General features: G+C 36.0%; 1 protein-coding gene across 1 annotated transcript; it reads right to left on the reverse strand.

The window, feature by feature from the left end:
* Nucleotides 1–499: 499 nt before the first annotated feature.
* elm (calcineurin like EF-hand protein 1 elm) lies at nucleotides 500–57,097 on the reverse strand. The gene is made up of 5 exons (XM_089090731.1): nucleotides 57,046–57,097; nucleotides 44,823–44,895; nucleotides 36,679–36,939; nucleotides 8,821–8,914; nucleotides 500–2,845 (listed from the first exon to the last, which is right to left on the reverse strand). Exons 2-5 carry the CDS (start codon nucleotides 44,884–44,886, stop codon nucleotides 2,701–2,703), a joined length of 564 nt encoding a protein of 187 aa, XP_088946857.1. The 5' UTR covers nucleotides 44,887–44,895; nucleotides 57,046–57,097; the 3' UTR covers nucleotides 500–2,700.
* Between the last annotated feature and the right edge of the window lie 14,992 nt (nucleotides 57,098–72,089).

Below are 72,089 nucleotides of genomic sequence, written 5' to 3' on the forward strand. Positions count from 1 at the left end.
AAAGGTGCTTGAAAAATATTATTAAAAGGACTGTATTTCTTTCAAACTCCTCTAGTCTAGATATAGGGACTGTGCGAACCCGATAAACAATTATCAAATATTGATATTACGTCAAGGTTTTTTTCAGAAGCCTGATGTCTCGTTTTTCTGAAGCCCACTTGAGACCGACTTATTGGAGAATACTCCTCCTCTACCCCATTCTGTCCAAAACTTCTATTTTGGCCATCCCCCAAGAAATCTCCAAAGATTTTTATTGAATTTTTATTGTCTCGTCCGAGCCTAATCTCAAAGGATATCCAGTTTTCTTTTACCACGTTGCTGGTTATTTATTAGTGCAACTATCTTAGGAGTAAGTTCGTTGTCCCTCCGAAGAATATGCCTGCAATCCACCTAAGCCACTTACCACTTTAACCCAAAGCAGCTTCTTACTGTAAAGATATCTTCCATGACCTTTACCTTATAGTCATCAATAGTTTTCATTTATAGTCGTTATTGGCCGTTACATTTAACCTCATTATATTTCTTAAAATAAAATTGCACAAAATCCAAAACGACACCTTGTACAAAAATCACCGAACATACATCAAAGACAATGTAATTTAAATACCAAAACCAACATAAAAAGATTCACCAAAATAGTATTTTTGCAGCCACATTTAACCATTCCCAGAAACAAAATAAGGATAAGAAAAACTAAAACCACATATTTAGATACAAGCGACTCCCTTAGTTTAGGCCTTGATTTTGAACTTTGAACTTGTCTAAAGATTTTTTTCATATACATTCCATACTTCTTCGAAGTTTCTTAGACCTGGTTTAACACGTATTTGATATATATCCCTTTTTTAGAAATGACAAAATGTTGGAAATATTCCGTTATCTTTTATATACATTGTCTGGTTTTGCTCGTTTTCTTACCAAATGGTCTCTAAAATAAATTTCTGCATACTTGCCAGAGCTACGTCTTTTTTACGATACGTGTCGTAATAAACTTTTTAGAACGTTTATTATGACGAAAGATTATTACCCCAAAATTTGAAAATTTAGACGAGTTTGACAGTTGTTTATTGATCCTGAGATGGCTTCAATGTTTCCACTTTCTCTTCTCACAAAATTACAGAGACCACAACAAAATAATATATAGATGCAGAAGAATTTGCAAACTAAAATGCCAATGAGTCAAATTACACATTGCTTACAGACCGAAAAAGGCTGACATGCAACTTAAAAGGAAGAAGATGAAGTATTACTTAGATTGCTGATGAAATAGGAAAATTTCGTTCGGAGACTGAAGAGATATTTCTTCTAAAACTGTGGATAAAGTTCTGACTTAGAAGTTCTAATTTGGGTAATGTTCGTAAAATAACAGTATAGCCTTTTAAATTGCTAAATAGATAATTTAAAACTTCATATATTGTAACGCTAAAATTGAAATAACTGACCTGAGCACCTTTTTTTCTATTAGGCTAAGTAAACATGAAAAAAACCGTTAACTGCATTCTGGAAATACTACTCATTGAAGACGCTTTCGAGTAAGGAGGGTTCAACATATGTAAGTTTAGCTCTGGATTTAATGGCGAAATATTTTTGAAAAATGAAAACATAGATATATTGGATATAATTATTACAAACTATTAATTATCATTTAAGCAATGCTAAGGATCATATAACAACTAATTGCAAAAAGAATTCTTAATCTGTACCATTGCATATTTAGTAGAATTTTGAACCATACATTTTTTCAAAGGTTAAACATGTATTTCAGACACAAAAATGATAAATATGTATTTTTAATAATAATTAAATTGATATTTCGAATTTTCACCAGCGAAACTTAGATTTTTCTCATTGGTATGTTCGTCCCTGCTTGTGCCGAAAAATAGTACAACGACAGTTTGTACATTGTCTGTCAGATTCCTTTGTAACATTGATATGAAATGGTGTAGAACTTCTGTATAATGAAAACGATCATTTAGAACTGTAGAATAATTTATTGTTCTATATTAAGAACCAAAAACATAATGCTACTAGACACCCTACTTTAAGCGATTTTGCTAATAACACTATTCACGGCTTTTCTTCACGCGGCGTCTTGATTTGTTTCTTAGTTGTACTTGCTATCCATTGAAAACTTAAGCTATCACGGCCTTTCTAATAAAATTTCATTAAAGTTAAGAGTATAGTTATTATGAGGTACTTAGTCAGGCCTGAAAACTCTTGAAGTAGAAATACTTGGTAGATCGCATACAAACATTTCACAAGGGACAGCAATATTTTCCACTCATGACCTATACGAGGATCTCTCCCCTAGACTAATTCAATGAAAAATAGACCCTGGTATGCAGACAGGGTAAGTATTTAGGCCTAGCCAACGCTTTTTGTCATCAAACATGAGAAGAAAATTCTTTGAGTGTCCTTATTTGGTGTTATAAAGAGTTTGTTATAAAAACTGATTAACTGGTCCTTCTTTTTTGTTTTTTCTTTCAGTGGAGTTATGAGTGTCTTTATAACACCAAGTCCTTATTTTTTCTATATAACGTATGACTACAGAAAATCTATCAGAAACTGAAATTGAAACTGCACTGATTTTCATTGAAAAATATACCTCTAATTCAAGACGCAGATACTGTCAAAATATATTAAGCTCATTTACCTGCCCAACAAATACTATCTAAAAATAACTTGGATACATAAACCGAATCAACCGAGAAATCTGATTGACATCTTTTTCTCAACGTCGGTTTTTGCAAGAACGTTGCAAAACTCTTCAAAAGATATTCTTTGATCATTATCCGAGTCTGCTTCAAAAATTGTTCGCTCAGCCACACAGGAGAGTTGCTCTCCACTGAAAGAAAAAACAAAAAAGAAGGACCAGTTAATCAATTTTTATAACAAACTCTTTATAACACCAATGGGAATTCACTCCTCCTCGGCCGTCCATATTAGACCAAACTAAACAAAAATTACAATTATTTGTAATATCAGGATAAAATATAACCCTTTTATGATAAGCAAGTCTTTTTTTTTCAAACCTTAGCTCCCGTTCCCCTGAAATATTTATCTAAATTGTTCCTCCTTCCACCTCATATGGAAAGGCTATTCAGCAATTGTAGTAACAGTAAACACTGATTCGTTAATACAGTTTTGATATTAGTAATAAAAAAAAAAATGTAATGCATACAGTAGCTCCGAAAATTAAGAATACAGAAAATACCCCAAACTAAGTCAATTTAGTTCGACAATGACGCATTACTACATTCTTGCTATTATCATATCACACTTTACATAAACAATAGACCCAATCATGTTACTCTTTACTCAAAATTTCGTTTTAAATAGACACAGGGTCGTATCCTTCGTTTTTTAAAACCTATTAAGCTAGCAACAACCTAAAACCCTTTAAAAAGACAGCATTTTGGGCATCAAGTTTCATCCTTTATAAGACATAAAAAGAGAGAGAGAGAAAGAGAGAGAGAGATATTCTACAGCAAGAAAGAAATGGAATACACCAGTTTTTCCCAAAAAGGCAGAATCACATAAATTGCACCCCAAGAGTGATCAGTCAGTGGGTCACAAAAACTTGAACATTTCAAGTAGCCTTAGCTCTGGAGTTTGGGTTATACTAGCTCTCGAAAAACAAATTACAGGGTGAATAAGTAAAAAACAAGTATTTCCTCGGACAATAAACATAACGATGAAATATCATTTATCACAAAAGTTATCTCTATTGGGCTATTAGTAATCTTTTTTACCTTCGTATGTATGTTACAATATAAGCAAAGCAACGTTCAACAATTTTAAATTGTTCCAGTTTTAAACTGACCTTTATAAAAATGCACGATTCTAATAATCATATTTTTGTGTTAGAATTTTATTTGTGCAATATTTTTTCTTTTTTTGTAGAAACCTGGGGTTTTCAAACAGAAAGAAAGAAAAATATAAGAATATCAATTTATGAAATTTGGGCGTGAAAGAAATACGATAGTAGTTTTTAATTCAGTATTATAATTAAAGTGGCGTAACGTCCAATAGCAGCTAAATTTATTGTTGGGAAACGGCCAAATTACCAAATTATTGCAAAGGAGAAACAATTTAAAGTTTACTATGGAAGACTTATTTACATACTATTGAATCCAGCGTAAAAAGTTACAAGGGAATCACAAAAGAACCCGGGACTAAACCTCACCGCAATCAGTAATCAAAATAGTACGCATACGTTTTTTATTATTTTGAACTGTCACATAACGAATATCTGATTTTTCTCAGCATTATTTAATCTCATTCAATATTTACACATGTCTTCACCTTTGAATACAAACACATGATCTGGGTGATTAGCGTAAAAGAAAAGTTTCGAGGCGTCCTAATCACTTTTCAAGTTAAAACTCCCAAATCTTACAAATAAATTACGAACAATAGACCTAAATTTAACATCAGCTCTATTTTAATTTCTTTTCACTCTCAAATAAAATACCATCTTGGATTCTTCGTCTCCCATTAAAGGGACATTGGTCGATTTCAAAGTGCAAGAAACGCCAAAAACAAGCCACACTTGCCTTATTAGTATTTCACTACCGAATACGTAATACACATAGAAATAGTGAGCCATCCAATAGGTCAGAAGCAGAAGCTGTTTTCAAATTCATTAAATCCAAAAAAGCACAAATAATAAATGGTATACAAGCAGAATTATTTGCAGTAGAGACCACTCTTAGATCAAATAAGACACCAGACGATACATGTGATCCCTGAGTATCAAACTAGATTCTGTCAAAACAGATCTGCCAGAGACCAAATTTTTGTCACCAGCCCGATTATGGAAAGATACCCAGAATTTGGGATAAAACTATACCAATTGTATGATTATTTGATAAATCAGGGTTTCTATCTTATCTGGTACACTATACAGCTCCTGTCGATATTATTGACATTATTAAGAGCAGGTCGGAATTCCTTATGTCTAACTTGCTATCACAGGCTTGCAATAAGGATGGCTAATCTATCTATTCCCAAATTCTGTGTTAGTACTGGTCCATAATAACACGGAAGAACTGTTAGGTGAATACCTTTTCCACTTGTGTACAAGTGCCGATGGCACTAAACGCCTAAACGAGATGAAGTGAACAGGAAGTCAAGTATAAACGACACTGACGATATAGCTAGTTACTTTGGAAGGAAAATAAATCCTAGCAAGATGAAACCTGTGAAAGTAATACGGCACACAGATGCAGGTCTTCCACTCAGCAAAACTACTATGAAGGAGGAAAAAACCCAATGGGTTGACAACTTCGTCGACCTAGGAAGTGAGATGACACCTACAAACGACTCCTCAAAAGATACTAAAGAGCACCTTGCCCCTCCCTCATCATGCTTCAAGTCACTTCACTTGACCTGGCGAAATAAATATATGCCGCTGAGACAGCTAGGTGGCATAATAAAGTCAGTAGGGTGAACTAAATCTTAAGATAGAGATTAACTGTCCAATTACTGGATGTTTTGCCCTTGCCTTTGACCTGATTTAACCAAAAAGGCTATTAATTTTCTTAATATCCTTTCACAACAAATTAGAATCTCAGCATTAACTATTCACCACACAACTCAGAAATTCTGATCTTTAAGAATGTGTTTAGCAGAAAGATAGTAGAGTATTTCCTTGAGGAATGTTAATAAATATATTCTCTCTAAGAAAATTTAACTAACTAGTAACAACTAACTGCAACACCAAGCGGCCTGAGGCCAACATAGCTACTCATGATCCTACTCCGCCCCAGTCTATTCAAAGCCTTTCTCTTTAAACCCTCCAAAGAAGTTCCAATTTCCCTTATATTCTTCCTTAGGACCTCCTCTCACCCCATTCGGGGACAATCTGATTTTCGTTTGGCCCTAGATGGTTGACCAATAGGACAACCATTGGCAATCTGTCATCCTTCATCCGCAGAACGTGGTGTCCTAGTTATCTCAACCTTCCTTTCATTTTTCTCTAGAATGCGGGATAAACCCACAATTTTTGTACAGCTTACTGTTTAAAATACAGTCAGTGACACGGGGACCAAAAAAATCCTATTCTTCCAAACTTTTTTCAACCGTGAAAAAAATACCGTGGGCCTTGCCTTATTCTACTTTTAACATATTCACTACGTCTACAATCTTTACCGATAATACTACCAAGGTAAATCAAGGTGTCCACTTGATGAATATTCTCGTTATCCAACATCACTTCTTCACTTTCACTTATTCCCAGTCTAAGGGACTAAGTCTTAGTAACATTAGATTTCAAATTAATTCTTGCAATCTGAAAACTTCCAAAAAATAATTCATTTTGTAACATTTTCATCTAGGACATTCAAATCCTCAGCATAACCTAAGCCTAGGTTTACTTTTTCATTTGATTCCATAAACTCCCTTAGTCTTTTCCGTGTTCCTTAGGACAAATTCCATCAAAATGATCCATATAAAATGGGATAGAACGCAACCCTCATTAGCTCCTGATTCAATATGAAACCAGCAACTAACCTCATTTCCTGCCTTAACTGCAGCAATGTTATTCTCAAACACAGCACTATCACTTCAATGTATTTGTCTGGTATACCATACAAGGGTAAGACCTTCGCTAAAGCTCTTCTATCATTTGAATCAAACACTTGCTCATAACCATAAAACTGAGGATTAAAGCGGCTTGATGACTCTCTCCGTGTCAAAAACACACTCTTCTTTTCTTAATACTTTACCTACAGCATCTCTAATTTTACAATAACCATGTTTAAAAAGCTCATTTTTTCACACTATCAGCACCTGTGGCCTATTATTTTTCAATCCTTTTAATACTGTCTCTAATTCTTCCTTACAAAATAAATCTTTCTTCGCTTCCAAAATGTCACAAACTTTTGCATTTTTCTATATCATTTCCTGTAACTTTATCACGGTTTAACAAATTCTCAAAATCTTCAGCCCATCTCTAACTCTAATCTTATCACTAACTGTGGCCCCATTCCTATCTTTAAGTGGGGCAGGTCCAGATTGACTATTCACTCTCAATTTTTCAACATGCCAACGCAATATTTTACTATTGTGCCGTCTAGCTGCATCTTCTAGATCTGCAGCAATTTTATCCATGGGTTCCATTTCATACGTCCTTAATTTATATTTTAATGCTTTCTCTACAGTCCTTACATTCCTTTTGTTTTCACATGATATATCACTCAAATACTGGTTATACAAGCCCCTCCACTTCTCTATCAAACCCGAAGCATTTTTACTAATATTCCTAGGTGCCTTTCTAACGTTCCTCCCTAAGCCATAATCTGGTACTCCACAAACTACTTTCCTAAAATTATTCCATCCATCTTGTATATTATCACTTAAAACTTTCCAGTTTAGTATTCAACTGTTCCTGGTCTCAAATTCTCATCCTGAAATCTGCCAACGCATAACTTTCCGGAAGGTACTTATCATTCCTAAATATCAGCCTTAGGCTAATCCTAGACGCTACTAGATGGCGATCTTTACTTTTAACATCAATAATAACACTTCTACATACAATGGTGTTAATTTGCTACGGAGCACGGGGGGAAAACTGCCCCTCACAGACCTCGATTTACCCCTACCCCCGCTGAAAATTAGTTTCTTCAAAAATGTTGTCAAAACTAAGATGAGCCTGCATAATTCAAGCATCTACAGAAACTCGTCAGTTTTCTTTAGTATATCTTTACCTTTATGGTACTATATGGTTCATTTTTCAATTTTCACTGTCATTTTCACTTGATTTGGGAAAACTGGTTCCAACTCCCCCCCTCCCAGGATGTTGACAAAATTATGCCACTGCCTATATACCCTAGTATCTTCGTATCAATCCTGCCAGTTTTTGGTTTACAATAACATAATCAATAAGGTTGGCTGTTTTACCATCATATGAGTTCCATAGTACCTTATCGGCCATCTTATGGCCAAATACTATATTGGTTCTAACTAGACTGTTAAAGTTACTAAATTGCAGCAATCTACAACCATTACTATTTCCTTTTCCTGCACCAAATTTACCTAGGCTACCATCTATTCCTATTCCTACTAAGCTGGGCACTACATTCCCCTAATAAAAATACCATTCTTCTACTTGGAATTCCGTTTACTTGTTCCTGTAGCTGTATTAGCTGGAGCCATTAAAACAAACGAAGTCCTAAAAATGGTAGGATATGGACTCACGGGTGAAGATAACTCAGTGAGACAGGTCTATCAATTCATAGATATCATGTGTAGCTAGACCTAGACGGAACATGCAGACGTTCCAGGATGACTGAGAATGTTTCATATCAAATAAAAGACCAATATAATAAGCAAGGATGAGCCAAAGACAAATATAAAAGTCGAAAATTTTCTTACAAGACTAATAATTAATTTTCTAACTATGACTAAATTCCTTACAAGCTTTGACGGCTACACACTCTACAAGCACTGAAATCTTAAAAGTTACATCTGTTATTAATTTACAATGCTTTCCCTGTCATTACCAAGCGTTCTAAAAATCTGAGCTTCAGCCTTCAGTTCGTTACGAGGCTGAAAAGGTTGGTAAAATCAGAAAAGGTTGGTAGAATCAATAAATAATACAAGAGATTTCCTCGGTTAATTTGTTTCTTCCTCATTTCCAACTTCCGCAGTCAGACCAGAGATAATACAACGATTATTGGTATCTGTTCACTATTCAATAGTCCTACAATAAAAGCCTTATCAGACTTTTTTTCCTTTTAAAATCAGATGCACCACGTTTCACAAAAAGGGGATAAGCTTTTTCAAAAGCGTCTATGTTTGAAGACGACAATAATATACCTGATATATCCACCAACCATCATCTGAAGAATAGATAGTAGCTCATCTTTAGAAATATAGCCATCGTGGTCTTGGTCGTACATATTGAATGCAACTAAAAAGAAAACAAAATCACTAACGTGATAATAGAGAAATTTCGTCATGACAACAGAAATCTATACACGGCTTAGTTGCCAAATCTACGAAATCAAATTCTCAACTGTCAATACAAATCAAGATTTAGCAGCCTAAATGTTGCTTTGGATCTCAAGAAAAATGGGCTTTAAATTAGTTTCTTATTTAGATGAAAACAAATAGACAAGCTACATATACCCAGAACAAAAAAATTATTGCTTTTCCCTCTCGATTCTAGTTTTCAAGAAGAAAAATAAGACAAATGATAGTTGTAAAATTACACAAAGATTAGTCATTGTCTTCTAATTTTGTTTGCAAAATAATCATTAAACTATATTTATCGAATATTTATGTTGAAGCTATTTTGCACGAGCCTAACAAAGTAATTTATGTCTACTGAATAGTACAGGTGGCAAGGGAAGTTATCTTATTTGTTTCCAAAAGTACGTGATGTATTGAAATCAGTCTCATGAGGCACAATCACATGAGATAAGCTTTGATATGACATGAGATAAGCTTTTTAGAAGAGTGATATCTAGAAAAGCTGTATAGAAGCTTCCCATTTTAACCAAATTTACCCCATTTCAATTCGATCAGGACGCCTCTTGAGAGGCATTAATTAAAAAAACTTTTTCTACAAAATAAGTTTTTTAAATAAAAGTAAAGAACTCCATTAAACCAAAAATGAGCAAAAATAAAATCAAATAATGTACCAAGTATGAAACTACCACAAATCAGCATCGATAAATAAATGAACTCCAAAACGAACAGAAATTAACATAACTTGGGCTCAAAACACCTATGCCTTCCCAAGGCCAGAACATAATTTGCTCAAGACGTTCCAGGAAAAATCATAATTCCTGATATTTTTACAAAGCAAGAAGGGAGAAAGCCGGGTCGTTTACAGAACATAAGTTTTGGTCTTCCATTACCTCAAGACGTTCCAGGAAAAATAATAATTCCTGATGTTTCTACAAAACAAGAAGGGAGAAAGCCGGCTCGCGTACAGCACATAAGTTTTGGTCTTCCATTACCTCAAGACGTTCCAGGAAAAATCATTTGCAGGATTTTCGTAAGTCGCTAAAGAACCATTGTTTTGATGTGTATATTTTGAATGGATTATTCCACGCCACTTAAGTTTTGTTTTTGAGGAGGGTTTAGTTGCAGCTGAATATGATTATAATTATTATAATTTTGTTGGGTGTTGTTTGGAGGTTCGTTTGTTTTCGAGTCCGGTAAGTTGAGCTCTAATTATGTTTTTTTTTTTTTTTTTCTATTTCTTTTTTTTTTTTTTTTGGTTTCTTGGTTTTTTGATTTATTAGGTGGGTTTTCTCCCGCAAAAGCATTGCTTCAGGGAATCCATGATTTATATATTTTTTTTTTTTTTTAAATAAACCCATTTTTACTTTTACTTAATTGTAAAGCCGGCTCGTATACAGAATGTAACTTTTGGTCTTCCATTACTTCAAGACGTTCCAGGAAAAATCATAATTCCTGATGTTTTGGCAAAGCAAGAAGGGAGGAAGCCGGCTCGTGTACAGAATATAAGTTTTGGTCTTCCATTACCTCAAGATGTTCCAGGAAAAATCATAATTCCTGATGTTTTTACAAAGCAAGAAGGGAGAAAGCCGGCTCGTATACAGAATGTAACTTTTGGTCTTCCATTACTTCAAGACGTTCCAGGAAAAATCATAACTCCTGATGTTTTTACAAAGCAAGAAGGGAGGAAGCCGGCTCGTTTACAGAACATAGGTTTTGGTCTTCAATTACCTCAAGACGTTGCAGGAAAAATCATAATTTCTGATGTTTTTACAAAGCAAGAAGGGAGAAGGCCGGCTCGAGTACAGAATATAAATTTTGGTCCTCCATTACCTCAAGACGTTCCAGGAAAAATCGTAATTCTTGATGTTTTTACAAAGCAAGAAGGGAAAAAGCCGGCTCGTGTACAAAATATAAGTTTTAGTCTTGCATTACCAAAAGACGTTCCAGGAAAAATCATAATTCCTGATGTTTTTACAAAGCAAGAAGGGAGGAAGCCGGCTCGTGTACAGAATAGAAGTTTTGGTCTTCCATTACCTCAAGACGTTCCAGGAAAAATCCTAATTCCTGATGTTTTTACAAAGCAAGAAGGGAGAAAGCCGGCTCATATACAGAACATAAGTTTTGGTCTTCCATTACCTCAAGACGTCCCAGGAAAAATCCTAATTCCTGATGTTTTACAAATAAAGAAGAAGGGAGAAAGCCGGCTCGTGTAAAGAATATAAGTTTTGGTCTTCCATTACCTCAAGACGTTCCAGGGAAAATCCTAATTCCTGATGTTTTTACAAATCAAGAAGGGAGAAAGCCGATTCGTGTACAGAATATAATTTTTTGTTTTCCATTACCTCAAGACGTTCAAGGAAAAACTATAATTCCTGATGTTTTTACAAAGCAAGAAGGGAGAAAGCCGGCTCGAGTACAGAATATAAGTTTTGGTCTTCCATTACCTCAAGACATTCCAGGAAAAATCATAACTCCTGATGTTTTTACAAAGCAAGAAGGGAGAAAGCCGGCTCCTGTACAGAATATAAGTTTTAGTCTTACATTACCCCAAGACGTTCCAGGAAAAATCATAATTCCTCATGTTTTTCCAAAGCAAGAAGAAAGAAAGCCGGCTCGTGTACAGAATATAAGTTTTGGTCTTCTATTACCTCAAGACGTTCCAGGAAAAATTATAATTCCTGATGTTTTTACAATGCAAGAAAAGAGAAAGCCGGCTCGAGTACATAATATAAGTTTTGGTCTTCAATTACCTCAAGACGTTCCAGGAAAAATCATAATTCCTTTTTTTTCACAAAGCAAGAAGGGAGAAAGCCGGCTCGTGTACAGAATATAAGTTTTGGTCTTCCATTTCCTCAAGACGTTCCAGGAAAAATCATAATTCCTGATGTTTTTACAAAGCAAGAAGGGAGAAAGCTGGCTCGTGTACAGAATATTAGTTTTGGTCTTCCATTACCTCAATACGTTCCAGGAAAAATCATAACTCCTGATGTTTTTACAAAGCAAGAAGGGAGAAAGCCGGCTCCTTTACAGAAAGTAACTTTTGGTCTTCCATTACTTCAAGACGTTCCAGGAAAAATCATGCTTTTACAAAGCAAGAAGGGAGAAAGCTGACTAAAGTACAGAATATAAATTTTGGTCCTCCATTACCTCAAGACGTTCCAGGAAAAATCACAATTCCTGATGTTTTTACAGAGCAAGAAGGGAGAAAGCCGGCTCGTGTACAGAATATAAGTTTTAGTCTTCCATTACCTCAAGACGTTCCAGGAAAAATCATAATTCCTGATGTTTTTACAAAGCAAGAAGAGAGGAAGCCGGCTCGAAGACAGAATATAAGTTTTGGTCTTCCATTACCTCAAAGTCTTTCCAGGAAAAATAATAATTCCTGATGTTTTTACAAAGCAAGAAGGGAGGAAGCTGGCTCGAAGACAGAATATAAGTTTTGGTCTTCCTTTACCTCAAAGTCTTTCCAGGAAAAATCATAATTCCTGATGTTTTTACAAAGCAAAAAGGGAGAAAGCCAGCTCATGTACAGAATATAAGTTTTGGTCTTCCATTACCTCAAGACGTTCGAGGAAAAATCATAACTCCTGATGTTTTTATAAAGCAAGAAGGGAGAAAGCCGGCTCCAGTACAGAATATAAATTTTAATCTTCCATTACCTCAAGACGTTCCAGGAAAAATCATAATTCCTGATGTTTGTACTAAGCAATAAGGGAGAAAGCCGGCTCGTGTACAGAATATAAGTTTTGGTCTTCCATTACCTCAAGACCTTCCAGAAAAAATCCTAATTCCTGATTTTTTTTTACAAAGCAATAAGGGAGAAAGCCGGCTCGAGTACATAATTTAAGTTTTGGTCTTCCATTACCTCAAGACTTTCCAGGAAAAATCACAATTCCTGATGTTTTTACAAAGCAAGGAGGGAGAATGACCTCAAGACGTTCCAGGAAAAATCATAATTCCTGATGTTTTTACAAAGCAAAAAGGGAGAGAGCCGACTCGTGTACAGAATATAAGTTTTGGTCTTCCATTACCTCAAGACCTTCCAGGAAAAATCCTAATTCCTGATGTTTTTACAAAGCAAGAAGGGAGAAAGCCGGCTCGTGTAAAGAATATAAGTTTTGGTCTTCCATTACCTCAAGACGTTCCAGGGAAAATCCTAATTCCTGATGTTTTTACAAATCAAGAAGGGAGAAAGCCGATTCGTGTACAGAATATAAGTTTTGGTTTTCCATTACCTCAAGACGTTCAAGGAAAAACTATAATTCCTGATGTTTTTACAAAGCAAGAAGGGAGAAAGCCGGCTCGAGTACAGAATATAAGTTTTGGTCTTCCATTACCTCAAGACATTCCAGGAAAAATCATAAATCCTGATGTTTTTACAAAGCAAGAAGGGAGAAAGCCGTCTCCTGTACAGAATATAAGTTTTAGTCTTACATTACCCCAAGACGTTCCAGGAAAAATCATAATTCCTCATGTTTTTCCAAAGCAAGAAGAAAGAAAGCCGGCTCGTGTACAGAATATAAGTTTTGGTCTTCGATTACCTCAAGACGTTCCAGGAAAAATTATAATTCCTGATGTTTTTACAATGCAAGAAAAGAGAAAGCCGGCTCGAGTACAAAATATAAGTTTTGGTCTTCAATTACCTCAAGACGTTCCAGGAAAAATCATAATTCCTTTTTTTTCACAAAGCAAGAAGGGAGAAAGCCGGCTCGTGTACAGAATATAAGTTTTGGTCTTCCATTGCCTCAAGACGTTCCAGGAAAAATCATAATTCCTGATGTTTTTACAAAGCAAGAAGGGAGAAAGCTGGCTCGTGTACAGAATATTAGTTTTGGTCTTCCATTACCTCAAGACGTTCCAGGAAAAATCATAACTCCTGATGTTTTTACATAGCAAGAAGGGAGAAAGCCGGCTCCTCTACAGAAAGTAACTTTTGGTCTTCCATTACTTCAAGACGTTCCAGGAAAAATCATGATTTTACAAAGCAAGAAGGGAGAAAGCTGACTAAAGTACAGAATATAAATTGTGGTCCTCCATTACCTCAATACGTTCCAGGAAAAATCACAATTCCTGATGTTTTTACAGAGCAAGAAGGGAGAAAGCCGGCTCGTGTACAGAATATAAGTTTTAGTCTTCCATTACCTCAAGACGTTCCAGGAAAAATCATAATTCCTGATGTTTTTACAAAGCAAGAAGAGAGGAAGCCGGCTCGAAGACAGAATATAAGTTTTGGTCTTCCATTACCTCAAAGTCTTTCCAGGAAAAATAATAATTCCTGATGTTTTTACAAAGCAAGAAGGGAGGAAGCCGGCTCGAAGACAGAATATAAGTTTTGGTCTTCCTTTACCTCAAAGTCTTTCCAGGAAAAATCATAATTCCTGATGTTTTTACAAAGCAAGAAGGGAGAAAGCCAGCTCATGTACAGAATATAAGTTTTGGTCTTCCATTACCTCAAGACGTTCCAGAAAAAATCATAATTCCTGATTTTTTTACAAAGCAATAAGGGAGAAAGCCGGCTCGAGTACAGAATTTAAGTTTTGGTCTTCCATTACCTCAAGACGTTCCAGGAAAAACCATAACTCCTGATGTTTTTATAAAGCAAGAAGGGAGAAAGCCGGCTCCAGTACAGAATATAAATTTTAATCTTCCATTACCTCAAGACGTTCCAGGAAAAATCATAATTCCTCATGTTTTTACGAAGCAAGAAGGGAGAAAGCCGGCTCGTGTACAGAATATAAGTTTTGGTCTTCCATTACCTCAATACGTTCCAGTAAAAATCCTAATTCCTGATTTTTTTTAACAAAGCAATAAGGGAGAAAGCCGGCTCGTGTACATAATTTAAGTTTTGGTCTTCCATTACCTCAAGACTTTCCAGGAAAAATCACAATTCCTGATGTTTTTACAAAGCAAGGAGGGAGAATGACCTCAAGACGTTCCAGGAAAAATCATAATTCCTGATGTTTTTACAAAGCAAAAAGGGAGAGAGCCGACTCGTGTACAGAATATAAGTTTTGGTCTTCCATTACCTCAAGACCTTCCAGGAAAAATCCTAATTCCTGATGTTTTTACAAAGCAAGAAGGGAGAAAGCCGGCTCGTGTAAAGAATATAAGTTTTGGTCTTCCATTACCTCAAGACGTTCCAGGGAAAATCCTAATTCCTGATGTTTTTACAAATCAAGAAGGGAGAAAGCCGATTCGTGTACAGAATATAAGTTTTGGTTTTCCATTACCTCAAGACGTTCAAGGAAAAACCATAATTCCTGATGTTTTTACAAAGCAAGAAGGGAGAAAGCCGGCTCGAGTACAGAATATAAGTTTTGGTCTTCCATTACCTCAAGACATTCCAGGAAAAATCATAACTCCTGATGTTTTTACAAAGCAAGAAGGGAGAAAGCCGATTCGTGTACAGAATATAAGTTTTGGTTTTCAATTACCTCAAGACGTTCAAGGAAAAACCATAATTCCTGATGTTTTTACAAAGCACGAAGGGAGAAAGCCGGCTCGAGTACAGAATATAAGTTTTGGTCTTCCATTACCTCAAGACCTTCCAGGAAAAATCATAACTCCTGATGTTTTTACAAAGCAAGAAGGGAGAAAGCCGATTCGTGTACAGAATATAAGTTTTGGTTTTCAATTACCTCAAGACGTTCAAGGAAAAACCATAATTCCTGATGTTTTTACAAAGCAAGAAGGGAGAAAGCCGGCTCGAGTACAGAATATAAGTTTTGGTCTTCCATTGACTCAAGACGTTCCAGGAAAAATCATAACTCCTGATGTTTTTACAAAGCAAGAAGAAAGAAAGCCGGCTCGTGTACAGCATATAAGTTTTGGTCTTCCATTACCTCAAGACGTTCCAGGAAAAATTATAATTCCTGATGTTTTTACAATGCAAGAAGGGAGAAAGCCGGCTCGAATACAGAAAATAAGTTTTGTTCTTCAATTACATCACGACGTTCCAGTAAAAATAATAATTCTTTTTTTTTCACAAAGCAAGAAGGGAGAAAGCCGGCTCGTGTACAGAATATAAGTTTTGGTCTTCTATTACCTCAAGACGTTCCAGGAAAAATCATAATTCCTGATGTTTTTACAAAGCAAGAAGGGAGAAAGCCGACTCGTGTACAGAATATAAGTTTTGGTCTTCTATTACCTCAAGACGTTCCAGGAAAAATAATAATTCCTGATGTTTTTACAAAGCAAGAAGGGAGAAAGCCGGCTCCTGTACAGAACGTAACTTTTGGTCTTCCATTATATCAAGACGTTCCAGGAAAAATCATGTTTTTACCCGACTCGAGTACAGAATATAAATTTTGGTCCTCCCTTACCTCAATACGTTCCAGGAAAAATCATAATTCCTGATGTTTTTACAGAGCAAGAAGGGAGAAAGCGGGCTCGTGTACAGAATATAAGTTTTATTCTTCCATTACCTCAAGACGTTCCAGGAAAAATCATAATTCCTGATGTTTTTACAAAGCAAGAAGGGAGTAAGCCGGCTCGAAGACAGAATATAAGTTTTGGTCTTCCATTACCTCAGAGTCTTTCCAGGAAAAATCATAATTCCTGATGTTTTTACAAAGCAAGAAGGGAGAAAGCCAGCTCATGTACAGAATATGAGTTTTGTTCTTCCATTACCTCAAGACGTTCCAGGAAAAAACATAAATCCTGAAGTTTTTACAAAGCAAGAAGGGAGAAAGCCGGCTACAGTACAGAATATAAATTTTAATCTTCCATTACCTCAAGACGTTCCAGGAAAAATCATAATTCCTCATTTTTGTACAAAGCAAGAAGGGAAAAAGCCGGCTCCAGTACAGAATATAAATTTTAATCTTCCATTACCTCAAGACGTTCCAGGAAAAATCATAATTCCTCATTTTTGTACAAAGCAAGAAGGGAGAAAGCCAGCTCGTGTACAGAATATAAGTTTTGGTCTTCCATTACCTCAAGACGTTCCAGGAAAAATCATAATTCCTGATGTTTTTACAAAGCAAGAAGGGAGAAAGCCGGCTCGTGTACAGAATATAAGTTTTGGTCTTTCATTACCTCAAGACGTTCCAGGAAAAATCATAATTCCTAATGTTTTTACAAAGCAAGGAGGGAGAATGACCTCAAGACGTTCCAGGAAAAATCATAATTCCTGATGTTTTTACAAAGCAAAAAGGGAGAGAGCCGACTCGTGTACAGAATATAAGTTTTGGTCTTCCATTACCTCAAGACTTTCCAGGAAAAATCATAATTCCTGATGTTTTTACAAAACAAGAAGGAGAAAGCTGGCTCGTGTACAGAATATAAGTTTTGGTCTTCCATTGCCTCAAGACGTTCCAGGAAAAATCATAATTCCTGATGTTTTTACAAAGCAAGAAGGGAGAAAGCCGACCCGTGTACAGAATATAAGTTTTGATTTTCCATTACCTCAAGACGTTCAAGGAAAAACCATAATTCCTGATGTTTTTATAAAGCAAGAAGGGAGAAAGCCGGCTCGAGTAAAGAATATAAGTTTTGGTCTTCCATTACCTCAAGACATTCCAGGAAAAATCATAAACTCCTGATGTTTTTACAAAGCAAGAAGGGAGAAAGCCGATTCGTGTACAGAATATAAGTTTTGGTTTTCCATTATCTCAAGACGTTCAAGGAAAAACCATAATTCCTGATGTTTTTACAAAGCAAGAAGGAAGAAAGCCGGCTCGAGTACAGAATATAAGTTTTGGTTTTCCATTACCTCCAGACGTTCCAGGAAAAATCATAAATCCTGATGTTTTTACAAAGCAAGAAGAAAGAAAGCCGGCTCGTGTACAGCATATAAGTTTTGGTCTTCCATTACCTCAAGACGTTCCAGGAAAAATTATAATTCCTGATGTTTTTACAATGCAAGAAGGGAGAAAGCCGGCTCGTGTACAGAATATAAGTTTTGTTCTTCAATTACCTCAAGACGTTCCAGGAAAAATCATAATTTTTTTTTTTCTCAAAGCAAGAAGGGAGAAAGCCGGCTCGTGTACAGAATATAAGTTTTGGTCTTCCATTGCCTCAAGACGTTCCAGGAAAAATCATAATTCCTGATGTTTTTACAAAGCAAGAAGGGAGAAAGCCGACTCGTGTACAGAATATAAGTTTTGGTCTTCTATTACCTCAAGACGTTCCAGGAAAAATCATAATTCCTGATGTTTTTACAAAGCAAGAAGGGAGAAAGCCGGCTCCTGTACAGAACGTAACTTTTGGTCTTCCATTATTTCAAGACGTTCCAGGAAAAATCATGTTTTTACCCGACTCGAGTACAGAATATAAATTTTGGTCCTCCCTTACCTCAATACGTTCCAGGAAAAATCATAATTCCTGATGTTTTTACAGAGCAAGAAGGGAGAAAGCGGGCTCGTGTACAGAATATAAGTTTTATTCTTCCATTATCTCAAGACGTTCCAGGAAAAATCATAATTCCTGATGTTTTTACAAAGCAAGAAGGGAGGAAGCCGGCTCGAAGACAGAATATAAGTTTTGGTCTTCCATTACCTCAGAGTCTTTCCAGGAAAAATCATAATTCCTGATGTTTTTACATAGCAAGAAGGGAGAAAGCCAGCTCAAGTACAGAATATAAGTTTTGTTCTTCCATTAACTCAAGACGTTCCAGGAAAAACCATAACTCCTGACGTTTTTACAAAGCAAGAAGGGAGAAAGCCGGCTCCAGTACAGAATATAAATTTTAATCTTCCATTACCTCAAGACGTTCCAGGAAAAATCATAATTCCTCATTTTTGTACAAAGCAAGAATGGAAAAAGCCGGCTCCAGTACAGAATATAAATTTTAATCTTCCATTACCTCAAGACGTTCCAGGAAAAATCATAATTCCTCATTTTTGTACAAAGCAAGAAGGGAGAAAGCCGGCTCGTATACAGAATGTAACTTTTGGTCTTCCATTACTTCAAGACGTTCCAGGAAAAATCATAATTCCTGATGTTTTTACAAAGCAAGAAGGGAGGAAGCCGGCTCGTGTACAGAATATAAGTTTTGGTCTTTCATTACCTCAAGACGTTCCAGGAAAAATCATAATTCCTAATGTTTTTACAAAGCAAGGAGGGAGAATGACCTCAAGACGTTCCAGGAAAAATCATAATTCCTGATGTTTTTACAAAACAAGAAGGGAGAAAGCTGGCTCGTGTACAGAATATAAGTTTTGGTCTTCCATTGCCTCAAGACGTTCCAGGAAAAATCATAATTCCTGATGTTTTTACAAAGCAAGAAGGGAGATAGCCGACCCGTGTACAGAATATAAGTTTTGATTTTCCATTACCTCAAGACGTTCAAGGAAAAACCATAATTCCTGATGTTTTTACAAAGCAAGAAGGGAGAAAGCCGGCTCGAGTAAAGAATATAAGTTTTGGTCTTCCATTACCTCAAGACATTCCAGGAAAAATCATAAACTCCTGATGTTTTTACAAAGCAAGAAGGGAGAAAGCCGATTCGTGTACAGAATATAAGTTTTGGTTTTCCATTAGCTCAAGACGTTCAAGGAAAAACCATAATTCCTGATGTTTTTACAAAGCAAGAAGGTAGAAAGCCGGCTCGAGTACAGAATATAAGTTTTGGTTTTCCATTACCTCAAGACGTTCCAGGAAAAATCATAACTCCTGATGTTTTTACAAAGCAAGAAGAAAGAAAGCCGGCTCGTGTACAGCATATAAGTTTTGGTCTTCCATTACCCCAAGACGTTCCAGGAAAAATTATAATTCCTGATGTTTTTACAATGCAAGAAGGGAGAAAGCCGTCTCGTTTACAGAATATAATTTTTTTTCTTAAATTACCTCAAGACGTTACAGTAAAAATCATAATTTTTTTTTTTCGCAAAGCAAGAAGGGAGAAAGCCGGCTCGTGTACAGAATATAAGTTTTGGTCTTCCATTGCCTCAAGACGTTCCAGGAAAACTCATAATTCCTGATGTTTTTACAAAGCAAGAAGGGAGAAAGCCGACTCGTGTACAGAATATAAGTTTTGGTCTTCTATTACCTCAAGACGTTCCAGGAAAAATCATAATTCCTGATGTTTTTACAAAGCAAGAAGGGAGAAAGCCGGCTCCTGTACAGAACGTAACTTTTGGTCTTCCATTATTTCAAGACGTTCCAGGAAAAATCATGTTTTTACCCGACTCGAGTACAGAATATAAATTTTGGTCCTCCCTTACCTCAATACGTTCCAGGACAAATCATAATTCCTGATGTTTTTACAGAGCAAGAAGGGAGAAAGCGGGCTCGTGTACAGAATATAAGTTTTATTCTTCCATTATCTCAAGACGTTCCAGGAAAAATCATAATTCCTGATGTTTTTACAAAGCAAGAAGGGAGAAAGCCGATTCGTGTACAGAATATAAGTTTTGGTTTTCCATTACCTCAAGACGTTCAAGGAAAAATCATAATTCCTGATGTTTTTACAAAGCAAGAAGGGAGAAAGCCGGCTCGAGTACAGAATATAAGTTTTGGTCTTCCATGACCTCAAGACATTCCAGGAAAAATCATAACTCCTGATGTTTTTACAAAGCAAGACGGGAGAACGCAGATTCGTGTACAGAATATAAGTTTTGGTTTTCCATTACCTCAAGACGTTCAAGGAAAAACCATAATTCCTGATGTTTTTACAAAGCAAGAAGGGAGAAAGCCGGCTCGAGTACAGAATATAAGTTTTGGTCTTCCATTGTCTCAAGACGTTCCAGGAAAAATCATAACTCCTGATGTTTTTACAAAGCAAGAAGAAAGAAAGCCGGCTCGTGTACAGCATATAAGTTTTGGTCTTCCATTACCTCAAGACGTTCCAGGAAAAATAATAATTCCTGATGTTTTTACAAAGCAAGAAGGGAGAAAGCCGGCTCGAATACAGAAAATAAGTTTTGTTCTTCAATTACCTCACGACGTTCCAGTTAAAATCATAATTCATTTTTTTTAACAAAGCAAGAAGGGAGAAAGCCGGCTCGTGTACAGAATATAAGTTTTGGTCTTCCATTGCCTCAAGACGTTCCAGGAAAAATCATAATTCCTGATGTTTTTACAAAGCAAGAAGGGAGAAAGCCGACTCGTGTACAGAATATAAGTTTTGGTCTTCTATTACCTCAAGACGTTCCAGGAAAAATCATAATTCATGATGTTTTTACAAAGCAAGAAGGGAGAAAGCCGGCTCCTGTACAGAACGTAACTTTTGGTCTTCCATTATTTCAAGACGTTCCAGGAAAAATCATGTTTTTACCCGACTCGAGTACAGAATATAAATTTTGGTCCTCCCTTACCTCAATACGTTCCAGGAAAAATCATAATTCCTGATGTTTTTACAGAGCAAGAAGGGAGAAAGCGGGCTCGTGTACAGAATATAAGTTTTATTCTTCCATTACCTCAAGACGTTCCATGAAAAATCATAATTCCTGATGTTTTTACAAAGCAAGAAGGGAGGAAGCCGGCTCGAAGACAGAATATAAGTTTTGGTCTTCCATTACCTCAGAGTCTTTCCAGGAAAAATCATAATTCCTGATGTTTTTACAAAGCAAGAAGGGAGAAAGACAGCTCTTGTACAGAATATGAGTTTTGTTCTTCCATTACCTCAAGACGTTCCAGGAAAAACCATAACTCCTGAAGTTTTTACAAAGCAAGAAGGGAGAAAGCCGGCTACAGTACAGAATATAAATTTTAATCTTCCATTACCTCAAGACGTTCCAGGAAAAATCATAATTCCTCATTTTTGTACAAAGCAAGAAGGGAAAAAGCCGGCTCCAGTACAGAATATAAATTTTAATCTTCCATTACCTCAAGACGTTCCAGGAAAAATCATAATTCCTCATTTTTGTACAAAGCAAGAAGGGAGAAAGCCGGCTCGTGTACAGAATATAAGTTTTTGTCTTCCATTACCTCCAGACGTTCCAGGAAAAATCATAATTCCTGATGTTTTTACAAAGCAAGAAGGGAGAAAGCCGGCTCGTGTACAGAATATAAGTTTTGGTCTTTCATTACCTCAAGACGTTCCAGGAAAAATCATAATTCCTAATGTTTTTACAAAGCAAGGAGGGAGAATGACCTCAAGACGTTCCAGGAAAAATCATAATTCCTGATGTTTTTACAAAGCAAAAAGGGAGAGAGCCGACTCGTGTACAGAATATAAGTTTTGGTCTTCCATTACCTCAAGACTTTCCAGGAAAAATCATAATTCCTGATGTTTTTACAAAACAAGAAGGGAGAAAGCTGGCTCGTGTACAGAATATAAGTTTTGGTCTTCCATTGCCTCAAGACGTTCCAGGAAAAATCATAATTCCTGATGTTTTTACAAAGCAAGAAGGGAGAAAGCCGACCCGTGTACAGAATATAAGTTTTGATTTTCCATTACCTCAAGACGTTCAAGGAAAAACCATAATTCCTGATGTTTTTACAAAGCAAGAAGGGAGAAAGCCGGCTCGAGTAAAGAATATAAGTTTTGGTATTCCATTACCTCAAGACATTCCAGGAAAAATCATAAACTCCTGATGTTTTTACAAAGCAAGAAGGGAGAAAGCAGATTCGTGTAAAGAATATAAGTTTTGGTTTTCCATTATCTCAAGACGTTCAAGGAAAAACCATAATTCCTGATGTTTTTACAAAGCAAGAAGGAAGAAAGCCGGCTCGAGTACAGAATATAAGTTTTGGTTTTCCATTACCTCAAGACGTTCCAGGAAAAAACATAAGTCCTGATGTTTTTACAAAGCAAGAAGAAAGAAAGCCGGCTCGTGTACAGCATATAAGTTTTGGTCTTCCATTACCTCAAGACGTTCCAGGAAAAATTATAAGTCCTGATGTTTTTACAATGCAAGAAGGGAGAAAGCCGGCTCGTGTACAGCATATAAGTTTTGTTCTTCAATTACCTCAAGACGTTCCAGTAAAAATCATAATTTTTTTTTTTCGCAAAGCAAGAAGGGAGAAAGCCGGCTCGTGTACAGAAGATAATTTTTGGTATTCCATTGCCTCAAGACGTTCCAGGAAAACTCATAATTCCTGATGTTTTTACAAAGCAAGAAGGGAGAAAGCCGACTCGTGTACAGAATATAAGTTTTGGTCTTCTATTACCTCAAGACGTTCCAGGAAAAATCATAATTCCTGATGTTTTTACAAAGCAAGAAGGGAGAAAGCCGGCTCCTGTACAGAACGTAACTTTTGGTCTTCCATTATTTCAAGACGTTCCAGGAAAAATCATGTTTTTACCCGACTCGAGTACAGAATATAAATTTTGGTCCTCCCTTACCTCAATACGTTCCAGGAAAAATCATAATTCCTGATGTTTTTACAGAGCAAGAAGGGAGAAAGCGAGCTCGTGTACAGAATATAAGTTTTATTCTTCCATTATCTCAAGACGTTCCAGGAAAAATCATAATTCCTGATGTTTTTACAAAGCAAGAAGGGAGGAAGCCGGCTCGAAGACAGAATATAAGTTTTGGTCTTCCATTACCTCAGAGTCTTTCCAGGAAAAATCATAATTCCTGATGTTTTTACAAAGCAAGAAGGGAGAAAGCCAGCTCATGTACAGAATATAAGTTTTGTTCTTCCATTACCTCAAGACGTTCCAGGAAAAACCATAACTCCTGACGTTTTTACAAAGCAAGAAGGGAGAAAGCCGGCTACAGTACAGAATATAAATTTTAATCTTCCATTACCTCAAGACGTTCCAGGAAAAATCATAATTCCTCATTTTTGTACAAAGCAAGAAGGGAAAAAGCCGGCTCCAGTACAGAATATAAATTTTAATCTTCCATTACCTCAAGACGTTCCAGGAAAAATCATAATTCCTCATTTTTTTACAAAGCAAGAAGGGAGAAAGCCGGCTCGTATACAGAATGTAACTTTTGGTCTTCCATTACTTCAAGACGTTCCAGGAAAAATCATAATTCCTGATGTTTTTACAAAGCAAGAAGGGAGGAAGCCGGCTCGTGTACAGAATATAAGTTTTGGTCTTCCATTACCTCAAGACGTTCCAGGAAAAATCATAATTCCTAATGTTTTTACAAAGCAAGGAGGGAGAATGACCTCAAGACTTTCCAGGAAAAATCATAATTCCTGATGTTTTTACAAAACAAGAAGGGAGAAAGCTGGCTCGTGTACAGAATATAAGTTTTGGTCTTCCATTGCCTCAAGACGTTCCAGGAAAAATCATAAATCCTGATGTTTGTACAAAGCAAGAAGGGAGAAAGCCGACCCGTGTACAGAATATAAGTTTTGATTTTCCATTACCTCAAGACGTTCAAGGAAAAACCATAATTCCTGATGTTTTTACAAAGCAAGAAGGGAGAAAGCCGGCTCGAGTACAGAATATAAGTTTTGGTCTTCCATTACCTCAAGACATTCCAGGAAAAATCATAAACTCCTGATGTTTTTACAAAGCAAGAAGGGAGAAAGCCGATTCGTGTACAGAATATAAGTTTTGGTTTTCCATTATCTCAAGACGTTCAAGGAAAAACCATAATTCCTGATGTTTTTACAAAGCAAGAAGGAAGAAAGCCGGCTCGAGTACAGAATATAAGTTTTGGTTTTCCATTACCTCAAGACGTTCCAGGAAAAATCATAAGTCCTGATGTTTTTACAAAGCAAGAAGAAAGAAAGCCGGCTCGTGTACAGCATATAAGTTTTGGTCTTCCATTACCCCAAGACGTTCCAGGAAAAATTATAATTCCTGATGTTTTTACAATGCAAGAAGTGAGAAAGCCGGCTCGTGTACAGCATATAAGTTTTGTTCTTCAATTACCTCAAGACGTTCCAGGAAAAATCATAATTTTTTTTTTTCGCAAAGCAAGAAGGGAGAAAGCCGGCTCGTGTACAGAATATAAGTTTTGGTCTTCCATTGCCTCAAGACGTTCCAGGAAAACTCATAATTCCTGATGTTTTTACAAAGCAAGAAGGGAGAAAGCCGACTCGTGTACAGACTATAAGTTTTGGTCTTCTATTACCTCAAGACGTTCCAGGAAAAATCATAATTCCTGATGTTTTTACAAAGCAAGAAGGGAGAAAGCCGGCTCCTGTACAGAACGTAACTTTTGGTCTTCCATTATTTCAAGACGTTCCAGGAAAAATCATGTTTTTACCCGACTCGAGTACAGAATATAAATTTTGGTCCTCCCTTACCTCAATACGTTCCAGGAAAAATCATAATTCCTGATGTTTTTACAGAGCAAGAAGGGAGAAAGCGGGCTCGTGTACAGAATATAAGTTTTATTCTTCCATTATCTCAAGACGTTCCAGGAAAAATCATAATTCCTGATGTTTTTACAAAGCAAGAAGGGAGGAAGCCGGCTCGAAGACAGAATATAAGTTTTGGTCTTCCATTACCTCAGAGTCTTTCCAGGAAAAATCATAATTCCTGATGTTTTTACAAAGCAAGAAGGGAGAAAGCCAGCTCATGTACAGAATATAAGTTTTGTTCTTCCATTACCTCAAGACGTTCCAGGAAAAACCATAACTCCTGACGTTTTTACAAAGCAAGAAGGGAGAAAGCCGGCTACAGTACAGAATATAAATTTTAATCTTCCATTACCTCAAGACGTTCCAGGAAAAATCATAATTCCTCATTTTTGTACAAAGCAAGAAGGGAAAAAGCCGGCTCCAGTACAGAATATAAATTTTAGTCTTCCATTACCTCAAGACGTTCCAGGAAAAATCATAATTCCTCATTTTTGTACAAAGCAAGAATGCATGCCTTGATCAGCATGATCAGCATTATTGATCAGCATGCCTAAGACTCTAGGCAGACATGCCTTTCCAAAAACTAACCTGACAAGTATGTGTCCAATAAGAGAGTCTTTCGTACTCCTGCCATTTACCCGTACCCTAGCCGTTTAAATATTTGCCTTTCAATTACTTGGACTATCTATCTTGGCTTTTCTCTATCTACAATTACCCAGCCCAGTCTTGATGCACCCGATTTCCCAAAATACTTGATAAATTCAATTCAAAATCAACGGTAATTGTAGACAGAGAAAAGCCAAGACAGATAGTCCAAGTAAATTAGTCCAAGACCGAGTCCGTTGATTTTGAATTGAATTTTGGTCCTCCCTTACCTCAATACGTTCCAGGAAAAATCATAATTCCTGATGTTTTTACAGAGCAAGAAGGGAGAAAGCGGGCTCGTGTACAGAACATAAGTTTTATTCTTCCATTACCTCAAGACGTTCCAGGAAAAATCATAATTCCTGATGTTTTTACAAAGCAAGAAGGGAGAAAGCCAGCTCATGTACAGAATATAAGTTTTGTTCTTCCATTACCTCAAGACGTTCCAGGAAAAACCATAACTCCTGACGTTTTTACAAAGCAAGAAGGGAGAAAGCCGGCTACAGTACAGAATATAACTTTTTATCTTCCATTACCTCAAGACGTTCCAGGAAAAATCATAATTCCTCATTTTTGTACAAAGCAAGAATGGAAAAAGCCGGCTCCAGTACAGAATATAAATTTTAGTCTTCCATTACCTCAAGACGTTCCAGGAAAAATCATAATTCCTCATTTTTGTACAAAGCAAGAAGGGAGACAGCCGGCTCGTGTACAGAATATAAGTTTTGGTCTTCCATTACCTCAAGACGTTCCAGGAAAAATCATAATTCCTCATGTTTTTACAAAGCAAGAAGGGAGAAAGCCGGCTCGTGTACAGAATATAAGTTTTGGTCTTTCATTACCTCAAGACGTTCCAGGAAAAATCATAATTCCTAATGTTTTTACAAAGCAAGGAGGGAGAATGACCTCAAGACGTTCCAGGAAAAATCATTTGCCGACTCGTGTAGAGAATATAAGTTTTGGTCTTCCATTACCTCAAGACTTTCCAGGAAAAATCATAATTCCTGATGTTTTTACAAAACAAGAAGGGAGAAAGCTGGCTCGTGTACAGAATATAAGTTTTGGTCTTCCATTGCCTCAAGACGTTCCAGGAAAAATCATAAATCCTGATGTTTTTACAAAGCAAGAAGGGAGAAAGCCGACCCGTGTACAGAATATAAGTTTTGGTCTTCCATTACCTCGAGACGTTCCAGGAAAAATCATAATTCCTGATGTTTTTACAAAGCAAGAAGGGATAAAGCCGGCTCGTGTACAGATTACAAGTTTTGGTCTTCCATTACCTCAAGATGTTCCAGGAAAAATCATAATTCCTGATGTTTTTACAAAGCAAGAAGGGAGAAAGCCGACTCGAAGGGGGGGGGGGGGGGTAAAGTTTTCATTTTAATTTTTAATGTTGCTTCTTAATTTCAGGTAAAAAAATTTTTTTTATTTAATATCAAAGTTAGAACAAAGCTCCACTTTTTTGCCAAACGTAATTTTGTCATGTTTATTTTTTTTGCAACTTTTAGCATTAATACTCTGCTTAAAAACTTAATGCAATGCCAAGTCCCTTGTGGCCAAGTGGCTACGTGCGCTATACCTTTGTCCAAATACAGTCAAGGCCTCACTCTTTAACCCCTGCCCTGAATTTCCAGTTTATATGACTGATATTGTAACCTCTCTCCATTCTATTCGGGGACAACCTACTTTTCTTTTGACCTCAGATGGACGGTCAAAACAACAATTTTTGGCAATCTGCCATCCTTCATACGTAAAATGTGGCCTAGCTATTTTAACCTTTCCTTCATTATAGAAAATATGTTATTGAGCTGTATTTTCGTACAGCTCATTGTTTGATGTACGATCAGTCAAGCATCTTTCTTATCCTTTCGAATCAGTATTAACCGATCGGTCAAGGGTCTTTCTTATCCTTTTGAAGCGCCCATGTTTCTGAGCCATGCTTGACCACTTTATTTGCTCTTGCTTCTTATGCTCTAGTCTCGATTCGGCGACTTATCTTTCTATTCTTCCAAACTTTTTTCAATAGTGAACACCCTAGGCCTTGGCTTTTCTACTTTTTGCATCTTCAGTGCAAAGGCGGATCCAGTTGGACCCCCACCAAGATTTTCTGCCGCCCTCATTTGGTTTTTTCTCTATTTTAAATGAGCTTGTCAATTATTGGCGCCCGTGTAATATTGCCCCCCCCCCATATTTTGCTCTAGATCAGCCTTTGCTTCAGCACATCGACTATTATTGGGAAACCCATGCAACAAAAATGACGGAGCATACGAAAAAATAAACAAAAGAGTACAATACTTTCTAGGATCCAGGTACTATACTTTTCAAAATCCAGGGGTGTAGAGTACTCAAAATTCTTGGCTTAATGCGAAAATTGAGATTGTTTTCATATAATTACGCGGTACCGAGTGTCCTTTAATTTCACGGAATAACATCTGTGACGTATTTTTATAAGCCAATCGCATTATTCCTTATCATAGGCGGCGCAATAGCGCTGCCTAAGTATTGAAGACATGTAATACATGTTGGCACAATATATTATTTATTTATTTTCTGGTTTTGGCCAGAAAATAAATAAATTCCAAGAACGTTCCAAGACGTTCCAAGAACGTCTTGAGGTAATGAAAGACGAAGACCAAAACTTATATTCTGTACACGAGCCGGTTTTCTCCCCTCTTGCTTTGTAAAGGCATCAGGAATTATGATTTTTCCTGGAACGTCTTGAGGTAATGGAAGACGAAGACCAAAACTTATATTCTGTACACGAGCCGGTTTTCTCCCTTCTTGCTTTGTATAAACATCAGGACTTATGATTTTTCCTGGAACGTCTTGAGGTAATGGAAGACGAAGACCAAACCTTATATTCTGTACACGAGCCGGTTTTCTCCCTTCTTGCTTTGTAAAAACATCAGGAATTATGATTGTTCCTGGAACGTCTTGAGGTAATGGAAGACGAAGACCAAAACTTATATTCTGTACACGAGCCGGTTTTATCCCTTCTTGCTTTGTAAAAACATCAGGAATTATGATTTTTCTTGGAACGTCTTGAGGTAATGGAAGACGAAGACCAAAACTTATATTCTGTACACGAGCCAGCTTTCTCCCTTCTTGCTTTGTAAGAACATCAGGAATTATGATTTTTCCTGGAAAGTCTTGAGGTAATGGAAGACGAAGACCAAAACTTATATTCTGTACACGAGCCGGTTTTCTCCCTTCTTGCTTTGTAAAGGCATCAGGAATTATGATTTTTCCTGGAACGTCTTGAGGTAATGGAAGACGAAGACCCAAACTTATATTCTGTACACGAGCCGGTTTTCTCCCCTCTTGCCTTGTAAAAACATCAGGAATTATTATTTTTCCTGGAACGTCTTGAGGTAATGGAAGACGAAGACCAAAACTTATATTCTGTACACGAGCCAGCTTTCCCTCTTCTTGCTTTGTAAATGGATCACGGTATGTATCGCTAAAAGTTAGAATATCCATATTTACTTTAAAAGGGTGAACTGGTTGTAATGATCAAAGAAACGGTTTGAAACAGTTCACCTAGTAAAATCATTTGTATGAAATTTAACTCTATATATTTTAAGTTCTACCCAAATATTTTCTGATGAAAGGTTGAACCACTTATTTTTGCTGTTGCAAAAAAAACAAACAATTAAATAACTTTCTATGCGCTTTAATCACAATTAATAAGTGACGAAAATATTGCGCTTCAAAATAAATGACATCACAGGTCCCTACAATACAAATCACTCACTACATAGTTAAATATTGACATATATGTTTCTCTAAAAGGAAGTCCTCGCTGTCAAACACTTATTACAACAACAAAAGTACGAAGAAAAGACCTCTAGGAAATATGACATCATGACATCATGGTCAACTCCTGTTTGAGTGCCTCTTCTTAGTAATAGTTTTACATACAAAATTTCTGATACTGATGGAAAAACACAATAACATTGATGTAGTAAAGAGTGACGTCTTCCCAATATTACCTTCCACACTGTTTCGTTGAAAATAAAATATGGAATCATAATCTTTTAGTTTGAGTTCCATTTTTAAAGTTCTGCTGTGAATCAGAGAGTACAAACTACTCCTTTTACCAAATACCACAAAAAGGTATTGGGCCCAATCTCTAGGTAGGTAATTAAGTCAAGCTAGTTTAAAAAGTAACGATTATAATTTTTTCAGGGGGGGGGGCGATTTTCTAGTATGATAACTAGCCTTTTGAACTCTGATAGGCAAAACAACACTTTTATACTAGCATAGAAAAACAATCCAGCAGAAATGAGATTAACAGAGTTGGTCTAGAGATTGCCTAGAGTCGACCTGAAAACTCAACAAATTTCTTATACATTTAATTATTAAATAGCAAAATTTAGACAAGTTCTTTCCATTCTTTCTTGTCACTAGGGTGCACATAGACAAGACGAACAGTACCTTCTGAATTTTTTTATTTGTAATCATACGCATTTTGGAAAACGCCAAATTAATCCCCAGTTCACAATCGGCTAAATAAACTGATTTTGTGAGTCATTGTTGAAACTTGAACGCTTGTCACGGTCTAACGATTTGAGATGATCAAATTGCTTGCTGTTATGTCGTGAATATCTGGAAGCATCTAAAAACCTGGACTAGTCGGTAATTTGGCTGTATCAATCGCTGAAACCTATTTTCCACAGGGCTAAAATATGCTGTCTAGGGCTTAAGCCCATGAACAATCGATATACTCTGTTAAAATTTGTATTTTTCTGTATTTTGACCTTCTGTGGGCACAAATTGAGGTTTTGTGACACACAGTGATAACAAAAGGCCACTGTGTTGTGAGGGGCGGGGGGGGCTAAAAACATTCTGAACACAGCCTTACGTTGTGAACAATTTATTAGCTATCTGTGAATTTTTATTATCTTGCACTTTGACCCCGTTTGGGGAATTATTAATGTTTTGTGGCACATAATGGCAGAAAACGCCACTCTGATGTCGTTTATCAAGACGAGGATTCAAAACCTTTTGTTTGGGGTCTTAGACCACAGAAAATAGATTGACTATCTAAAAATTTCAGTTCTCTAGGAATAGACGTTTGGTGACACAAAAGGGCAGAAAATGCCACTTTAATATGTTACGATCTCTTGTTGCATAAAAAGGGCAATAGAGTTGGCGATATCCTCTCAAGTGCGCCCTGTCTCGACAAAAAACTCCTTTTTTTTCAAGGCGGGGGGCTGTAGTTCTCCGTAACAGGTTTTTGACCATGGTGATTCCAATGGTGCATCTACTCCAGTGCTATTTCCTTGGGGTTTCAGGCTCATTTTTGAAATTCCAATAAATTTGTTTTCGCAATTAAATTTTACTATTATAATTAATTGAAATAGCAGTTATTACTCCTGAATAAGCAGCAAATGGAGATTTTCTCTCGCAAGAAAGATTTTTAATGCGTTTTTTCAACATGCGTCTTTTTTTTAATGCGTTGTGCTTCAATCTTTACTATTTTGCAGGCAAGGACGTATACAGGATTTTAATCAGAGGTGGGGCCAAAAAAAACTTCTCACAACACATAAAAACTTGTTTATGCGTATTTTAATTACTTTTTTACGAGTCAGACAAAAATTTCGAAGGGGGAGGGGGGTCAAACCCAGAATCCCCCCCCGGATATAGCCGTGCCTCGACTGTAAAGGTTAGCGTTATGACTGATTCCTTGGCGTAATTCTTCCTTGCTTTAGATCAAACAACCTCAGCACTTTTGAATTTTGGGTTACTTCCTTGGTAGTCTATCACAGAAGTTGCCAATCTCAGGCGTTTACTCCTAGGTAAATCCATCAGAAAATTTTCAAGTTCCAACTTGTATCGACTATGGTGTAGTCTACTGCCCTAAGGCTCGGCTTTGTCGCAGTCTCGCACTTAGGGGTTGTAGCTTCCCTCGGTAGTCTGTGTGTATCCTTGCGATGGGATGTCTTTGAAATTTCTTTTTTGTCATTCGAAGTATAAAAGCGGATCTTGATTCCTTCCAAACCCCTCTTCCCAATGCTAATAGCGTCGTTTTTTCATTGATATCTCTGCAATTATTGAATTTATTTTATCTTAACATATTTGAAATTTTATGAATTTTTTTTGAAATTTTATGTGGTAAAATTGGCATAAAAGGTTGATTTTTTTTTGGGGGGGGGGGACTTTAATATCTGAAATTGAGACCTGTTAGGTAAATCTGAACTGCTTGGACAATCGGCGATTAAAGGTTTTGTTGTTGTAAGGGGAACTCTTTTGCAAGATTACCAAAGATCGTGTTGGGTAAACAGTATTTGCGTAAGGCCTCGCTTCCACCTAGTTTACATATATTTTTTTTTAATTAAATATTTGTTTTCATAAACAAGTAAATATCTGTTTTTATAAACAAAAACACAAAATTATAACACAGTAAATCGATAGTTCATGGGCTTAAGCCCTAGACAGTATATTTTAGCCCTCTGGAAAATTGGTTTCAGCGATTGATACAGCCACATTGCCAACTAGTCCTTATTTTAGATGCTTCCAGATATTCATGACATAACAGCAAGCAATTTGATCATCTCAAATCGTTAGACCTTGACAAGCGTTCAAGAGTTTCAACAATGACTCACAGAATCAGTTTATTTAGCCGATTGTGAACTGGGGATTGGCGTTTTCCAAAATGCGTATGATCAAAAACCTAAAAAAAAATATTTTAGAAGTTTCTGTTCATCTTGTCTAAGTGCACCCTAGTGACAAGAAAGAATGCAAAGAACTTGACAGAATTTTACTATTTAATAATTAATTGTGTAAGAAATTTGTTGAGTTTTCAGGGCGACTCTAGACCAACTCTCTGTTAATCTCATTTCTGCTGGATTATTTTTCTATAAGGCTATAGAAAACCTTATATGCCGCCCGGGCATAACTTACAACCTTTACTCTGGGGAATTTAGGGAGTTTGTCATCCTTAAATATACAATTTCCAGAACTTTCAACTGGGTTTAATAAAATGATTATCTCTAAACTTTAATTGAAAATGTTTGGGAAAATGATGGGCGTGAAGGGTTGGAAGTTAATTACTCTCCAGTCACTTTCGACTATTAAAAAGGGCAATTTCAATTTCAAATCAAATCCCCCTTTTGAAATTTCTACAACAACTTTCTATATAAATCTTATATGCCCCCAGGGCGTAACTTACAACCCTTGCACTGAGGGCTCTGATGCACTGAGGGGTTATCATCCTAAAAGACCTAATTTCCAAAACTTTCGACTACGTTGAACAAAATTGATATCTCAAAATTTTGATTGGATGTGTTTGGGGAAATGGTGAGCTTTCGACAATTAAAAGGGCACTGGCCCTTTCAATTTTCAATTGAATGAGCTCTTTTTGATGTTTTTACAACATCGCTTTCTATAAAAATCTTACATGCTCCCAGGGCATAACTTACAACCCTTACCCTGAGGGTTGTGGGGGGGGGGGGGGGTTGTCATCCTTAAAGAACTAATTTCCAAAACTTTCAACTGCGTTGAATAAAATGGCTACCTAAAAATTTTGATTGGATGTGTTTGGGTAAAAGGTGGGCGTGAGAGGGGGGTTAGTTGCCCTCAAATCACTTACGACTATTAAAAAGGGCACTATCCCTTTGAATTTCCAATCAAATGAGCCCAATTTGAAGTTTCTACGACAAATATTTCAATAAAAACCTTATATGCCCCCAGGGCTTAACTTATGACCCTTGGCCTGAAGACTGCGGGGGGAGTGTCTTTCTCAAAGGTATTATTTCCTGAACTTCGAACTGCGTGAAACAAAATGGCTATCGAAAAATTTTGATTCGATATGTTTGGGGAAATGGTGGCCGTGGAAGGGGTGTTAGTTGCCTTCCAATCACTTTCGACTATTAAAAAAGGCACGAGCCATTTAAATTTCCAGTCGAATGAGCCCTTTTTGAAGTCTCTACGACGACGCGTCTATAAAAACGTTATATGCCCCCTAGTTGCCTTCCAATTACTGTTGACTATTAAAAAGGGCACTAGCCATTTCAATTTCTAATCGCATAAGCCCTTTTTGAAGTTTCTACGACAACACGTTCTATAAAAACTTTATATGCCCCCAGGGCATAACTTACAACCGTTGTCCTCAGAGCTGTGAGGGGTTTGTCATCCTCGAAGACCTAATTTACTGTACTTAAAACTAAGTTGAATAATGTGGCTATCTCAAAATTTTGATTGGATGTGTTTGGGGAAAAGGTGGGCGTGAGAGGGGAGTTAGTTACCCTCCAATCACTTTCGACTATTATAAAGGGCACTAGTCCTTTGAATTTCCAATCGAATGAGCCCTTTTTGAAGTTTCTACGACAACAACTTCTATAACAGCCTTATATGCCCCCAGGGCACAACTTAAAACCTTTTCCCCGAGGGTTTTGGGGGAGTGTCTTCTTCAAAACATATTTTCTATCTGGAAATAAACTACGCTGAGCAAAATGGCTATCTAAGAATTTTGATTGGATGTGTTTGGGGGAGCGTGGGCGTGGGGGGGGGGGCTAGTTGCCCTCCAATCATTTTCGACTATTAAAAAGGGCACTATCCCTTTGAATTTCCAATCGAATGAGCCTTTTTTGAAATTTCTACGACAACACCTTCTAGAAAACCTTATATGCCCCCAGGGCATAACTTAAAACCCTTGCCCCGAGGGTTGGGGGGGAGTGTCCCCCTCAAAAAGATATTTCCTATCTGGAAATCAACTATGCTGAACAAAATGGCTATCTCAAAATTTTGATTGGATGTGTTTGGGGGAATGATGGGCGAGTGGGGGGGGGGCGGTAGTTGCCCTCCAATCACTTTCGACTATTAAAAAGGGCACTAGTCACTCCAATTTCCAATCGAATGAGCCCGTTTCGAAATTTCTACGACAACTCCTTCGATACGAAGTGCCCATGTATGGAGAAGAAAAAATTTACAATACATTGTGCCCACATCGTTCTTTACTTAGGCAGCGCTATCGCGCTGCCTATGATTTAGATAATTTAGAAATATATACTCATTGATGAAAGACAAAAAATCCTTATAAACTTTTCTTGCAAGTAAATACTGTCAATGCAACATAAAAAAATAATGAGTGCTAGTTTTTGAAAATCCTAATTCCGTATTTCAGGAAATATTATAAAGAAGTAAAGCCAGCGTTAACTATATTACATTCAGTTCAGTTCATTTTATTTAACATCAAAAATACATTTAACTAATATTCCAATACCTGCCCCAAAAATATACAAAAAGCAAAAATGTTATTGAAGACTGACTCAACTTAGGCTAGGTTGAAAGTAGTCTCGAATGTTATATTGCTGTGTTAACATAGTTTGTACAACAGCACACTGACTCAATAGCATTACATCGATACAAATTTCAGGATGTAATACACAAACCAAAATTACAGAAAATCTTTGGTTGTTCCACAAGCCAAATTATCCTGAATTTCATATTACCTTATCTTTCCTCCAATGGCTTCACATGTAACCATGCCACGTCCTAGGATATTTTTTACAACCATAAATAAATGCATAGAACACACATTTGAGTTCATAATTTCATCCTTCAAATTATATCTTTACTATTATCATTATTTCTTTTTTGCAGCAATACTTCCTCAATGAAGCTGCAAGGAGGTTTCGTCCATCAACGAGAATTTTCCCACTAAACTGTAACGAAAGGAGAGCAGGAAAATGCAAAGCACACCATTTTCTCCATAGCTACCATATAACTTGTCAGTTTGCTTTGGAGGGGAGAGGATGTATAAAGCCTAACTTCCAGTCATACGCTTTACGTATCCATAATGAGAGCGCAGCCTAAAAAAACCTACTGTCACCCGTTGCACAGAAAGAGAGCTGGGGACACAAAAAGTTGTTTATGAAAGATGGAGAACGAGTACAAACTAAAAGACCCAAAGATTGTTGGTAAGTCTTAGTGAATGCTACACAGATTCTCTGTTACTAGGCGTTTCAGTAATTGATAAAAAGTCTAATATACAGTAAAATTCGTAGGGTTGTTTGTTCATGGGTCTATGAAATGTCAGTCCATTGGCACTAAGATCTAAAAAAACAAAAGATTTTTTTAAATGACGTAACTGAAAGTTCTAAAATACACAATTCACTACGTTGTTCCTAGAAATTCTTGATCTTTGATGAAAAATATATTTTATTCTTAACGTGGTAAATGCCCAATTTCAACTAAATATCTAGATTTTAATTTTAATTCAAGGTTGTAAAAATGTCAAATTCGACAACGAAAGGAAAAGAATAGGGCAAACTTGGCAGACTCAGTATTAAATATTAATTCAATATCAACATTAAGGGAAACGATTGTTCGACATAAAGCAGGAAAGTGTAAGATCATACAGGGATTAATGTAAGTCTAAATCTCCTAAACCAAAACTTTTTAACAGGTTTTAAACCTTCTTCCAAAAAAAGGAGGATAAAATTGGCGGCAAAATACTAGCAAAGAATACAATTACATACTTCTACATAAAATCAAATACTGCTAGCTAAATTAAAATACAAACATTAAAGATACAACAATTTCCTTATTTATGCTTCAAATACAAATTGAAGCAAAAATAGCCACAGCTGCAGCAGATTGACGTTCAAAAAAAGAAACTCAAAACACAGTCGATTTGTAAAATAATCGACTATTTTACTACACACTGTCTGGACAATAACATATAATTTCAGTTTTCATAGTTATGGTACAAACTGTCCAAGCTACGGGTCCACGCGGAAATTTAACCTTGATTCATCTAACAGTGTAAATAATCCCCACGAAAACCAAAATAAATCAAATCATTTGATGGAGTTTGAAGAGAGGTCAAAATATTATTAGATCTTTGATGCAAAAGCACATATTTAACACAAAGAAAATTAAAAAAAGGCTTACATTGAAGCTTTTGTTCCCTGGAGTTGAGTCCTTCTTCTTTGCTTTTTGTGATTGGTCGAAAATGGGCAAGAATACGAAGAAATTGCCGAAAGTTTACAGTATCTGAATTTTCAGGAAAAAAAGAGTTGATGATGAGCTCACCAAGAGGATTGATTGCTAGCTCCGGGATTCTCATAAAATCTTCCCTTGATAGGGATCCAGCATCTCCTTTGTCAAGAGAGGTAAAGCGACTATAAAGACGCTCTATTTGATTGCTGCTGACTGCAAAAAAAAAAACAGCAAATATTAATAACAAACAATAAGCCTTAAATATAAGTGTATGAATTTTAAACATAAATTTTTAATTGTATCATATTTAATTATAAATACAAATTTCATCGCAATAACTATTCAAAAATAAATACAACAGCAGGAACAAACAAGCAATAAATACTTAATTGGATTTTTATCCATATAGTAACCATGATGTCTACATAAATAGTCACTTTTCCAGGCTTCTTAACAGTTCTTGTTGTGTTACAATGAATCAAATATACAAAAGTGTTTTGCATCATCCATTAGAATGTTTCCAATTTTTAGATTATGCTAATTTTAATTAAGTAGTTTCTTTTTTCTTCTATCTTTCTCTAAATTACTTTTTGTTTCTTCAATGTGTAGATGCAGAAGAATCATAAATTATAATCCCATTAAAATATATAATGTCTCAGTTAATATGTCAATATTTTAATGACACGATTAAAAAGCAGATGAAAACATGAAAAACGAGTAAAACTTGTAACAAAACAGTGAACCTGGCAAAAACAAAAACTTTTCTTTACAAACAAATAATAATGAAAGACCAGATATTTCGGCGTCACGGTTGGAAGCATTTATTAACAGGAAATAAATAGAAAAAAAAGAAAAGAAAAACTAGCTCAGACAAATTACCACACGCAGGAAGAGATGAGAATAGAGACAAACGCTATACCAAAAAAGAAAACAAAAGAAACTCACATTTCACAATGTCAAATTCAACAGTAAAGCTCAAACTGTCAGAGGCAACGCTATAGCGTTGCCTATAGTAAAGGCCATACGGCTCCAATGTTTTATTATTATTATTATTATTTTTTCCCAGTGACATATCATATGGAAGGGGTCGTCGTACAAACTACAAAGGGGCTCATTCGATTGGAAATCGAGAGTTCTAGTGCCCTTTTTAAGGGTCTGGCAAGGCAACTAACACCCCTTCCAAGCCCACCATTTTCCCAAACACACCCAATCAAAATTTTGAGATGGCTATTTTGTTCTACATAGTTGATTTCCAGAGAGAAATTATGTTTTGAGGATGACACTCCCCCCACAGCCCTCAGAGCAGGGGCTGTAAGCTCTGTACTGGGGGCATATAAGGTTTTTAAAGAACACTTTGACTTAGAAACTCCAAAAAGGGCTCATTTGATTGAAAATTGAAAAGGCTAGTACCCTCTGTAACAGTTAAAAATAATTGGAGGGCAATTACCCCTCACTCACGCCCACAAATATTGACGAAGACCACACTACCTTTCCATATCAAACAAACACAACTTAAAAACAATAGGTAATTTTTTTCCAAGACAGTGCAATTTAAATCGGTGAATATTTCGGCCCTATGTCCAAGGGCCGTCTTCAGCACTACATTAAAGAAAAAATATATATAAAAACAAACTTACATTAGAATAAGAAGTTTCAAACTAAAAATGCTTTGAAAAAAACGCTTTTAAAAAACCTTTAAAACAGCCCCAGTATCCTTACTTCAACGAAGTTCAACCAGAGTCCTGGTTGAACTTCGTTGAAGTAAGGATACTGGGGCTGTTTTAAAGGTTCTTTAAAGGAGTTTTTTAAAAAGCATTTTTAGTTTTAAACTTCGTATTTTAATGTAAGTTTGTTTTTATATATATTTTTTCTTTAATGTTGTGCTGAAGACGGCCCTGGGACATAGGGCCGAAATATTCACCGATTTAAATTGCACTGTCTTGGAAAAAAAAAAAAAAAAAAAAATTCCCTATTGTTTTTAAGTTGTGTTTGTTTTCTCACACCCACCTTTTTCCAAAACACATCCAATCAAAATTTTGAGACATCCATTTTGTTCAACGTAGTTGAAAATTCTGGAAATTATGTCTTTAAGGATAACCCCCCCCACGGCAAGGGTTGTAAGTTATGCCCTGGGGGCATATAAGGTTTTTTATAGAAAGCGTTGTCGCAGAAAAATGGCTCATTCTTAAAAAACGGAAAGTTCAACTAAAAACGGATATGGAAAAGGTACTTTTAATAGCTAAAAGGGGGTAGATTTTAACTAAAATGCCGAACACGATCAGCTGTTTCCCAAACACATTCCCTCAATACGTGGAGAAATTTATGTAATTCAAAGTATTGGGAAGCGCTAAAAATCAGGCCTTTGAGCATCACACTCCCCCCCACAGTTTTCAGGGCACGGTTTTTAAGTTATACCCTGGGGGCATATATGGTTCTTATGGAATAAATGCTCGTATAAACTTCAGAGAGGACTCATTTAATAGGAATTGAAAGTTGTAGTACGCTTTTTAAACCTCAAAAGATACCGGAGGGTTGTCAGCCCCCCCACGCCCTTTTTTCCCAAATACATCTAATAAAAATTTTGAGATAACCATTCTGTTAAAAATGGTTCAAAGATCATATAACAAAACTACGGTGTCGACACGACCCCGCAGGGCTCGGGAGCAGGCGTTATACGTTATACCCTGGGGGCATATATGGTTCTTATGGAAGGGATGCTCGTATAAACTTCAAAGAGGGCTCATTTGATTGGAAATTGAAAGTTCTAGTTCACTTCTTAAGAGTCAAAAGAGATTGGAGGGCACCTATCCCCCCCTCCACGCACTTTTTCCTCGATAAGAACTTTGAGATATCCATTTTTTTCAAAATAGTTCAAAGATTATATAAATAAAACTCTGGGGGTCGACACAGCCCCCCAGGGCGTGAGTGTAGGCGTCGTAAGTTATGCCCTGGGGGAATATATGGTTCTTATGGAAGGGATGCTTGTAAAAACTTCAGAGAGGGCTAATTTGATTGGATATTGAAAGTTCTAGTTCAGTTTTGAGAGTCAAAAGAGATTGAAGGGCAACTAGCCCCCCACGCACCTTTTTTCCACAAAGGCATCCGTTGAAAATTTCGAGATAGCCACTAAGCTAAAAATTGTTCAAAAGTCAGATAACAAAAACTCAGGTGTCAACTCAGCCCCCCAGGGCCAGGGGGCGGGCGTTGTAAGTTATGCCCTGTGGCATATATGGTTCTTATGAAAGGGATGATCGTATAAACTGCAGAGAGGGCTGATTTGATTGGAAATTGAAAGTCCGAGCTCACTTAGCCTCCCCCCACGCCTTCTTTTTCCAAACCCATCTGATGAAAATATTGAGATAGACATTTTGTTAAAAATAGTTCAAAAGTCAGATAAGAAAAACCCCTGTGTAGATAAAACCCCCCAGGGCCCGGGGGTAGGTGTTCTAAATTATGCCCTAAAGGCATGTATGGTTCATATGAAAGGGATGCTCGTATAAACTTCATAGAGGGCTCATTTGATTGGAAATTGAAAGGTCTAGTTCACTTTTTAAGAGTCAGGAGATTTAAGGGCAACTAGCCCCCCACGCCCTTTTTTCCCAAACCCATCCACTACAAATTTTGAGATAGCCAGTTTTTTTAAAATTGCTCAAAAATTAGATAACAAAAACTCCGGTGTCAACACAGCCCCCCCCCCCCGGGCCCGGGGGGTAGGCGTTGTAAGTGTTGACCTGGGGGGGGGGGTATATGGTTCTTATGAAAGGGGTGCTCACATAAACTTCAGAGAGGGATCATTCTATTGGAAATTGAAGGTTCTAATTAATTTTTAAGAGTAAAAAGATATCCAAGAGCAACTAGCACCCCCCCCAAACACACCCTTTTTCCCAAGACAATCCGGTTAAATTCTTAAAATAGCCATTTCATTAAAAATAGTTCAAAGATCAGATAAGAAAAACTCCTGTGTCGACGCAACCCCCCAGGGCCCAGAAGCGGGTGTTGTAAGTAATGCTCTGGGGGCATATATAGTTCTCATGGAAGGTATGCCCATACAAATTTTGGAAAGGGCTCATTTGATTGGAAATTGAAAGTTCTTATTTACTTTTTAAATGTCAAAAGAGATCGAAGGGCAACTAGCCCCCCCCCCCCAACCCCTCCACGCCCTAAATGCATCAGATGAAAATTTTGAGATGGATATTTTGTTCAAAATAGTTCAAAGTTCAGATAACAAAAATTTCGGTGTTGACACAGCCCCCCAGGGCCCGGGGATAAGCATCGTAACTTATAGCATCGTAGGCATATATGGTTGTTATGGAAGGGATGCTCGTATACACTTCATAGAGGGCTCATTTGATTGGAAATTGAAAGTTTTAATTCACTTTTAAGAGTCAAAAGTCATCGGAGGGCAGCTGGCCTCCCTCCCCCACTCCAATTTATTTTTTCACAGAGGCACTTCATATAGAAGGGGTCGTTTTATAAACTTCAAAGGGGGCTCATTCGATTGGAAATCGAGAGCTCTAGTGCCCTTTTTCAGAGTCAAAAGTGATCAAAGGGCAACTAGCTCCCCCCTAAGCCCTCTTTCCCCAAATACATCTGATAAAAAATTTGAGGTAGCCATTTTGTTAAAAATAGTTCAAAGATCATATAACAAAAACTCGCAAATCAAGCTTGAAACGAACAAAAATCACTACAAACAAGAGTTTGGGTATCGCCTCCTTCTCTCACTGTTAAAGTCTAAAACCTACTGCGTCATTGGCGCTTTACTGAAAACTATATGCAGCTTGAACAGTCTTGGAAAGTATAAACAACATCAAATTGAATATTTGATGTATAAGGATATTAATTGTTGAAAGATCCATCAGTTCAAGAATTTATTTCACTGTAATTTTCGTTTTATTTTCAATGCTGTAAGAACTGGAAAATAAAATATTTGTAACATAATTCTTTTTCATTGAAGCCTCAATTAAGAAGTAGAATTTTGGTTTTTATTTACATTTACGGAAGGAGTCAGAACCCAAACTCTTGTTTGTAGTAAAACTATGTTCGTCTTGGAAAATTTTAGGAGGAACTAATAAATTAAACTGAATATTTGATGTATAATGATATTAATTTCTGAAAACTGATAAGTTAAAGAGTTGACTGTATTTATGACATTTATTTTCCATATTAAATGCAAAAGGCAATACTTGTAATAAAATTGGTTTTCAGTAAAGCGCCAATGACGCAGTTGGTTTTAGCCTTTTACAGTGAGAGAAAAAGGCGATACCCAAACTCTTGTTTTTAGTGATTTTTGTTCGTTTCAAGCTTGATTTGCATATTCAATTTAAGTTTCACTCGTTTTAAGATTTATTTATTCATTTACATTAATATCTATTGTATATTTTTTTGCATTTTGCATTTTTTTTAATTTCTGTTCGTTTTAAGTTTCATTTATACTTCAATAGCAAAAATTTTTTTTTCGTTTTAAGCTTGATTTTCATATCAAGGAGGCACACTTGTGCCTCTATAAAGAGGCGACCCACCACAATGTTAAGCGATTTCAGGTCCTAGAGGTCGCAGAGAGACGGCGGTAATTGCATTTTGTAGCCCAAGCTCAAACTAAGAAACTTGCAAAATTTCATCCTCCTCCGACTTTATCTTCATGGGGTAAACTGGGCCGGAAGTTTCGACACACCTACCACAGCACCACATTAAAGTTTTAATATATCGATTTTAATTATTGGGTAATATTTCATAGTGCCAATTATCTTAAACTACAAATTTCAGCTCAATCCGATATCTCCTTCCCTGTTTTCAAAAAAACAAATTTAGCCACTAAAAATTCATTTCTTTTTTTTTTTGTTAGCCACGCCTACAGGCCACAGTTGGCACCGGATCCGGTTGAATGAGGACTCATTCGAAGCAGAATTCGACCTGTTAGGGCCTTTTGATATTTTCAGACCGAAAAAATTATCCCCCGAATTTACATTTACGAAAAACCTCGTTTTCCTATATTAGCCCATGTTAATTTTTCCCTCCACAACCCCCCTTTAACGTTGTCTGATCGGGCTGAAATTTAGAGGATAAGCTTTCCTGGGGCCTGGGAGCTTATCGTCGAAATTTCAGCTCAATCTGATCACTCCTTCCCTGTTTTCCAAAAACCACATATCAAGATTTTTGGGAATTTGCTTGCGTCGAAAATACCTTCTATTTGCTAAACAACAATTACTATTATGTTTGTATAGTCCAGCGGCTGAGATTTCAGACTTTCAGGCGGAAAACTCGGGTTCGATTCACCATCAGAGCAACTTTTTTATATACTTTGAAAAGAAACTCAGTTTCTTTTTTAAGTTATTTGAAAAAAATTACGTTTTCTAAAGAGTTAAAGAGGCTGAGTTACAAGGTCGACCCTTAAAACGTACAGGGAGTAGGAGGAACAGGTGGGGGGGCTGTTAAAGAGGCTGAGTCACACGTTCGAACCTTAAAACTTACAGGGATTAGGAGGCACCCTGTACGACGTGATTTGAGTATTCAGGAATTAAAAGCCTTAACACAAGAATGTTCAAGAGCGGGGGTTTGGGGGCGGCAGCCCCCCAACTTTAACTCCTGACACGATCAGCTAACAGTTAGTCAAGCAATAATAAGTAATAAACTGTACAAAAACGTGCAGAAATTATTTGAAAAAAACTACGTTTTCTAAAGAGTTAAAGAGGCTGAGTTACAAGGTCGAACCTTAAAACGTACAGGGATTAGGAGGCACAGTTGGGGGGCTGCCGCCCCCAAACCCCGCTTTTGCAGCCTTTAAATATAAAAAAAATTCTTTAAACTGAAAGTAAGGAGCGACATTAAAACTTAAAACGAACAGAAATTATTCCGTATATGAAAGAGGCTGTGCCCTCCTCAACGCCTCGCTCTTTACGCTAAAGTTTTTATTGTTTAAAAAAAGAGTTGTGAGAAAGTCAAACTTTAGCGTAAAGAGCGAGGCGTTGAGGAGGGCACAGCCTCTTTCATATACGGAATAATTTCTGTTCGTTTTAAGTTTTAATGTCGCTCCTTACTTTCAGTTTAAAGAATTTTTTTTATATTTAAAGGCTGCAAAAGCGGGGTTTGGGGCGGCAGCCCCCCAACTGTGCCTCCTAATCCCTGTACGTTTTAAGGTTCGACCTTGTAACTCAGCCTCTTTAACTCTTTAGAAAACGTAGTTTTTTTCAAATAATTCAATTTAAGCATTACTCGTAAAGTAAAGCACCAATGATGCAGTAGGTTTTAGGCTTCTGCAGTGAGAGGAGGCGATACCCAAACTCTTGTTTGTGGCTATTTTTATTCGATTCAAGCTTGATTTGCATATTCAATTTAAGTTTCACTCGCTTTAAGATTTATTTATTCATTTACATTAATATCTATTGTAGGTTTGTTTGCATTGATTGTTCATTTAATTTCTGTTTGTTTTAAGTTTCATTTATACTTCAATAGCAAAACATTCTTTTTTGTTTTAAGCTTGATTTTCATATTTAATCTAAGCATTACTCGCTTTAAGATCTATTTAATCATTCATATTATTACTTGTTGTATGTTATCTGCTGTGATTGTTTTTATTTTAATTTCTGTTCGTTTTGGGTTTCATTTATTCTTTAATAGTAATTTCTGGTCGTTTTGAGTTTGAATTTTAAAAGTTATTTGTATCTGCTTAGCTTAAGTTTAAATTGGCCTTTACTTTTCTTTTAAAAACTTATTTTTAGAAAGGTTTTTTTTTTAATTAATTTTAAACAACAACTAGAGTTTATATAACGTGAGTTATTTTTCGCTTTCTTCTTTTTCTTCTTCAGCATTTTAGTTTTTTCTCATCTTTTTAGGTATGTCTTAATCAGTTTAAGCTAGTAATTGGACTTTTATTGCTAAAAGGATTTATTATTACTCGGATTTGATATTGGACTCATATTTGTACAAAAAATTTTTCATTTCTCTTATTTATAAAGACAAGGCAGAGTAGTTTAAGAAATTGTTTATTTTCAATGACAATATCAGCTGAGCATTAATGAATAAAAACTGCAGTAATACTATAGGATTTAGTGGAAAGATAAGCAATTATTTAAAATACTATGCTGCTAATGCTTACTTACATCCAGTCTCTGCCTGAATTTCAGCTATTTCTTCTTCCTGAAGCTGAGATGTATGGTTTCCCATGGTTTTAATCTAAAAATTATATTAAGGTAAATATAAACCACAAAAAAAGGTCAGAACAGACGACAACAGCTATTTTAGAAAAGTGTCTGACATGTATGATACTGTGAAATAATATTAAAAACGTAATGTAATTCAACAATTTCAAAGTTTTCAACTTTTTGTAGCTGGTGCCCCAAGTAATGCAGCCGACTTTCTGTTTCTATCCACCATGTCACCGTTTTCTAAAGGTAAGTATTGTTCTAGCAGAAACCTCTGTCAGGTGAGTGAGATGTCACTTTTAGTGAGTAAATGGAAATTTGCTATGGAAAATAGATAAAGGAATAGATTAATAGATTAATGGAAATAGATTAACAACCAAAATTTCAAAAATAAGCAGTTTACAGATTCTGAATAGCACTGACAACTTCCCAATTATAGAACAAATCTACCAATCCGAAAATTTGAAACTCTGAACCCTGGCAACGACTGTATTTGCAAGACCCTACAGACTAATATTTTCGGAAAACAAGTTTCCTAAAAAAAAAAAAAAAAAAAAAAGCATTATTTTAGCTGCTTCTATAGAAAATCAAGTGGGTCTGGCACTTTCATTGGGAAGACAGATGAAGCTCAAAAGCTCTGAATGACTTTGAATGTTTGTCCCCTTGGCTCAAGGTACTTGCCAATCCTCTTGGGATCTGCAAATGGAGAGAATTGATTTGTAATGTATGTCAGAACTAAGTTCAACAGTGTCCCCTTACTACAATTCTACTGTGACGCTTTCCAAGGGAAAAATACCTGGGCATTAATAGACAAGAAATTCGTTTCGCATCCCTTTTCGGTAGCACATACGTATGCAAACAGGTGGTATCCAGGAAGGTACATGTGAAGTGCGCTACAAGAACGCAATCCCCCGACAGTCATTTGAAAAGTTCGTTTCAAGTTGCTGCAACATCATTTAAATCAATTATTGGACGCCTTGTTAATGAAAACCAGTCCTGGTGTTGCACTGTCAGGTCAAAAATCAATTAATTTTCAATATAGTAATTTTACCTAAATTCTCAACTAGAATTTCTATTAAACATAAAAGGGTTAGTAATATTTTATATTCGTTTGATTTAGATTTTAGAGCTAGATTATACACAAAAAAAACATATTCATTTAATTTAATTGCAAAAATAACTTGCTTATATGTGATTATTAAAAATAACATTAATATATTAGTTATTTTATACGTAAATTCACTGGCCTATCATTAGATCATATTTAATACGTAAAAAAATTGAATCATGTGAGCCCCTTTCTGAAAAAGGTTGGACATGCTTGGTTTAGGATATTATGTTGGAATTTTCAAGGCATGATGAAGGAGATGTTCAATTGACCAAGAGGCAAAATGTGCATGCAACTACTACTACCACAACTACAACTAATACTACTTTTACTGTGACTACTACTAAGGATTAGAGCATTAGCTTAAAATTTCAGAGAATGTGGGGGGGGGGGGTATTGAACTAAATTAACGCACTATGCGTAAGGAGTTTCTCAAAAGGGCGCATCAGCAATATCTTAAGAACAGCATAGAGCATTAAATTGAAACTTAAAGGGGATGGCGAGCAGGATGATAAACTAGCCAAAAGGCAATATGTACATACTACTACTACTTCTATAGCTACTACTAATATTACTACTATTGGTACTACTGCTACTAATGCTGCTTCTACTACTACTACTAATGCTACTACTACTACTCCTAAACCTAAGGGTATTAAGGTGAAAATTTGAAGGAATGTTAAGAGGATAATGAACTAAATCAAATCATAATATGTGCATGCACGTTGTCAAAAGGGCATATCAGCAATATCTCAGGAACAGCTCTTGGTATAAGGGAATAAGTATACTACAGCAAAAGGGAATAAGCAAAACAGCAAAAGGGAATAAGTATACTACTACTACAATTACCTTCATTTATTTATTGATGGTGATTTATGATCATTGGAAATATTATTGAATATATGAAATATAATTGAAATATATACTTTATATAGTCTTTTAGTTTATTTCTGCTCGTCTTTGGTTTAATGTTGCTCTTTACTTTTCTTCAGAAAATTCATTTTGAGAAAACAAATTTTTAATTTATTTTTGGAAAGAACATTTTATGGAAAATCTAATACTATATTTTTTTTTCTGGTACACTGTTTGATGTTTGGATTAATTTTCTAGCTAAAACAGGAACATACCAATCAATACATCTTTTAATACCTTTTCCAGATATACTGATTGCTACTATAGCAAATTCATGTTTGGGTCCTAAATGTGGTTTCAAAGTATATGCTGAAATGATGTCCATTGAGTTTTTTTTTATAGTAAAACATAGAAAGAAAGACATATACCATTCAATTCTCTTTCCAAATGCAGGATTCAGTGCCATCACAATTGCACCCCAGCTCCCTCCCTCTTATAGGGTTAGATTTTCCCCCTAGGCAATTGTTCAGCAACTTGCAGCTCCTCAACCGGTTACAGCTATTCAGCTGTGGTATCTATTGATGATTTCACTTATCCTGATCTGATTTGCACCAACAAACAGGATAGTCAATAAACAAAGCTTCCTTGCACATTTTTTATCTATGCAATCACTTCTAGCTTTGGAAAGTCAGATCAAAAAACAAATTTGTATGAATCACTAACGAAAAAGTCAATAAAATGTTCTGCAATCAAAACAAAAGCCAAGCACAAATGTATTTGAACTAGTATTACAAAGTCAACAGGGAGCCAAGCTAATGTTGACGTTTTGATCTTTAGTGTTTGATTTGTGCCTTTTTGTGTTAATTTAGAACCGCAAATTAAACATGTACTTTAGGCAGTGGTTACAAACATAAAACTTTATTAATAATTTAATACCTACTGCCAGTTTTTATTCAGTTAATTAATCTATTCAAACACTCAAAGCCATTCTTGAATAGAAATAAATTGTCATTGTAAAAAAAACGATCATTAATTTGTCTTGCATTTTGAATCTACTGCTTAGACTTATAATTTCTTTGTTGCCATGGACAACAATAGTTTCTTCTTTGATCCAAAGACAACGAAATGTTGACATGTCAAAAACTAACAAAATGAATGCCCATTGTGTCATCAGAGAATCAGCTAAAACACCAAAAGGCCTTGCAATGTTGACAGAGATGGTAATTTAAATGCTTCAAATGCAGCTCAGACAGGTTGAAAGTTTGAATTTTACCACTTTGAAAAATTCTATTAAGAAGAAAGAACCTTGCAGTCAGAAATATATTAAGATAAGATCATTCAATATACCAGTATTTAATCTATTTATCTTAAATTTAAACAAGAAACTGTGTATATATTTATTTATGTACACACTTTTTCTTAAAAACGGCTCCATATTTTCTTTTGAAAATTGGCACCCTGCAATTTTCTGGCCTGAAATAACGATCTAGATAGGGCGCCAGTTTGAGAAAATTTTCTAGTCTTTTTTTTTTTACAAAGAAATGCATGTGAGTGAAGTCATATTTATATACATTTAAATAGCAAAAATTTACGTCATTTCCCCCCAGCAGTGATCATACCGTTTTTAGTATCTATTACGCATGTAAAATTTCACAAGATGACAAACTGCTCTGAACAGCTAAAGAAAAAGGCAGGGAACAAGAAACAGCAAAAATCACACTAAATTGCAAACAAAAAAGTTGCACAACGAAATTTACGGTTAGAAGACAAAGCAAATTTACAATGGAAAGAAGGAGCGTGTTAGTTTAGCATATGTGAGTCTGTGATTGATAAACAGGGAGGACGAATTACTATTTAATATCTATGTCATGTGAAAGAATATACAAGAAGACAAATGACTCTGAACAGCTAAATAAAAAGGTATGGAACAAGAAACAGCAATAAATCACATTGAACTGCAAACGAAAATGTGACTTAAAATAAAGAATAGCATGGTAATTATGCTATTACATAATTTACACATTATAGAAAATAATAATTGAATATGCAAAGTATTATTTTAGTGTTTGTAAAGGATAAGTTTGAGGAGGAATTAAATTCACAACAGAATTTCTTAATTCAACTGAAATTGCTGATTTGCCACCCAACGACTTGAAACTAAAGAACAAAACAATGAATGTGCCATTTTAGTATCTATTACGCATGTAAAATTACACAAGATGACAAACTGCTCTGAACAGCTAAAGAAAAAGGCAGGGAACAAGAAACAGCAAAAATCACACTAAATTGCAAACAAAAAAGTTGCACAACGAAATTTACGGTTAGAAGACAAGGCAAAATTGCCATGGAATAAAGGGACGTTAGTTTAGCAAGCATGAGCGGTTAGAAGACAAAGCACAATTACAATGGAATGAAGGAGTGTGTTAGTTTAATGTGTGAGAGCTGTGATTGATAAACAGGAAGGAGGAATTAATATTTAGTATCTATGACAAGTATAAAATAACAAAAGACAACAAATGATTCTGAACAGCTAAAGAAAAAGGCAGGGAACAATAAACAGCAACAAATCACATTGAGTTGCAAGCAAAAATGTGACTTGAAACTAAAGAACAACACAATAATTATGCTATTGTGGAAATTAGATATTTCAGAAAATTACAATTGAATAAGGAAAGTGCCATTTTAGCATAACAACCTTAATTGACCTTGAACTGAATTTTGGATTATGATTGCGAACTCCTTTTAACCATATATCTGGCGTAAGTGATGGAGGATAATATTTTTACATCACCTTTATTGAATTTTTTCAAAGAAAGTTAATTAACAAACTTGATAAAGATATGATGATTAAGCATGCATCAAAGTTTTTTAGTAAGGATTGATGGAACTCAGGGAAATGATGGAATTGTGCAAAATTATATTTTGAACAAATATCACAGAGAAACGTAGAGGAACCCACCCAGCAATTGCCTTTTTCAATGACATTTTTGATTTGCTTGAAACCAAATGAGAGCCAATGAAACTTTTGCCCAAATTTGCCATTCTTTATCCATCGGATGTGCCGTTAATACCTAACGAGCCAAATACTATTATAGCATCCTGTCTGAACGATACTGTTAGAATGCTGAACTTTCTTGTGGAAAAGCAAGAAACCTCATGCACTATCCCTCCTGTCCTACTTCAGTGGCCTTCCGCTCCCCCAATTATGCCTACCACAGTCCACTGGTGCTTACAAATTTATCTGAAGAGCTAAAATCAAGAAACCCTGTAAAGCAGTGTGAATTTATTCAGAAAATCAACTGTGCCAAGAAGGTAAAGCATGTCAAGCTGAAGCATGATTGCCTTATCTTACATATGTCCAATGAAGCCACTGCCCTAAGTGTGCCAGCAGTTATTCCCCCATGCCTAAACATTCATTCAAAAGTGGTAAAAAATGAGCATTTAGGAATAATTCGAATTGATAAGGATTTTGATGCGTCTTCTATACCAGAAGCCCTTGACTAGGCCCAAACAGTGTTTTAAGTGTCAAAGCTTTGGCCATATAGCTTGCGATTGTGCAAACGAATCGAAGTGCAGTAGACGTGGCAAAAGTGGTCACAGTAGCACTCGTGAGACCCTGTGTACAGCAACTACCGTGAAATGCGCAAACTGCTGCGGCAATTACGTCACCAGCAGTTTTATCTGCTTCAAGTTCTTTCCAGTAAAACACAATGAAAAGTAATGACCCAACTAGTGTTAAGCTTCTGTTCCATAACATTAATGGTGCCAGAGAAAAGCTAGATGTATTAGCTTTCACTTTTGGTCTGTTTGATATAGTGTGCATTATCAAACACCTATTAAATTCAGACAATGCCATGCAGCTTGAACTGTCATATGATCATGATTTTTTTATTCTTTCTGCTAAGACGTCGCTAGGCCGACCGTCAGGTGGTCTTGCAGTTGTTGTTTGGGGTTTGATGCGTTTGACCTGATAGGTCATATGAATTCGTATTACTCAATTATTCTGTGCCTTCTGTAATTACTAGCTTGATTGGGTGTCACATCAGTCAACAGCCTACTCACTGAACCAGATCATGTATCACTTATATTGATATTGGTAGGGTTATTCACCTGCAGCAACTACCTGCGTTGAAAAACGGGAATCAGAATAATGCGTCTTTGCTTTATCATAAATCAGTTAAAATACACATACAACACCAATAAAATGAATACTACAGATTTACATTATACCTGTCACATATATAAGAATCTTAACAGATAAGATAAAGATAATAAAAACAAATAAAATAGTAAATGTCATAACTCTCAAATCAACTATTATAGGGATAAAACAATAATAAAAAAAAAATCTTATAGGGAATGAACCAAACCAGTAGTCTTAACAAATCTACCAAAAAGTTTTTTGCTTAATCATTTAGCCCAAGGAGGAGACATGTGATGTCCCAGAACAGAACACATTGTGAATGCCTTAAATACCTTCTCACAACAATTCCTTAGTGTTTCCCTCTGTTTTTCATATTTTCTACAGTTGAAGAAGATGTGACGTATGTCTTCATACACTCCACATGTGTTGCAGTTGGAGGAAGGGGCCATTTTCCAATGGAAGTGTTGATTTTGTCTTTGCATGGCCACATCTAAGATGAAAGAGACAAGTTGAAAGGATGCAAGATGACAGGTACATTTCTTTTGGTGGCTGATTATAATCATAGAGATCCAATAGCTAGGTATGGAAGGAATGAAGCCAAGCCTCTTCTTCCTCCAAAATTTTTGAACTGATTGAAGACAGGAATTCAGGACCAGTAATAGGGGTTTGAGTGATCAGACCCAGATGGGAGGCTTATTTTGCAGCCTGGTCTGCTAATTCATTTCCTGTTATACCACAGTGTGCTGGAACCCATATATATAGAACTGATAGACTCTTTCTTGCAAGTTGTGTAGCCAAATTTTCAATGTCAATGGCAACATTTCTTGCTTGGTGTTGCTAGTGTGAAAGGTAAACCAGAGCAGACAGTGAATCAGTGCAGACAATATACTTCTTATGTTTGATCTCTGTTTGGCTTGATATGGCTTGAAGAGAAAACTTAATTGCCATAAGTTCTGCAGAGAAAACTGTCAGGTAGGGGGTAAACGGTAGCAAAGGGACAAGCTCTGGGAAGGTATAACTACTGCACAGCTGCATTTTGATTCTGCCTTTGAGCCATCTGTGTAAACTTGGATGTAGTCCTGATATCCTGCCAACTTTCACAGGAATATGATTTTCATCAGTGCTTGGGGAAGGCCCTCCTTTTGTGCAATCCTGATCTTAGGAATACTCAGTTCCCCAATTCCTTAGGAAGCGCAAGGAGAATCATCTTTCAAGTCAAAAGTCAGCGTGCCGTTCTCCATGAATTCTTCCATGCCAGGAAAGCAAAGGAATCCCTGGAAAAAAGGTATCTCTATTGATTTGGAGTGGACATCAAGGTTGTGGTGGCTAATGATTCCTTTGTAGACAATGTGATTCTTGAGTCTTATCTTCCTAGCAAAATATCTTGCAATGAAATATTTTCTTCTGGAGTGAAGAGACTGGATCCTTGCTTCACAGTACATAGCAGCAATAGGAATTGAATTTAGGCAACCAAGGGCTCTTTGTAAGACTGCATGGAGGGTAGTGTCAAGTTTCTTTAGGACACATTTCTTATATAGAAATGATCCATAGTTTATCTTGGATAACACCACTGACTTGACAATAGTTGAAGCAAAGGCTGTGGGGCTCCTCTTATTCCAAGGCAGAGAGCATTAATGATGTTTTGTCATTGTTTGAGACTGCCAATCATCTCATCCAGATGGGGTTTCCATGTCAGTTTTTGATCAAATACAGCTCCCAGAAAGCATGCATGTTCTGCAACCACAATCCCTTGTCCATTCAGTTTTACCAGCAGTTTGAAAGCAGCCAGGTTATGTATTTTGTGAAAAAAAACACACTAACTGACTTATGGCTTGAGAAAACCATATCATTACTTTTTGCCTAAATTGATAGCATATCTACAGCTTTTTGTGAGGCTGACTGTAAGCATAAAGGGTCTCTCCCCACAACTGCAACAGCAATATCATCAGCATACAGAAAAAGCTCTGCTCTAAGGACATTATCCAGGCTTATATACTAAGAGGAGGAGAATAAACTGAGAGGAGAAGTGGGCTTAGAACAGCCCCTTGAGGGAATCCAACGTCAAAAGCTTTTCTCTTAAACTCTGAGTAGGAGCCCCCCAAAGTGGCCTGAACCTCCCTACCCATCAAGAATTGGTGAATCCAATTTGCCAGTAGGTCTGGTAAACCCAGTACAGATGGCTTTCTGATTAGTTGCCCCATATCTACTCTATCAAATGCTGATTCCATATATAAAAATATTCCAAGAACTGCTTTTCCTTTTTTGAAGCTTTGTCTTATCAGATGCTCTAGTATAACTAGGGCATCTGTGGTGCTCCTTCCAGGACCTTGTTTAGTTGCAATTGACTTTGATGGAGGAAGTAGCATGTCTGGTTTTTTCAATAGCAGTCCAGCCAGCTGAAAGTGTTGGGATACCTGCCTCAATACCAAGATGCCAATGTTGGTGATTCTTCTCTTCAGACACTTCTCTTTTTTTAAAGACTTTTTCTGTTCCCCATATCTCAAGCAGCTATGTGAAGAACTCAATATCAGATTTCTTAACCACCAACCTACAGCATTTAAAATTCAACTTCTATTCCCTCATTTTATTGTTGATTCTGTATTAGCTAAGGTTGTGACAAAGCTGCAAAATATAAGCAGTTCTGTTCCTCTGAGACTACCCTCCTTGCTGAGTTAACTGTCTGCTGAGCCAAATGAAGGTTTATAGGCAATTCTCACCCAATAAAGTTCCTGAAACTCTTGGTGTGTGCATGGAGAACAAGACAGATTAAAATATAAGAAGCGTTTACAGTGCTTGCAATGTTTTGTATCTGATTCAAGGATTAGCAAGATTAGAGCTCTTTAATTTGGTTAATTGAACTCATTATTTTACCTTTTTTAGTAGCATAGTAAAAAAAAGCCACAAAAAGGGGAGCATGACAGTAATGTAATTAGTTGCTTGTTAGTTTCTGGTAGCTTTTAACTGCCCCCCCCCACAAATAGAAATCCTAAATACACCACTGGCAACTGCCCCCTCTCCTTAACTATTTATTTTTTGTGTGGAGGGGGGGGGAGGGGGTACACAATTATAAAATACTTGTATCATTCCTAAAAGCACTTAACTTTACTCTTCTCCCATATGTAAATATATAACCCAAATTATATATGCTCAAAGCATTTTTATGCATAGCACTCATTTTTTACAAAGATTTAATGGTAAAGAAGCAACATCAATGAAATCAAGAAATAGAAAAATGCATGGGGTATATATAATTTGGGCTATATATTTGCAATTTTTCTAGCTTCAGTCTCTTTCCATCAGCTCTAGTTTCTGAAAATGCAATCCCATTATTTTAGCAGGATCTAAGCCAACTCAAGGTTTTTTTGAAGTTACAAAATAGATTTACAAGTCTTACAACTTGATACTTCTAAATCAAGACTGAGCAAAGGTATGAGACTCAAAATGCTTTCCTTATGCCTCATTTCAGCATTAGATCTATTTCTCAAAGTTTTACTTTTATAGCATAAATATTAAGCCTATGAAAGGTTATCAAAAGTCAGAGCCCTTTGGAGACGGGAAGGGCAGAGATAGGTCAACTAATTTTTCTGGCAGAAGTCCATGCTCATTGGGAGAATAAAAGACTGTTGTTAAAAAACTGTACCAGGAAGTTTAGTTTAAATAGCCTAGTGCAGTGGTTCTCAAACTGTGGTAAGCATACCCCTTGGGGGTACACAACAATTTTTAGGGAGTATGTGGCTGGCCAACAAAAAACAAAACATCCCTTTAACTCTAGGACTGGCAATTTTATTTATATTTTAGCTATAGTTTACTTACTACTGGTAACTGAAAAGGGGTACCTAAAATATTTTGTAGGTAAAAGGGGTACAGTGTCTAAATAAGTTTGAGAACCACTGGCCTAGTGTTCAATTCAGAAGAGGGCCTACACCAGACTGGTGCCCTAGACTATGATTTTTACTAATGTTTAGCTATAGGAACTGAAAACATGCTCAGTGACATGGAGCAATTGAGGCTATCTCCTCACTAAATCCCTTTGTATTACCCTAGGCTACAAAAGAACTTGCCTAAGATCATAGCTTAGGGTAAAAGACCTCTTTTTGGGAAAGACAACTTTTCTTTGGCATTCCAGAAAAATAGAGATGTGTTTTCAGACTGTCCCTATTTTACTACAGCATGACATAATGTGAGCGTAGTAATAAGATCTTGCCTTTTATCAACCTCATTGGTGAAGTTTTCACCAATAATTTGTTGCCATTAATTCAAAATGTGAGATCTGTTTTGATAAGCAATTGAAAAGAAAAAATTATATTTAATATTTATGATTTATAAAATAAATACCAAGCAATAACATTTAAATTTTGGTAAATTTGCAGGTTTCACTATAAGTTAGCTAGGATATTAGTGAAAATGTCATTTGATACCTTTTTATGCTCTTTCATAAAACAATAATTGCTTCTGTTGCAAATTACATCTTGAGCCCTTAAACAGGCCCCAAAGGTATTTTATATGAACTATGAAAGCACATAAAAAGGCATCAAATGATGTTTTCACTTCTATCCTAGCTAAATTAAATGGCCCACTGCAAATTTACCTTGAAGTTTACCCACCCCCACCACCCTAATGTGCAAATATATACCATGAATTGTTGACAGCAAAGTTTTGAATTGCAAAATTCAGTGCTATTTTTTCAATGGCATTTGAAAAACTTGAAATGCTAGCAAAATGGTGTGAATTGAGTTGCCTTATAAATAAGGTTTGAATAGTTATAAATAAGTATTTTTGGAATATATTTCTCTTGAGCAACTTATTTATAAGCTGGTGATATATTTTTAGGTAAATTTTTGGCAGTTCATATTATTGACTTACAAATAAAGTAAATATACCACTCAATGCCTTTTTTTATGCTCTTTCCAAATATACTAATTATTTTGGTTCAGAGATGAATTTTACCCCCACCCCTATATATTCCAATTCAGGGTATATATTTGCACATTAGGGAGTGGGGGTAAAGTTTAAACTTATCTCTCATTTGCATTAGAAATAAACAGTACTGTTCTATTAACTGGGCTCTTTTATATAGTGCTAGTTTGATTAATACTAATGAAATAAAATAGAATGAATATATAATAGTTTAGAAACAAGTTTGGGCTATATATTTACACATTAGGGGGTGGGGGCCAAGCACACCATATCTTAAATACTTAACCTAACCTAGGTACCTCCCCCCCCCCTAAACCCAAAAAAACAACAATTTAAATACAGTTCTTGCCTTTGTTTATATTGCAGAATGCATTGTAAACCTGTTTTCATCCTGTGTCTTGATCTATTTTGTGACTGCTATGCATAGGTGCATTTAAAAGAACAGTACCAAATAAACTTTACCTCAACCCCCCCTAATGTACAAATATATACCCTGAATTTGAATTTTAACAGCTTTTCAATAACTTAACTAGCCTAGTGGTGATAACTTCTTTGTGTGGTTACAAAAATGAAATACCTACAGGGCCTAAAATGAAATTTGCAACAGAAGAGATTATTTTATTACGAAAGAGCATAAAAAAAGGCATGAAATGACATTTTCACTTTCATCCTAGCTAAATTATAGTGCCACCAGCAAATTTACTTACATTTTTATAATCAGAAGATAATCAGCTTTCTGTTAATATGTGGATAAAATTGAAAGGAAATATATGTAAAAATTGGATATTTAGTATTTCCAAAAAGAAGTCCTTTTAGGTAAGTCAATAAACTGCTAGCCTTAATTTCAAGTGTTTTATCTTAATTAATTTTAATATCAACCATATTAACACATAGCTTAGATTTTTATCTATTGATTGGTATATACAATTCTTTCCAATTATTATCTCGTAACAAGATGTGAGGATTTGAGTTTTACCTGTAGGCTATTTGCTCAATAGGCTAACTGTTTTTCCCCTAGTTCTAGAGCCTAGATTAGGCTAGTTTAAAATCTATTTGAATGTCACCATGACAAACAAGGCATCAACAGGTCAATGGACAAAAAATGTTTGACCTAAACCACTAAATGCATGCTATAAATAAATATAGGCCTAATTAATTACCACCTAGATTTCAAGTACAGCTTTCTTTGGTCGGTTGAGCAGTAATGCCAAGTGCCTTACATTAAATAGCGCAGCAAGGGAGGCGAAAAGGCACCATCGGCGCGTTTTCGCTTTATATTTTTTGGGTGTGAGTTCGAAATTCAGGGTAAGTTAGATCTTGCAGGTAGTTCCCGAAGCCCCTCCACGCCAACATGACGGCGGCAAATGTGTGATTTAGTATCGACGGTGGCGCGCCGCCAGGCGTGCCGCAATTTTTTTGGTGGCGCGCCGTCGATTTTTCTGATTAAAAATAATAATAAAAATTCCACTTCCCCAAGCACGTTCAACCCCGATTTTAGTAAGGATTTTTAAATGGTTGGCTAAAAACATACAAGAACAATATGACAAAACAGAAATTTGTTGGGCTGTGCGGAAAGTGTTTATGTTCACCGTCGATTAGACCAAGTAGAATTCTCATTTTCAAACAGTTCGTGGTAACGAACTATAAGTAAGGAGCGACCCGGCTCAATGGTAACCGGAACTGTAGAAAACAGAATGTTGATACTCTTAGATACATCAAAAGAATCAAATTTTAATGCTGATTTCAAATATATAAGTTTCATCAAGTTTAGTCCTACCCATCAAAAGTTACACGCCTGAGAAAATTTGGCTGATTTTCGAAAAAAGGGAGAAAGACCCCCTAAAAGTTATATAACTTTAATGAAAATTACATCTTCATATTCAGCGTATCAGAAAACCCTACTGTAGAGTTTTCAAGCTCCTATGAACAAAAATGTGGAATTTTGCATTTTTTGCCAGAAGAAAGATCATGGATGCGTGTTTATTTTTTTTTTTCCAGGGGTGATTGTATCGACCCAGTGGTCTTAGAACATCGTGGGAGGAGTCAATCGAACGGAAATTAAAAGTTATAGTATCCTTTTTAAGTAACCAAAAAAATGGAGGGCAACTAGGCCCCCTCCCACGCTCATTTTCTTCCCAAAGTCACCCGATCAAAATTTTGAGATATCCATTTTGTTCAGCATGGTCGAAAATATGATAACTATGTCTTTAAGGTTGATTTAATCCCCCGAAGTCCTTGGGGGAAGGGCTGAAAGTTATAAACTTTACCCAATGTTTACATGTAGTAGTGGTTATTGGGAAGCATACATACGTTTTCAGGAGCGATTTTTTCCGGTAGGGGGGGGGGGGGGAGTGGGTCGGGGGTTAAGTAGGAGGATATGTACATGAAGGAACTGTTAATGGGGAAAGGGAGGTTTTGATGGTTTGAAGGGGGCGCCGGATTTCCCAGCATTATTTAAAAAAAAGATCAGAAATTATATATAAAAAACAAGTTTTTCAACTGAAAGTAAGGAGCAACATCAAAACTTAAAACGACAGAAAACATTACGTGTATGATTGGGTTCACCCCCTAGTCAATACCTCACTCTTTAAACCAAAGATTTTTTAGTACTTTCATAAGAGCTATTTATTCTAACTAACGGCATTTGTGATTAAGGGGTTATTTTTAAAGAATTGGAACAAAATTCGAACTTTAGCTTAAAGATCAAGGTATTAGCTAGGGGGCGAACCCTCTAATATACGCATTAAAAATTTATGAATATAGAAGTTCGTTACGTAAGTTAATTCGTAAGTTATGTATATTTACTACTAATAAAAACGTTCGTAAATAAAATTAAACAAGTTTCGAGAAAGCCATTTAACCAAATAAAAGTAAAATTAATATTCAAATTTTGTTTTAATTATTCATGCACGGTGAGCGAAAATCCAAACCTGCATTAATTCGAAAACGTTCATAAATGAAATAAAAAAACAAGTTTTTTTAACTGAAAGTAAGGAACGACGTTAAAATTTAAAACGAACAGAAATTATTCCGTATATGAAAGGGGTTGTGCCCTCCTCAACGCCTCGCTCTTTACATTATAGTTTTTTATTGTTTATAAAAAAAAGTTGTGAGAAAATCAAACTTTAGCGTAAAGAGCGAGGCGTTGAGGAGGGGACAGCCCCTTTCATATACGGAATAATTTCTGTTCGTTTTAAGTTTTTACGTCGTTCCATACTTTCAGTTAAAAAAACTTGTTTTTTTTTTTATTTAATTTAGCCACTAGAACAAGGAAAACCTATGTTGTGCTAATGTTTAACATCGCATTGTTCCTATAAAATCCCGTGTTTAGTCATTTCCTTCTTGTTAATGATTTGGACTAATGTGTGTTTAACTTTCACAGTTTAAAGTTCAAACATCTCCTGTTCATCAAATACACACGAAAAGGAAGTGAAAAAAAAAAAAAAAAAACAACAAGTAACAACATCGAAAAAATACTGTATACAAGTCAGATACCATGGCTTAACAACACCAACAATTTTAAATCAGCAGTTACATCACTTCAGTTACAATTGATGAAACAAAAGTGAGTTTGTTCACTCTGCCTGGAGCCATTGATCTTTTTGGAGTCACTATCAATCCTGTCGTGCTAAAAAGCCTTTTAGCTGGGGCACTTGTGGCCGGTACAGCCAGAACTTGACGAGTGTAAACTGCCACTCAAGGGATCTGATACTAGCATTGGACCTTCGGGTCCCACAGAATGCCGCAAATGGGCTTCTTCTTTGTATCTGCTGAAATAAGTTGTTTTTATAAGGGAGAACAAACCTGCACCTTTACCATAAGGCTCCTGCGCCCTAATCTACAGGAGGAAGTAAACTGCACCTTTACCCTCTTTTCTTATCAACACGGAATAACCCTCCAAAATTCTTTTCTGAAAGAAGTGGTCAAATTATGACGTTTCAAGTCAATGTTTAAGGCTACTTCAACTTCAGTGTGCTCTGCTAACTGTACAAAAAAAAAATGTAATTCATTTCTATAAATATATTTCTATACTAGCTCTAGATAATTTACCAAGCGGGAAACTACCACAAATCAGCATCGATAAATAAATGAAACCCAAGACGAACAGAAATTACAATAAATAAAGGAGTCAAATTAAAAACGAGCAGAAATTAACATGAGTTGGGCATGAGTTCCCAAGGCCAGAACATAATTTTCACTTTACCGAAGAAATATAAATGTTTTTACTTTTATAACTTTAATAAATCAAACAATATTAACATTTTGATTGCTAAATATCAGTATATATATATTAAACTGACAATGCATATTCATTGGTATTTTTTTCAGTAAAGTACAAATTATGTTCTGGCCTTGGGAAGGCATAGGGGTTTTGAGCCCAACTTATGTTAATTTCTGTTCGTTTTGAGTTTGACTCGGTTATCTGTTGTAATTTCTGTTCGTTTTGGGTTTCATTAATTTATCGATGCTGATCTGTGGTAGTTTCACGCTTGCTAGATTATTTGATTTTAATTTTGCTCATTTTTTGTTTAATGGAGTTCTTTACTTTTCTTTGACAAACTTATTTTGTGGAAACAGTTTTTTTAATTAATTTCTGTTCGTTTTTATTCAGAAGTCTTTTCAGAGAAAAAGAAAATAATACCTTAAATCTTTTCGTTTTTTTAAGAATTTATAGTTTGGCCTGCTATTTGTATGCTGGAAAAAAATTTCAGCAATTTTTAACAGCATATACCCTTTTAAAAATCTGGACACAAATAGTACTGTTTAATTGAGTTTCATAGCTCCTCTAGTTGACCTGAATTGGAAAACTTGATAACATTCGCAAAAAACTTTATTTACTTTCTTTGATAGCTTGGATACACTTACGCTATTTTGATTTGGTCAAATTTTAAGAGCAGAAGTAGCCCCGAAAGTTTGAACATAATGCTATCAGTCGTTCTTGGGATACTTTTGAGAGGCCTTATTGGGAATTACTATTATCACAGTGCATTTTGATTTAATCTTAAGGCAACATTTACTTTTTATACATAAAGGCAAATGGGAGGGTGGGCGTGGGAGGGGGATTAGTTTCCCTCCAATCACTTTCGACTATTTGAAAGGGCATCGGCCCTTTCTATTTTCAATCGAATGAGCCCTTTTCGAAGTTCCTACGACAACTCCTTCGATTCGAAGTGCCCTGGTCTAAACAACAAAAACAACAAAATAATGATACATTATACCCACATCGATCTCTACCATAAAAATGTTAAGCCTTCCAATCACATTTGATTATTAAAAAGGGCACTAGGCTTTTCGATTTCCAATCGAATGATCCCTTTTTGAGTTTCTACGACAACGCTTTCTATAAACACTGTATATCCCCCCAGGGCATGGATTACAACCCTTACCCTAAGGGCTGTGAGGGTGGTTGTCATCCTCTAAGACCTAATTTCCAGAACTTTCAACTACGTTAAACAAAATGACTATCTCAAAATTTTGATTGGATGTGTATCGGGAAATGGTGAGCATGGAAGGGGTGTTGGTTGCCTTCCAATCATTTTCGACCATTAAAAAGGGCACAAGCCACTCCAATTTCTAATTGAATGAGCCCTTTTCGAAGTTTCTACGACAACTTCTTTGACACGAAGTGGCCTGGCCTAAAGGAAAAAATAATAAATAATACAGTTTGCCACGATCGCTTTTATATACCCCCAGGGTGTAAATTAAAATGGCTGCCCTGATAATTTTGGGATAATAACCTTCTCAATAAACTTGATTTCTCTTTGGAAATCAGTTACTCTGAACAAAATGGCTATCTTAAAATTTTGATTCGATGTGTTAGGGGAAATGGTGGGCGTGGCTATTCCAACTTCCAATCGAATGAGCCCTTTTCGTAGTTTCTGTGACAACACCTTCGATACGAATTGCCCTGGTATGAAAAAAAAAATAATACCACATTGTGCCAACATTGTTCTTTACTTAGGCAGCTCGATTGCGCTGCCTATGATAGCATCCTGAATTGACTAATGCTCTTTTACCTACCTCTTTTTATCCGAAAAATCAGAAAGAAAAATGAACAGAATTTTAAAGTGGAAGGTAGAATTTTTGTTTCAAGAATAATTTCTTCTTCTTCTTCCTACGAACCAATATACATGGCGAACCCAAGATGACAGTATTTACCTTTGAGAAACAGATTAGCTGGTGTGACGTCTGAAGCCCGATGTTCGATATCTATACCAAAAAAAGAGAAAAAAAACAAAAAAACGGCGGCGTATGAGTGACGCCGCCGCCGATAGAATCAGCGGCGGCGTCAGCGCGCTGATGCAAGCTCGGCGACGCGCCACTGTTTTTTTTTGGCGGCACAGCACCGACGTTTCGGTGCGGCTTCGGTGTCTACTTGCAGGGATGAGTGCAAAAAAAAAAAAAAAAAAAAAAAAAAAAAAAAAAATTAAGAGACAACGTTACCAGATAGGCACAAATTGTGTGAATTTTCCTTTTCAGAATACTAGAACTCAAAATTGGTAGGATTCATCCTTCGTTGACAGATGTCGGCACCATATTCCGAAATCTGAAACAGTGAAGCATTTTTCGAGTGATTACATGCTTTTTTTGTGGTCGGAATTTTCTGTTCTCAGTCTCTGGCTTGACAAGAAAGATATTTTTCTCAGTTCTCTGGTATGTCAGAGAATTAAATAAAATCGGGAATTAAAGAAGATTTAACAAAAACACTTGTCAATATGTAAGGTGGTATTTTACATTACTTTCTGGCTAATATGCTGAACTATTCCCTATCAACAATAGAAATTCTGATTAAAGAACTAAAAAGATACATAGGATTTCAGCATATTGGTCTTGCAATATAGATAAGTTATATGAAAACGTGGAAGTTATAGGCGCATTTGACAAAGATAACTAATAGATAGGATTTTCTAATTTGGAACTAAAGAGAAGCATGATCCTTAAAGGTCACATCTTTCCACAAGGTCATTTAGGTAAGTGACATCAAAGTTTACTTCTTTATGCATTGTTTTTATAACATTGCAATTTTAAGCTTCAAAAAGATTTAAATTCTCAAACTTAGTTATGAGAACAAAATGTTTAATAGCTTTCAAAATATAAATTAGAACGACAAGAACGACCAAATAAAAAATAAGAAATTAGAACGGCCTTTATCAATGCAACTATGAATAACATTGCAGGCCAAAGACAATGTTCTGAGATTTTGGTCAAGAAACGGAAGCCAAAGACATATGAAACAAAATTGTAATTGGTAAGGTCTTTCAACAGTTCCAATTGTTATTTTAATTGTGTTTTCCTTTTAATGAACTTCGAATTAGTTTTTTACATTTTTAATCATATATTGTATTTATCTCGACTAGTATTAAAGATCATTTTCAAAGTTAAACAAAGTTAAACATCAACCCTCCTTCTATATTGCCCAAAACTTCCTCAAGAGTTTCATGCAATACATGTCAATGATACATCTATTCAGCATAGTGAGTGTAGGATCAAATGTAGCACTTTCCCGGGCAATTTAGCCGAAGTCGGATGGTCACAGTAGAGTTCAGTATTTTAAGTTGCATCCTGTTTTGAAATTTGTACTTGACAAGATTCATAACAGAAAACACTCTCTCGACGAAGGGGTTGCTGATGGGTAAGCTTAAGACAGAAATTAAGACAGAAAGAGCTGCTTGAGCTATGTCAAACAATGGTCAGCTTTTCCCACTCTTTTCTGTATTTTTTTTTATCGAAATTTGACCACTTTCCCTTGTCTGGTTTTTCACGCTAAGGATAATACACGCTTTTATATATTAAAATTTAAATCATCCTAGAGCCTGGAATGCGATATGGAAATCCCTACGGGGTTCTGAAAATCCCATCTGTCTCTATAGACAGCATCCTGAATCTGTCAGTGGAGGTTGTCAGTAACCCTCCTATATCGCCCAAAATTTCCTCAAGAGTTTCACGCAATACATGTCAATGGTAAATCTATTCAGCATAGCGAGTGTAGGATCAAAGTCCCTGTAGCACTTTCCATGGAAATTTAGCCAAAGTCGGATGGTCACAGTACAGTTAAGCATTTTAAGCTGCATCCTGTTTCGAATTTTGTACAAGATTCATAACAGAAAACACTCTCTCGACGAAGGGGCTGCTGATGGGTAAGCTTAAAACAGAAATTAAGACAGAAGGAGCTGCTTGAGCTATGTCGAACAAAGGTCAGCTTTTCCCACTCTTTTCTGTATTTTTCTTTTTATCAAAATTTGACCCCTTTCCCTTATCTGGTTTTTCACGGTAAGGCTAATGCACGCTTTTATATATTATAATTTAGATCGTTCTGGAGCCTGGAATGCGATATGAGAATCCCTACGGGGTTCTGAAAATCCCATCTGTCCTTTTAGACAGCATCCTGAATCTGTCAGTAGAAGTTGTCAGTAAACGCTAGACTTTAAGATTTTGATGTTTGTCATTGTTATAGTGAAGGCAAAATGCGCCCACGTCGCGCCAAATTTTTTTTGACATGCGCGAAATCGGCGCAATGCGCCAATTTGAAAAATTTAAAGCGCAATCAACTCAAAAAAGTGCCCAAATGGCACAAACGTACATCACCTGGCAAGATAGCTACTGAACTGAGCCACTGAATACTAGTATTGCCAACTTTTCAGTCCATGAATATGTTCCCTGAAAATTGAAAAATGTGTCATTTTTAGCCAAATTGTGTTCATATTTTGTCTGTAATATGTCCATGATGAAATCTCTGAAACTAGTTTTTTTTTAGAGCTTGTGATATTGAACAAAAGACGCTTTGGTACTTGTTAAGAAAGCAGTAAGTGCATTACGAAAACAGACACGCATTACCGGGTACTTATGCGAGACGCCGTATAAAAATAAGCATTACAAATGGTTTCTCACTCCGGAAAGTATATTTAAACTTTATTTTTTGGGGGGTTTAGAGGGTATAACATTTACCTAGATTGGGTTGGGTTAGGCTACGTATTTAATATATACTGTGCTTTACCCCCCCCCCCTAATGTACACATATATAGCCCAATTTGTTTCATAAACTATTATATTTTCATCCTATTTTGTTTCATTTAAGTAGCATTAATGAAACTTCATTTCTCGCGCACTTACCGCTTTCTTAACAAATTCCGACGCTTTTTAAAGCCCTTTCAAATCTGTAAATTAACATCAAATATAATGGAAGCGAAAAATATTCATTTTGTGCATCCATACGGAATGAACTAGTGTGAGAGCACAAAATCATAAAAACAATGTAAAGAGTAAAAACTACGTGTGGGAGCTTAAAACTCATCTTCTAACGAGAATGCGACTTGACAGACATGACGGGTGTGAGGGTCAGCATTTTCACTTCATTTGGTAGCTCTTTGCTAATCAAAAGATTTTTTGCCTATATCACAAGGTACAATCAGGTAAACAAGCAACGTTTCTGATCACCAGATAAGCTGAGATTCCCTCTAATCGCTTTTGTCTCTTACAGAGCACTAGAACTTTCAGTTTCCAATCAAATGATCTCCTTTTGAAGTTTCTATTACAACTCCTTTTATACGAAAGGCCTTGGTCAGAAAAAAATAACACAGCGTGACCACATCACTCTTTACTTTAGCAGTGCTATTAAGCTGCTTATGATTTCTAGTCGTTTTGAGTTTTCAATATTGTAGGATTTTATTCCTGGATTCTTATATGTTCATTGGAATATTTTGAACAAAATGGCCATCTCACAATTTTGATCAGATTAGTTTGGCGGAAGGAAGGCATCGGGGGGAAGGGGTCTATTTGCTCTCCTATTACTTTGACTCTGAAAGGGAATTAGACCTTTCAAGTTCAAATCAAATGAGCCTCTTCTAATGTTTAAACGACCATCCCTTTCATAAGAACCTTATATGCCTTCAGGGCATAACTTAAAACCCCTACCTCTTGGCTCTGGAGGGCTCTGCCAGCCCCTAAGGCCTTGTTATATAGTCTTTGGATTTTCTTTTAACAAAATAGACGTCTCAGAATTTCTATCAAATACGTTAGGGGATAAAGGCCATATGAGGGGGGGGGGCTAGTTGTCCGCTGATCACTTTTGACTCTCAAAAAAGGCAAAAGAACTTTAAAGTTCTAATTCAATGATCCCCTCAGTTTATACGACCATCCCTTCCATTAAAACCTTATATGTTAATAATGTGTAGATACTATTACTCATAGGCCTTGCCCTGAGGGTTTTGAAGGTGGGGGGTTGTCACCCACAAAAACATAATTACTCGATCTTTTAACTAAACTGAACAAAATGGCACTCTCAAAAATTTTGATTGGATGTTTTTTGGGAAATTATAGACGTGTGGGGCGGGGGGGGGGGGGCGCTGGTTGCCCACGAGTCACTTTTGATTACTTAAAAGGGCATCAAAACCTTAATGAAAAAGGTGCCAGCTTGTCTATTATCTTGACTGTAGCGTAAAAAAATGAGAAATAAAATCTTTTATAGATGAAAGAATATAAACTTGCCAGGAATTAACAGGGTATTTCCAGGTATTTCGTCACCTGAAAGTAGTTTTGCCGAAGATAATAACTTTTGTTGAAACTGAGTTACAAGTGCTATCTTGTGTAAAAAAAATCTTTTGTATGGTACAATTAACATTGCTTTAAGACGTCTGTAACTGCCTGTATTTTGCAGTTCTCCTTTACCAAATCACATATTGTTTAAAGCGTGTTTACCGAATCGCATATGCATGGTCCGTTTGGCTGAAAATTGCTGATTTACTGAACAAAAATTGGTTACATAGTTAAAACGTTGGTTATACGGTTAGATTCATGTGTGCCGCAAAATGGTAATCAAATAATGAGCTATATGATGCAAGACATCCCGAAAAAGCATTAAAAAGTCACGAGTATAGCAATGAAGTATACTGAGCCTGACCCTTCACGATTCAGGAGGTCGATTTTAACTTAGTGCTATTTTTAAAGGTGAAGTTATTGCAGTTTAAGCGAGCACTATGGAAAAGGTTGTGCTATAAAAATTTGTTTTGAGGATACTACACCTTTGAAGTGCTGATTGGAGCAAAGGCTAGCTTAAAGAGACCATTACCAAATGTGTCGGCAGTGAATGTTGTGGAAAGGTTGCTGTCTCCTATACCTTCTAGCAGAGTAGTCGAGTTGCCAACAGCAAAAATAAAAGACGGAGAATCATTTCACCGTTTCATGCCAGCAGTGACGTGGCATACGCGAAAACTTTCATTAGAAGTTGTAACAGAGCTGAGGTACCTAGTTCTTCAGCTGAAATCACAGCTTGTAACGAAGCAGCCTCTGCCTCCAAAGATTAAACTTGAAATTCCAAGGGGCTTGTTGCTAAGTGAGACTTCCGACAGGTCTTTTGTTATACTTTATTCTATAACTCCCAGATAATTGTCAAAATTGAATTTTGTCTATTAGATATGATGTCTATCAGATATGCAGTCATGATTCATTGCTCAACCGGTTAATACCGTATTGCTTGCTATCGCCCAATCTATGAATCACGTAATGAAATGAATGACGATGGATTATTGCTAAATTATCTGCATGCTGTGATATAATGAAAATTTTGTACAATCTGATAAAAGACAATCTGAAAATTCAAGCCTTTCCCTAAATAAAACTTAACAACGGAAATCATTAGTTATTATTCCTCCAAAGTGATTTAAGGCTCAAATTATTCGTGATATGAGATTAAAGGAATAGTAAAGTGGGGAAAAAGGACTGATTTAGGACTGGTGGTTTCTTCTTTTGCCAGTAAGTCAATTTTAGCCATTACTAAGTTAAGATGGGCAAGAAAAAAAAAATAAAAGGAGTCGTCCAGCTATTGATTCTAGCGAGGATATTGCTACAAGTACCCCATATACGTCAGGAAATCCGGATAGTCGGAAGCCAGTGACAAGTCGGGTTTCTTTAAGGACCCTATCAGAGGACTTTGCAAAGATGGTGGACATTATGCGTGAGACTCACAGCTCAGTCCAATCAATTGAACAGCGATTCATTGCTGTAGAAAATAGAATAAAAGCAATTGAATCAGAGCAATTAGCCTTAAGGTCTGAATTCTCAGGGATTAAGTCTTGTACAAATGCTGTAGAAAATGACATTTCTTTGTTGAAAAATGATAATTTTAACCTGCAATCAGAAGTTAAATATTTTAAAGAAAAGACCCTAAATATGTCTGATAGGCTTATGGCTGCAGAATATCAGCCTAAAGAAAACAATGTGGTTGTATGGAATGCAGTCTGGGAGGATGAAGATCAAGCCAAACGTATGTTTACCGAGATATGTACGGATGGACTAAATTTACCAGTGATACCCCATTTTTCAGTTGTTGCAATAAAAAAGGATAAGAAATATTTTAAGGTTAATGTAAAAAACCGTGGAAACAAGATTGAAATCCTTAAAAATGGGAAGAAGCTTAAAGGAAGAAATATATCAAAACCAGGGAAACATTTATGTGAGTGATGATGCCCCATTTTCTGTGAGAGAGGCAAGAAAAAAACTATATGAAAAAAATGTGTCTTAAAACGATGGGTATCATTTCATGGGTATTAAACACAGTTTCACCATATCTTCAGTTTGAACGTCCGGGTGGTAAGAAAGTGAAGTTTATGTGTGATAAATGGATTGAGGAACTAGCAAATAAGCCTCCTCCCTCCACAGCTTCCAGAGGTGCTAAAAAATGAGTGTTTTATAGAATGTGTTTAGCTTACTTATTGGTTAATTTTCTTTTCTTTTTCGCTTGGTTTAATCAAATAGATATGGAAAAGTTGATAGTGATGAATTTGAAATGTTTGGGTTAATGATAATTTTTATTTTTGAGTAAATAATTTAAAATGTTTGTTAATGTGAAATTATTTTGAGTGGGTGGTAGCGGGCTGATGTCTTTTTGAATGGTTTTGCTTTGTGCCATGAAGCTTGCAATAATGTGCTTTTTAAAATTGTATGTCCGCTTTGCTGGAATATATTTTGTTATTTTTTTTGTATTTATCTAGGTCTAGAAATATATTTAGTAGATAATTATTTTTTTCGCCACCGCCACCCTCTACCGTCACATACATTAACTTTTATTGATGATGGTTAGAGATATCGTTTTTCCTCCTGGGAACAGCAAAGTCCTGCATCTTGAAAGTCGAACGGTTGATTTTTCTAGCAAGTTTAGTGAAAATATAAATAGAAATTTCGATATTAATGCTACTGAGATTTTTAAAAATGAACCATCGAGGTATATATTTAGAGAAGGGGCATTACCATTGTAATGTGTTAGGGACCATTTTGGCTTTGACATTTTTCAATTCAATTGTCAAGGATTGAATTTTTTGAATAATTTTTTATCGGAATCAATAAATGCTAATGTCTTTCAGGTGAATGCTTTAACTGAAACGTGGTTAAATGATAATAACTCGCAATCACTACATATCCCTCGTTATAATTTATATGTAAGGAATAGCGAGTATTACCAACATGGAGGCCTAGCAGCTTACATTCAGGCTGATTATAAGGTTTCAATAAAAGTAGATCTTACAATATATAGAGAGAAAGTTTGCGAGTGTTTTGTTTTACATATAACTAGAGAGAATTTGAATTTTTGTATTGTTGTAGTATATAGACTTCCACAGAGCCTTTATGGACCTATTTGAAGAACAATTAATGAAACTTCTAATTAACTCTATGCCATGTTTTATTATGGGGGATTTTAATATTGACCTTATAGATCAGTCATCTGCTAGCACTGAATTTATTAATAGAAGTTTATCTAATGGGTTTCATCCTTGTATAAATATCCCTACAAGAATTACAGGACCATCAGCTAAGCTTCTGGATAACATCCTTTCTAATGTACCCTTGAGTCTTCCCAGGGTACTTATCAACGATGTATCTGACCACTTTGGAGTTTCAGCTAGCTTTAGAACTGTCACGAAGGTGGTTAAAGGCAAAAAATCAAGAATTCCAGTGATAAGTAAAATCACGATGGTAAAACTTCAAAATTATATTGAAATGGTGGATTGGTACGATGTTCTAGGCGATGTTCAGGGCACTAATTCAAAGTTTGTGTTATTTTATGAAAAGTTGCAGAGTTTGATAAGTCAAGTAGTCATATTGAAACCGTTTAATAGAAAGCACTCAAGTAAAAAACCTTGGATTAGTCCTGTGATTTTGAAGCAAATAAATGTAAGAGATAAATTGTTTAGAGCTCAAATAATTAACCCGACACAAGAAAATAAGCAATTATATAAAATTTATCGAAATAGGTTAAATACAATTTTAAGAAATGAAAAAAAGAAATATTTTGAGAAAAAGTTTAAGGAGGTCGAAGGATGCCATAAGAAAACCTGGGGACTAATAAAAGAAGTGATTGGACTAAAAATAAATAGTGTACCTGATGAATTAGTTAGTGTAATGGGAAAGACTTTGAATTCGGAAAAGGACATATGCAATGAATTTCAGAGTTATTTTTCGAATATTGGTGTGAATTTAGCTATGTCAGTTGTACCTGATAGTGGTGATCCAACGTTCGAGTCCTTACTGAGGGACCCCATTGATGTGTCTCTTCACCTTAGACTTCTAACAGTTGATGAAATTAAAAAAATTATTTATGGGTTGCGTAGTAATTCATCTAGTAGCGATCATATTACTCTAAAAACACTTAAATGTATTTTTCCTGTTATAGCTGAAGTTTTATGTGGGTTAATTAATGAGTGTTTTCGTCAAGGAAAATTCCCAGACTGTTTTAAAGTTGCCCGTATAACCTCAATTCATAAGGTTGGTATTCAAAATGACCCAGGAAACTATAGACCGATATCTGTTTTACCCATTATTTCCCGTGTTTTAGAGAAGTGTTTTAGTATTAGAATGATGAATTTTTTGGAGGATCATAAGTTACTGGTAGAGACACAATTTGGGTTCCGTAGAAAAAGGACAACGGAACAGGCGATGATTTATTTGACAACTATTATTAATGAGGCATTATACAAAGGTTTCAAAATAGGTGCTATATTTTTAGATCTGATGAAAGCTTTCGACACTGTGGATCATGAACTTCTACTTAAGAAGTGTGAGGTGTATGGTTTGAGGGATAAATCATTAAATTTTTTAAGAAGTTTTTTAAGTAATCGTTATCAGTATGTCCAACTAAATGATTCTTCTTCCGAAAAAAAGCGTATTGAAATAGGTGTTCCGCAAGGATCAGTTCTCGGTCCTATATTATTCTTGATATTTATTAATGATTTACCAAATTGTTTAAATAATTTTTGCTATAGAATAAAGGAACTAACGATAAACCCGACTAATGAAACAGTTTCACTTTTTGCTGATGACACAACAGCCATTAGCACAGCTAAGACAGTGGAGCTGCTGCAGATTTCTATGAAGGAATCAGTTAACAGAATTATAGCATGGATGAGGGTAAATAAATTGAGGATTAACATGGCTAAGTCTAACTTTATTATTTTCTCGCGATCATCAAACTTTTACCCATGGATCAAGGAATTAGATATGCCCAATGGCGTTATAAAACGGACTGCGTCTTTTAACCCTACACAGGCAATTGTTGTAAAAAAACAAATCTGTACTTTTCGAGCTTGGACTGCCATCTTGCTGTGAAAAAATACTGCTTTTATCAACATCTTTCGTTGGGGCTGAAAGATGGCAGTCGATTGATACCTTCGGGGAGCTGCTGTGTGACATGTGGCCTAAACAGTGAGTCACCAAACCAAGGGATAAGAAAAACGAATAAAAAGGTAGGCAATTTCTAAGCTAGAAACTGGAAACAAAACGAAAAGGTAGGAGATTCCTTGCATGTCATATGCGTATAAAATATATACCGTTTAGAATTACTGTAGTTTAAATTCACAAAATAAGCAAGAATTTGGAGCAGTAGCAAGATAAACTTCCTCCTGTTGTAAAAATACAACATCGGACGATCGTGGCTCAAAATTATGAAACAAACAACTAAATAAGAAAATAAAAAGGGTGAAGAAAACAATATAATTTTACATCAGCTATTATGTAGGAGTAGTCCCTCCTACATAGTAGCTCAAACCACCCCTCAGGAATGGTGGATCATTGAGTAGACAGGGTGTTTCATATGTCTAATTTTTGTTTTCTTTCTAGATGGCGGAATCTTACGACAGACTAAGAAAACGAGCTCAAAATCGCGGAATTGACGCAGAAGAGGCGGCCAAGTATATTTTTGACATTCGAGAAGACATGT

Source organism: Artemia sp. Qi Xiang Cuo, chromosome 6 (genome assembly GCF_049724085.1).
Source record: "Artemia sp. Qi Xiang Cuo chromosome 6, ASM4972408v1, whole genome shotgun sequence".
NCBI classification, from domain to species: Eukaryota; Metazoa; Arthropoda; class Branchiopoda; order Anostraca; family Artemiidae; genus Artemia; species Artemia sp. Qi Xiang Cuo.

Bases quoted from the DNA above. Each gene is read 5' to 3' on its own strand.
- elm (XM_089090731.1), bottom strand. From the start codon at position 44,886: ATGGGAAACCATACATCTCAGCTTCAGGAAGAAGAAATAGCTGAAATT. The intron at 36,940-44,822 runs GTAAGTAAGCAT...TTTTTTTTGCAG, and splicing joins AATTCAGGCAGAGACTGGAT to TCAGCAGCAATCAAATAGAG. The intron at 2,846-8,820 runs GTATATTATTGT...TTTTTCTTTCAG, and splicing joins ATGGTTGGTGGATATATCAG to TGGAGAGCAACTCTCCTGTG.